Below are 72,089 nucleotides of genomic sequence, written 5' to 3' on the forward strand. Positions count from 1 at the left end.
TTTAGCTGCTTTATATTCAAGGGCAAGTTTCAGAGTCTCTTCTGACATTCATTTTGGTCTTTTCTTTCTTCCTTGTCTTTTTAGTGATTTTTGCCGTCTTCGTGTATGATTTCCTTGATGTCATTTCACAACACTACATTGAGTGAAATAAGCCAGTCACAAGAAGGACAAATTCTGTATGACCCCACTTATATATAAAGTATCTAAAATAGGCAAATGCATAGAAACCAAAGTTTATTCATGGTTACCAGGGATGGGAGAGGAAAGGAAAGGGACAACCTTAGCTTATGGGGCACTGAGTTTCTGTTATGGTGATGGAATAGTCTGGAAATGGGCAGTGGTGATGGTTGCATAACATGATGAATATAAGCAATGTCACTGAATCGTACATGTAAAAAATATTGAATTGCAACTGTCTTGCCATATATATTTTTATCACAATAAAATAACAAATAGGGGTCACGTTTAGAAATCTGGGCCATAGTTGTATGTGTCATAATATTATCCACCCACATTTATCACCTGACTCCTCTGCACATGCCCTGTGCCGTTTCACATGGTCCTGTCCAGTCCTCTCAGCAGCCCCACACTGTAGCAAGTAGGTACCTGGATTTCATCACTGATTGTGCACTCAGCTACTAACTGAAAGGTTGACAGTTCAAATCCACCTAGAGGCACCTCAGAAGAAAGGCCTGGTGATCTACTTCCAAAATCAGCCATTGAAAACCCTATGGAGCACAGGCCTACTCTACAGGTATGGAATCGCCGTGAATTGGAATTGACTCAATGGCAATTTTTTTTTTTTTTAAGAAAGAAAAAAATGCTGGTTAGTTGACACAAGGATTTCTTAGCACTTAAAGAGTTTTTATTTTATACTTATTAAAAGAGCTCTTTCAGATTTATTTAAACATAGATGTTTGCCATGTATCACTCTTGTGCATTAAAAAAAAAAAAAATCAAACCTGTTGCCATCGAGTCGATTCCAACCCATAGTGACCCTACAGAACGGAGTAGAACTGCCCTATAGGATTTCCAAGGAGTGCCTGGTGGATTCAAACTGCTGACCTTTTGGTTAGCAGCTGTAGCTCTTGACTACTACATCACCAGGGTTTCCCTCTTGTGCATAGATAGAAAGAAAATACACGTGAAATAAATTGGTTAAGGTATGCCTCCAAATGTCCCCACATTAGGGCCACCCTTCTGATCACGCTTTGGCTCCCAGTCATTGAGGCCCGTGTTCCCCCAACAATGTTGACAAGAGTCTTGGTGATGCAGCATTTCTGAAGGACGGCTCTGAGGTTTCTCCCAGGCTGCTGACACTCGGGCTGCAAGTGTGGGTGTGCGTGTCCAGGCAATGACAACAAAGGCACAAGTGACATCTGCCTGACATACCTTTTTAACCCAATTTAGAGATGTTAGCATGTGAAAGAGGTGTATCTTATAACTGTTGTAGTACAGTAGCACTCACTCGAATTATTCCCACGTTACAGATGAGGCTCAGGAAGGTTTGGTAATTTTTCCAAGGTCACTCTAGCTCATAAGTGGCAGAATAGGGATTTGAACTTGACACGCTTGACTCCCTGTAGCCATCTTGCTGTACAGAGAGTCCTGGGTCGGGAGGAAGCCTCCAGGCCAGCACAGGTTACCCATTGCCTATGGACAGAATAGGGGAAGGAGGACCGCAGACTGCCTCATGTTGGCCCAACGCACAGAGAATCCATATAGTTCATCACAAAGAGCAAGGACAAGAGGATGGCCATTTTCACCGTTCAAGAATAGATATAACACCATCTGTTGTTGTTATCAGGATACCCTGCCCTGGTGGTGTAGTGGTTAAGAGCTATGGCTGTTAACCAAAAGGTCAGCAGTTCAATTCCATCAGGTGCTCCTTGGAAACCATATGGGGCAGTTCTACTCTGTCCTATAGGGTCACTATGAGTCAGAATCAACTTGATGGCAACGGGTTTGGTTTTTTTTTTAGGTTGTTATTGTGTGCCATTGAGTCGATTTTTGGCTTATAGCAACCCCACGTGACACAGTAGGACTGTCCTATAGGGCTTTCTAGGCTGGGTAGTCTTTACTGAAGCAGGTCACCAGGTCTTCCTCATATGGAGCCTCTGGGTGGATTTGAACTGCCAGTCTTTTGATTAGTGGCCGAGCGCTTAACCGTTGCCACCAGGGCTCCTTTCAAACCCTCTAGGGTGTGTTTCTTGGTTTGGCTAGGATGGCTATCACTAAAAATAAAATTTTTAAAAAGACAAAAAATGAACAAGTGTCGATGAGGATGTAGAGAAATTGGAATCCTTGAATATTGCCAGTAGGAATGCAAAATGGTGCAGCCGCTTTGGAAAACAATCTGGCGGTTTGTCAAAAAGTTAGACATAGAACTACCGTGTGACCCAGTTGTCCCACTTCTAAGGACTCCTGGTGGTGTGACGGTTAAGTGCTCGGGTGCTAACTGAAATGTCAGTGGTTTGAACCTGCCAGTGACTCCGAGGGAGAAAGACTTGGTGATCTGGTCCCAGAAAGATTACAGCCTAGGGAACCCTACAGGACAGTTCTATTCTGTCACGTAGGGTCACTAGGAGTCAGAATCGACTCCATGCCATCTAACAGCAACAACGTCTCACTCCTAGAGGACCGAGAATAGCTGAGCAAAGTGAAAACATATTCATGCAAAAACTGGTACGTGAATGTTCACGCCAGCATTATTCGTAGTACCGAAATGTTCGTCCACTGATAAATGGGTAAACAAATGTGATATATTCGTACAATGGAATATTATTCACCCATAAAAAGGAACGGATACTAATAGATACTGTAACATGTAACCTGAAAACGTTCTGCTAAGTGAAAGAAGCCAGTCACAAAAGACCAGGTGTTGTATGATCCCACTGACATCTTTTGTTGTCAGGTGCCATGGAGGCTGTTCCAACTCACAGCGACCCTATGCACAGCAGAAAGAAACACCGCCTGGTCCCGCACCATCTTCACAATCGTTATGCTTGAGCCCATTGTTGCGGACACTCTGTCAATCCCTCTCCTTGAGAGTCTTCCTCTTTTTCCCTGACCCTCTACTTTACCAAGCATGGTGTCCTTCTCCTGGGACTGGTCCCTCCTGACATGTCCAAATTACATGAAACAAAGTCTTACCATTCTTGCTTCTAAGGAGCATTCTGGCTGTACTTCTTCCAAGACAGATGTGTTCATTTTTCTGGCAGTCCAATATTCTTCACCAGCACCAGAACTCAAATGCATCAATTCTTGTTTGTTCTTTCCTATTCATCGTCCAGCTTTCACATGCCCCTGAGGCAATTGAAAATAGCCTGGCTTGGGTCAGGCACACCTTAGTCCTCAAAGTGACGTTTTTGCTTTTTAACACTTTAAAGAGGTCTTTTTGAGCAGATTTGCCCAATGCAATACGTCATTTGAGTTCTTGACTGCTATTTCCAAGGGTGTCGATTGTGGATTCAAGTAAGATGAAATCCTTGACAACTTCAGTGTTTTCTCCGTGATGTTGCTCATTGGTCCAGTTGTGAGGATTTTTGTTTTCTTTATGTTGAGGTGTAATCTATACTGAAGGCTGTGGTCTTTGATCTTCATGAGTAAGTGCTTCAAGTCCTCTTCACTTTCAGCAAGCAAGGCTGTGCATCTGCATAACACAAATTGTTAATGAGTCTTGCTGCAATCCTGATGCCCCGTTCTTCATAGAGCCCGGAATTGGCAAATCCATAGAGAAAGAAGGTAGATCGGTTGTTGCCTGGGGCTGGGAGTGTGCATCAGGGGAAGAGATGGTAACTGACTACTAATGGGTACTATTGTTGTCGCCTGCTGTCAAGTCGATTCCAACTCATAGCAACCCTACAGATCAGCGTAGAACTGCCCCATAGGGTTTCTTAGTCTCTACTCTTTATGGAAGCAGATAGCCAGGTCTTTTCTCCCATGGAGCTGCTGGTGGGTTCCAACACCTGACCTTTCAGTTAGCAGCTATGAGCTTAACCATTGAGCACTGGGGGGTTTCTTTTTGGGATGATGAAAATGTTCTAGAATTAGATAGTGGTGATGGTTTGTACAACGTAGCAAACGTACTAAAAACCACTAAATTGCACACTTTAACATGGTTAATTTTATGTTATGAGATTTATATGTCAATAAAAACATATTAAAAGAAAAAGGAGCAGATTCATTTCTGCCTCCACTCCCCTGTGGGATGTGGAATGTGTGATGGCGAACACCAACATGGGTTGGCCCCGCTGGCAGGGGAGCTTCAACATTCAGCTTCCGTGTGACCTGCAAGGATCTTGTGAAAGCAGTGTTTGTTTCCCTTTCCGCACCTCCAGTCCTTTGCCATATTTTGATGTTGCTCTAAAGTACAGGACCCAGAACTGGTCCTTAATTACAGAGTGCTTTCACAGGACTTGCTGGCAAATACTATGGAATTAAGGGGGCCGCTGATGAAATACACCATCGTTTTGTCTGTTCTCAGGTGGCAGCTTTTAAAATGCAATTAGTACCATGCAAGATATTTATTTGGGATTTTATCTCATTTATCCATTTCATCTCCAAATAAGTGTTGTACTGCCAGCTGCTTTTTACTCCTTCTCACGGGTATTTTCTCATTTTCAATCGACTCTTTTCTTCCCCCTTAGACTCCGGGTAGCCAGGATGCTGTGGCCTGGGGTACTATTAAGGGAAGCAAACAACTTAAAGATTTTCACCATCTCCCCCAACTCCCCAGCCCAGCTCTCCCCTCGCCAGGACAGAGGGAGGATTGAACACAGAAGAACCACGTCACGCCCTGAGCTAAAACTCTTGCGTGGAGCCCAAACATTGCCCTTCAGGAAAAAAGCCCAAATCCTTGGCAAGGCATGAAAAGTGCTCCACATCGTGGCTTCTCCCCTGCCGATGCTGGCTCCAGGCAGCTTTCTTTGCTAACCACTCCCCACTCTTGGAGAGGGCCTGGCATTTCCACTAGTAAAACCAGTTTCCACTTGAGTAACTTCCGATGCAGAGCAACCTCATATGTGTGTCAGAGTAGAACTGTGCTCCAGAGGGTTTTCGATGGCTGATTTTTCAGACACAGATCACCAGGGCTTTTTTCTGAGGCACCTCTCGGTAGGCTTGAATCTCCAACCTTTTGGTTGGTGGCTGAGTGCATTAACCATTCGCACCACCCAGGGACTCCAGGCGCTTCCACATCCCTCCACTTTTGCCTCAAATTCCTGCTTGAGTGTCACATCCCTCTATGAAGTCCTTCCTTGACTTCTCCCATCACCCCACCCACCTTCCCACCCCGAAACGGAGTCCATCATGGTAGTGGAATGATTCAGGAAAGGGTAGCAACAAAGGTTGTACAACATAAAGAATGGAGTCAATGTCACTGAATTGTACACGTGGAAATTGTTGAATAGGTGACGTTTTGTTGTGTATAATTTCATCGCATGTAAAAAAAAAAAATCAGAATTCATTCCTCCTGGGATCCCTTCTTCCATACAGTGACACCCATCATGGTGCTCTGCATGGCTCTCAGCAGTGAGTGTGTGTCCCCCGAGTGGTGGGATCCGTGAGGGCAGAGGGATGGTGCCATTTTTGTATGGCCCAACACCACACCCTACATGCTGCGCAGAGTAAATCCTCCACACTTTTTGCTCAGTGAAATCACATCAAGGTAATTCTAAGTCTTTGCTATGCAAAGGAGCCATCAAAGAATCAGTGTCCCTTAAGCCTCTCCTTCTGCCTGAGAAAAACACTTAAGATTTAGGTGTCCAGGCTGTTTCTGAACAAGTAGAGATTGGCATCAGTTTAATAAGGTGCTAGGAGCAGTGGGTGTTGCAGCCTGGTCCCTGCCCTCAAAGACTTTATTATCCAGTAGCGGAAGATAAGACAAGCACCCGCACATTTATCACAGGATGTTGTTAGTTGCTGTCGCGTTGGCTCTGACCCATGGTGCCCTTGTGTGTAGCAAAATGAAACATTGCCCAGTCCTTGGCCGTCTTCATCATTGTTGATATGTTTGAGGCCATTGTTGCAGCTATTTCATTGTTGAGTGCCTTCCAACCTGGGGGGCTCATTATCCAGCACTAAAGTGGATAATACTCTGTTATGATCCATAAGGCTCTCACTGGCTAATTCTTGGAAGTATATTGCCAGGCCTTTGTTCCTAGTCTTTTTTAGCCTGGAAGATCCACTGAAACTTGTCCACCATAAGTGACCCTGCTGGTATTTGAAATACCAATGGCATAGCTTCAGCAGCACAGAAACACTCAAGGCGCCACAGCACAACAAAATGACATATGGGTGGTGGTATCATAGGATTACCAGTTGCCGTCGGGTCAGTTCCAACTCATCTCAACTCCATGTATACCAGAGTAGAACTGAGCTCCACAGGATTTTTCAATGACTCAGTTTTTGGAAGTAGATCACCAGACCTTTGTTCCCAGGTACCTTTGGGTGGATTCAAACCTCCGACCTTTTGGTTAGCAGGCTGAATGTGTTAACCATTTGCACCACTCGGGGACTCCAGTATCACAGGATAGCAAGGAGGAGAAGCTGAGTGTTTACGACCCACCTGCCTCCTAAGCTGAGCAGACTGTGTCCAGTGGAAGCCCTTGGCTGTTCTGAGTTCGTTGGTGGAAGCAGATATACAAGTTTAGGGAAAGGAATTGGAGAAACTGAATTTTCCTCCACTACTAAGGGAGAAAAATGTGGAGCTCCTCAAGTCATCCAGGAGGGAGGCCATCAAGGGCAGAATTGGAAGAAGGAGAAAGGAAAGCAAGTGGGCAAGGTGGCAGAAGGCTCAGTGGAATGACCCCATCCCTTAATCCCCACAGCACCAGTAGTCCATTTAACCAGGAGCTGTTTGTGTGGGGGGCTTTTTTTGTGGAAACCAGTGGAAGACCAAATTTTATATCTGATGTGACTTGTCAGAAAAAATTTAACTGCTCTTAGAAGTGGGAGCCTAAGGGGCATAAAGGGCCCTGAGAAATGAAACCACTTCCCTGCCCCCAGGAATCAGTAGAAATGGGGGTGAAGTGGGGGAGGGCTTTGGGATTGCCTTTGGAATCTATGCGTGTGTGAGGAGGGATATCGAGGTGATTTTTATCTAGATCTCAAGGGAAAAGGAGCCTTCACCTGATATTTGAGTTATAATATAAAACAGAGTAAGATAAGTGTGAAAGGCCTTTTTCAGTATAGTCCCTTAGCACATTGAAACTGCTACAATGATGGTGATGATGATGATGGTGATGGCGATAAAGGCACACACGGGGAACTATGCCCTGCCCTTCCTCCCACCTCCCCTCTGTAGTCTCAGTGCTGAATTGACTTTTGGAGTCTCCTATATAGAGTGTCTTAGTCATCTAGTGCTGCTATAACAGAAATACCACAAGTGGATGGCTTTAACAAGCAAAAATTTGTTCTCTCACAGTTTAGGAGGCTAGAAGTCCAAATTCAGGGTGCCAGCTCCAGGGCAAGAGTTCTTTCCCTGTCAGCTCTGGGGGAAGGTCCTTATCGTCAGTCTTCCCCTAGTCTAGGAGTTCTCAGCACAAAGACCCTGGGTCCAAAGGATATGCTCCACTCCCAGCTTTTCTTTTTTGATGGTAATGAGGTCCCTCATTAAGGTACAACCTAATCCTGTAGATTGCAAAACGCTGCCTCATTAACATAACTACCTCTAATCCTGCCTCATTGACATCATAGAGGTTAGGATTTACAACACATAGCAATATCAGATCACAAAATGGAGGACAACCACACAATACTGGGAATCATGGCCTAGCCAAGTTGACACACATTTTTGGGGGCCACAATTCAATCCATAACACTGAGGGATACTATAGGGTAGTGCTTAAGGAAACTCCTCTTTGTGGCTACTGGAAGGATGTTGTTGAGGACATTGGTTAGCACTGTGTGTTGATGAGCAGAGCCATGATGAAGAACTAAGTCCCCATGGAAATGACTTGAAAGCAACAGGTTTTTTTTTTTTTTTTTTTGGTTATGTGCATACTAGAACTGATCCAGGGCACAGTCGGGGCTGTATTCTCTAGTTGTATTCCTTCCAAGGAGGTAGAGCACACGGGGTGGCTCTACTCTCTCCTCTTTCCGGGTGGCCGTAGGACAAGCCAACGCCTCCTCCGAGCAGGCTCATTTGTGTCTTCTTTCTGAGTGGACTTCCTCTATCCTGGCAGCAGGCTACAAATGCAGTCTGCAAGGAATCCTAGGCCAGGCGGGCCCCAGGCACTGAAGGAAGCAGGCAGCCTCTTCCCCTGGCCCTAGTGGGAGTCCATTAGACCCTGATCCTGATCACAGGATAAGATCAGAATCTTATGTTGGGGTGCTGGACTGTGAAATTAGAGCACACTTCACAGGCCGCTTAGATCAGAGGTTATTTAGGCCTAACTGATTTAGGAAAGGGGGGCTGTACTAGGAACCAAACCCAGCTTCCTAGAGCTCTCTGCAGTGGCCTTCGGGCCCGGCCCCAGATAATAGCATTACCTCTCATTTGCTCGTTAGAGCCTTCTTGGCACATATATTCCTTGGGAACCTCATGGAGACAAACTGCTTGGGTTCAAATACCACTTACTAGCTGGATGTGTGACCTTGGACAAATTACTCACACTTGCAGTACCTCACTTTTCTCATCTGTAAAATGAGAATATGTTGTTGCGTTAATGAGCTTACGCAGGTAAAGCACTTGTACCTCACTTGGTTCACACTATTATGGACTGAATTGTGTCCCCCTGAAATATGCGTTGTAAATCCTAACCCCTCGGAATCGACTCAATGGCAACCAGTTTTGGTATAGTGGTTATAATTCCATTTGGGAATGGGTTTTCTTTGTTACATTAATGAAGCAGTGTAAGTATTATCTTAAGTCAATATTTTTTGAGATATGATAGGAGTCCTGGTGGTGCAGTGGTTAAAACACTGGGCACTAACCAAAAGATCAGCAGTTTGAATCCACTAGCTGCTCCTGGTGACAAAGATGTGGCAGTCTGCTTCCATAGATTTACAGTCTCGGAAACCTTATGGGACAGTTCTACTCTGTCCTATAGGGTCTCTATGAGTCAGAATTGACTCCATGACAGTGCGTGGGTTTTGAGATATAAAAAAGCAGGATAAGAAAGCATCAACCAGGCAGAGATGGGAGAAGATGGATACCACACCACATGAAGACCAGTCACCAAGGAACCAAGAAACAAGAACCTTCCTCCTGAGCCCATAGAGAGAAAAAGCCTTCCCCTAGAGCCAGTGCCCTGAATTCGGATTTCTAGCCTCCTAAACTGTGAGAAAATAAGTTTCTGTTTGTTAAAGCCACCTACTTGTGGTGTTTCTGTTATAGCAGCACTAGATAACCAAGACACATGGTGCTATAACAGAAACACCACAAGTGGGTGGCTTTAATGAAGTGAAATCTATTCTCTCACAGTCTAGTAGGCTACAAGTCCAAATTCAGGACGTCAGCTCCAGAGAAGGGCTTTCTCTGGCAGCTCTGGAGGAAGGTCCGTGTCATCAATCTTTCCCTGGACTAGGAACTTCTCTGAGCAAGAACCTCAGGTCCAAAGGACATGCTCTGCTACCGGCACTGCTGTCTTGGTGGTATGAGGTCCCCATGTCTCTTTCCTCCTTCTCTCTTTTATATCTCAAAAGAGATTGGCTTAAGACACTATCTAATTTTGTAGATCTCATCAATATAACTGCCACTAATCCATCTCATTACCTCATAGTGATAGGATTTACCACACATAGGAAAATCAGATGACAAAATGTTAGACACTCACACAGTACTGGGAATCATGACCTAGCCAAGTTGATAGATATCTTGTGAGACACAATTCAATCCATGGCACGTGGCTAGCACTCAGTTAACGTTAGCTGTAGTTTCTCCCTCCAGAACCCTGGCCCTGTCAGTGTTTAACCTCCTCCCCTCAGTGACTGCCCTGTCACAGTGGGTAGCACCCCCATTCAACCAGCTGAGTAAGCCATAACCCTAGCGGTCATGCTTGACACCCCCCCTCCCCCAAAACCATCATCAAGGCTCGACATCAACATCTCTTCCCTTGCTCCTTTCCATAACCTCTCACCAGAACTCGCTCAGTAGCCCCCCAACTGCAATACCCCAGCTCCCCACTAAACCCATTTTCACTCTGCAGCCAGAGTGACACTTTGAGATGCAAATCTGGTCATGTTATCTCCTCCCTGGACTCTCTCTGCTTAAACCCCATAATGCCTTCCCACTGTTCTTGGGTAAAGATCAAAATTCTAATGCTGGGCCTGACCGGATTTGTTACGGTGCTTTTGGCCTTGAGGATCAGAAAGCTCTACCAAAATGGGCTGAAAATATAAGGCAATTTACAAAGAATAACACACATAATTCAACCACGTATGAGATTAAATGGGCACACCAGCCCAAAAGCAAAGACAAGAAGCCTAGAGGTGACAGGAAAACTGGACAAATGGAAATGGGGAACCCGAGGTAGAGAAGGGGAAAGTGTTGACACATCATGGGGCTGGCAACCAATGTCAAAAACAATGTGCATATTAATAATTTAATGAGAAACCAATTTGCTCTGTAAACTTTCACCTAAAGCACAATAAAAAATAATAATAATAAATATAAGGCAATTTATTACCTCCCTAACAGATTGATCAGGCATTGCATGACCGGGACTCTGGCGCCATTTTCTGCTAGCTCCTCTGCACTGCCTTCTTCCGTAGCTGTCAGCTTTACTCACAACCCAGCTTCCTTTTGACCAGCACCAAATGGAACAACACTTCCAGAGAGAAAAAAAGGAGAACGTCTTGCTTAGTTATGATTTGAAATTCCTTCCCTTCAGGCTGAATGAGCTAACTGAGCCCACGTGCCCATTCCTGATCCAAAATGATTCCTAGTTACGTACTTTGCACCAAGTCCCTCCATCCTCTGCACCTGGTGGAAAGGGGTCCTCAGTAAAATAACACATTGGAATCATGTTAAGGATACAACTACTGTTAAAAGCAGAAAGTTTTGCCTTAATGGTGATCAACTCTGAAGACTATGAAAGGGTTAACCATCAACCTTAAAGCTCCCCAGTGCCCTTGAGGAGGGATCTGGGAACAGTGGCCCCCAGGGCCTTGACCTGACAGTAATGGACGGCCAGAGCAGAGGGCTGGAATACATGGGGCTTCCCTCTTGGCCTCACCTGAGACAGACTCTGAACGGAGGGGATGGAAAAGGTAAGCAAATGGTGCTGTAGCACCTTCTGCACCCTGGGGGGGTTCTCAACTGGCTGATTGTTTCCTTCTGAAAATGGACTTCAGCAGCTCCTGTTTGCAGACACTGAAGGCACAGCAGAGGGGTGACAGAAGATTCTCAGAGAATTAGTGTTGATCAATGAGTAGTTGTAGGTTAAAGACACACTTTCAGGATCCACTTTCATTTTGTTCCCACTGCAGTGGTGGTGGTAGGGAGGATGATGGTGATGACGAGGAGGCTTGCCCGTAGACAGAGTGAACCCCTCCTGTCCCTGCACTAACTAATCTCCCCCTACACCCAGGTGCTCTGAATCACCACCAGGCTCATGAGCTGGGCGAGCTTCCTGCTCTGCCAGGAGGAAGCTAGAGGGTGGCCCAGGGGAGAGGTGGAGCGGGAGATCTCCTACCAGGCAGGAAAATAGCACGAGGTAGCTGAACAGTCCCTACCGTTTGAATGGAAAACATCTCTGTTGGACCTTGCTGTTGAGAGTCATCCCCTCCCCACCTCATCCTGCCAGGAGGATGATGGTACAGCTGTTGCCAGTTGGGTCTGACTCATTCATTTATCATCTCTCCCCACCCCTTTCCCCAACCCACTCCCTCCAAACCCACCCACCCTGAAAATGCCTGAGCACAGTCGACTATTTTAAGAACTGAATTCCCTGTCGGCATGGCAACTTCCATAGCTGTACCTCTTGTCAGTTGCTGCCTGGGTGAAGAAAAGCCACCTTTCACCAGGCGTCCCAGCCAGACCCATGGCAGGGGCCATTTAGGATCCAGCAGGGCCAGAGAGTGGACCTCTATGTCACATACCTTCTTTGTGTGTCTGCTTGTTTTACAACCTTTAAAAAATGTAAAAAAAAAACATCCTTAACTTGCCGGCCATACAAAAAAACAGGCTACAGCCAGAATTGGCCCAAAGGCCATAGTTTGCTCAGCCCTGCTTGTAGGACCTTAGCAGGAGTGTTTCACACTGGCTGATTTCTCACTGCAGAAGTTTGAAAGGTTGGGAACAGGAAGAGGGCTGCTGGGAAGACATGGGAGGGGGTGTTGGAAGAAAGACAATGTGATTGAACTATGGTTTTCCAATATTTCCCCTTAAATATATACATTTTATTACACTTTAAAGGTTAATTTATTTTCTTCAAGGGCTTCAAAGTGAAAGTCTTAGGATAGGCCATCTTCTCCATATCCCCTCAAAAAAGATTGAGGATTACAATTTATGATTTCCATTTATACAAAAGGGTGTTTATCTGATAACCTCCCCCATATTCTTTGCAAACACCAGGTTTTCTCCAGAAATGTTAAAAAAAAAAAAAAAAAGAATGTTTTGAATGTTCCTTTATTTTTCCTTTCTTCTTTAATTTTTTTAATTATAGACAAATTCAAGCATAGTCATAAGTAGAAAAGAATAAATAAGCGGACCCCCATTCACCTGATATTACTGATTTCCTTTTAAGGGGTGTTTCTGTGTAAATTGGAGAAGTGTTTTGTCCTTTTTAAAAAAATTAATCGAGGCAGGAAAAATAAATAAAACAATACATTTGCAATTGGTGTTCTTACGGAATCCAGTTCTAGGTCATGCCTGAAAGTGACTGGTGAGGTAGCAGTGGGAGGGACATCTGTGGGAAAGAAAAGGGGGACACTCTTTGATGGTTACCATGGAAACCACTGAGTTAAGATGGTTGAGTTTGCTTCTGGGGCAGCCAGGTTCCTGCTAATGGACTGTGGGTCAGAACTGCAGGAGAACCCTCAGGCTGGTCCCCATGGAGGCCCTTTATCCTTGCTGTCTCTATACTATAATTAGTCTGAGGATATTCTCATGCTGAATTTCTAGGGTTTGATTAAAAGAGAGACATTTTGTTACTCCATTTTAGGACTTCATTTTGTGTTGGGTAGGCCAAAGTGGTAATTTGCATATTCACTGAAGAGTTCTGGGATTTTAGAGCAGATAGAAAAAAAAAAAAAAATTTTTTTTTTTTTTTTTTTAGCAACAATGCCAGAGCCCTGAGTGGAAGAACAACCAGAAGGACTTGTGCAGGTCTCGGGGTGCTGGTCCCCACATCAAAAGGCCCAAAGTTTAACCAGTGACAGGCACCCCAGCAGAGAAGAATCCCGTCTAAGCCAATAAGACTCAGCAAGCAGGGACTCACATTCCCTCTCCTGAAGGAAATAGACCCTGACATAGAACTTCCCCCGATTGCCCATGTCCAAGGCTTGATTATTTGCTGTAGATTATTTGCATATCAGTAAGAAGGTTCCCTGGATTTAGGTCCAACTACTCTACATTTTTTTTTTACTCTACATACCATTCCTTCTGTGACTACTCTCTGTAGCACTGACTGATGAGGTTGTGTGGAAGGCGTAAACAAGGTGCCATCACCCATAAAGGGTGTGCACGGTGGCAGAGGCGTGGCTGGAATTCATCACTGAGGGAGAAGCGTGTGCAAAGGGGCAGGAAGAAAGCAGCTGAGGACCAAGGGTCCTCCGGGTGCTGAGGCCCCAGCTCTGGGATCCCCAGGCTTTGGTCCCACCTGGGTGCGCTGCCTGTGCTCTGAAGGAAGACGGCGCAGGCTAGGAGTGGCCGCCAGGGGGCAGGAGCGGCCAGAATATCAAGAACCTGGGCTGTAAAAAACCAAACCAAACCCCTTGCTTTAGAGTCGATTTCGACTCATAGAGACCCTATAGGACAGAGTAGAACTGCCCCACAGAGTTTCCAAGGCGCTGCTGGGAACTGCCGACCATTTGGTTAGCAGCCGTAGCAGTTAACCACTACGTCACCAGGATTTCCAAGGTGTTACTTAAACCCACTGCCGACGAGTCGATTCCGACTCACAGAGTCCCGATAGGACAGAGTAGAACTGCCCCATAGGTGTTACTTAGCAAATGGTAACTACAGATACCCGGTGCGTAGCAGCTTACCTGTGGGTTGGTGGTGGTGGTAGCTCCTGTTGAGTCCCCCAAAGGAACCAGACACAGCTCTGTCCTGTGCCATCCCCATGATCGGTTGCACCTGGGAGTGTTGTGATCCATAAGGTTTTCACTGGCTGATTTGTGGCAGTAGGTCACAAGGTCTTTCTTCCTAGTCCGTCTCAGTCTGGTAGCTCCAGTGAAACCCGTTCAGCATCACGCGAGCCTCCAGTGACAGAAAGGTGGTGGCTAAGCACGAGGCGCCTTGGCTGGGAGTCGCATGGAAGGTGGATTCCACCCCTGAACCACCGTTGCTCCCACAACCGTTTGCTCTCACAAAATCAGAAGTTCCTTGAGGGCAGTGACTGTGTTTTAGTCCCTCTGCTTCCCGAGAGCGCAGAAACAACTTTGCTCCTATCCCAGGTTGGCTGAGCCCAGTCAAGCAAATACATTCTCCCTCTGGCAGGCGGGAAAGGAGAACCAGGAGGAGGGCTGTGGGCGCTGTGGGGACCCTCTAGAGAGCTGCTCTGGGAAGGAGTGGGAGAGCTTATATCCTCACCAAGGTGGAGCCCAAATGTTGAGAGGGAACTTGAACATGACCAACACGTGGAAACTCCGGAGTGAGGCCTAAGGGACAATTTAGGATTTGGTGAAGAAATAAGGCAGCAGTTCTCAAATTTCTCAGGACCCCTTTATACACTTAAATGTTATTGATGACCTCAAAGAGTTTTCTTGTGTGTAGGTTATACCTATCAATATTTACCATATTACAAATTACAACTGAGAATTATATATAAAAAAAAATACTAATTAATTTAAAATTATGATAATAAACCTATTACCTGTTAACATCTGCCACACTTCTGTCAGTTTGTTGTATTGCAGTGACTTGCCTGTTGCTGTGATACTGGAAGCTGTGCCACCGGTATTTCAAACACTAGCAGGGTTGCCCATGACAGGCAGGTTTCAATGGAGCTTCCAGACTAAGACTAGGAAGAAGGACCTGGTGGCCTGCTTCTGAAAAAAGCTGGCCAGTGAAAAACGTTATGGATAGCCACAGAACGTTGTCTAATATACCGTCAGAACATGAGCCCTTCAGGCTAGAAAGCACTCAAAAGACAATTGAGGAAGAGCTGCCTCCTCAAAGTAGAGTCAACCTTAACGACATGGATGCACTCAGGTTTTCAGACCTTCATTTGCTCATGTGCCACGACTCAAAATTAGAAGAAATAGCTGCAACCATCCATTAATAATCAGTACATGGAATGTATGATGTATGAATGTAGGAAAACTAGAAGTTGTCAAAAATGAAAAGGAACATTTGAAGATAGATATCCTAAGCATTTTTTTTTTTTTTTTATCCTAAGCATTAGGGAGCTGGAATGGACTGGTATTGGCTATTTTGAATCAGACAATCACATGGTCTACTATGCCGGGAATGACAAATAGAAGAGGAATGGCATAGCATTCATTGTCAAAAAGAACATTTCAAGATCTGTTTTGAAGTCCAACAGAAGATTTCAAAGGGTGGCTCAAGAAGACAAAGTAAAGTATTATGATGAAATGTGCAAAGACCTGGAGTTAGCAAACTAAAAGGGAACAACACGTTCGGCATTTCTCAAGCTGAAAGAGCTGAAGAAAGAATTCAAGCCTTGAGTAGCAATTTGGAAAGATTCTATGAGCAAAATATTCTAATGACACAAGAAGCATCAAAAGAAGATGGAACACACAGAGTCCCTGTACCAAGTAGAACTGGTCGATGTTCAATGATTTCAGGACGTAGCCTATGATCAAGAACCAACAGTACTGTAGGAAGGAGTCCAAGCTGCACCGAAGGCATTGGCCAAAAACAAGGATCCAGGGATGGACACAATACCAATTGCAGTGTTTCAACAAACAGTGCAGCACTGGAGGTGCTCACTCACCTACGACAAGAAATTTGGAAGAAGCTACCTAGCCAACTGGCTGGAAGAGATGCACATTTGTGCCATTCCAAAGACAGGTGATCCAACAGAACACAGAAATTATTCAACAATACCATTAATATAACAAAACCCACTGCTGTCGAGTCAATTCCAACTCATAGCGACCCTGTAGAACTGCCCCATAAAGTTTACAAGGAGTGGCTGGTGGATTTGAACTGCTGACCTTTTGGTTAGCAGCCAAACGCTTGACCACTGCACCACCAGGGCTCCTGTAATATCACACACAAGTAAAATTTTGTTGAAGATAATTCAAAAAAGGTTGCAGCAGTACATTGACAGGGAATTACCAGAATTTCAAGCTGGATTCAGAAGAGGATGTAGAACTAAGGATATCATTGCTGATGCCAGATGTATCTTGGCTGAAGGCAGAGAATACCAGAAAGATGTTTACCTGTGTTTTATTGATGATGCAAAGGCATTCAACTATGTGGACCATAACAAATTGTGGATAACACTGCAAAGAATAGAAATTCCAGAGCACTTAATTGTGCTCTTGGGAAGCCTGTACATAGACCAACAGGCAATCATTGGAACAAAATGACAGGATACTTCGTGGTTTAAAGTCAGGAAAGGTATGCATCAGGGTCGTATCCTTTCACCATATTTATTCAGTGTGCATGCTTAGCAAATTATGTGAGAAGCTGGACTATATGAAGAAGAATGTGGCATAAGGATTGGTGGATCACTCATTAACAACTTGTGACATGTAGATGACACAGCCTTGCTTGCTGAAAGCAAAAAGGACTTGAAACACTTACTGATAAAGATCAAAGACTACATCCTTCACCATGGATTGCACCTCAACACAAAGAAAACAAAAATCCTCACAACTGAACTGTCACGGATTGAATTATATCCCCCCCCCCCAAAAAAAATGTGTGTATTCACTTGGTTAGGCCATGATTCCCAGTATTCTGTGGCTGTCCTCCATTTTGTGATTATAATTTTATGTTAAGAGGATTAGGGTAGGATTGTAACATTGTCCTTACTTGGGTCACCTCCCTAATCCAATGCAAAGGGAGTTTCCCTCAGATGTGGCCTGCACCACCTTTTATCTCTCAGGAGATAAAAGGAAAAAGAAGCAAGCAGAGAGTTGGGGACCTCATACCACCAAGAAAGCAGCACCGGGAGCAGGGCATGTCCTTTGGACCTGGGGTCCCTACACCTGAGAAACCCCTTGACCAGGGGAAGACTGATGACAAGGAATCTTTCTCCAGAGCAGACAGAGAAACCCTGCCCCTGGAGCTGACACCCTGAATTTGGACTTGTAACCTACAAGACTGTGATAGAATAAATTTCTCTTTGTTAAAGTCATCCACTTGTGGTATTTCTGTTATAGCCAAACTAGATGACTAAGACATAGACCAATAAACAACATCATGATAAATTAAGAAAAGATTAAAGTTGTCAGGTATTTCATTTTACTTGGATCCACAATCAATGCCCATGCAGGCAGCAGTCAAATCAAATGACATATTACATTGGGAAAATATGCTGCAAAAGACCTCTTTAAAGTGTTAAAAAGCAAAGATGTCACTTTGAGGACTAAGGTGCACGTAACCCAAGCCATGGCATTTTCAATTGCTTCATATGCATGTGAAAGCCAGACAATGCATAAGGAAGACAGAAGAAGAATTGATGCCTTTGAATTGTGGTGTTGATGAAGAATATTGAATATAACATGGACTTCCAGAAGAAGGAACAAATCTGTCTCGGAAGAAATACAGCCAGAGTGCACCTTGGAAGCGAGGATGGCAAGACTTCATCTCACGTACTTTGGACATGTTATCAGGAGGGACCAGACCCTGGAGGAGGACGTCACACCTGGTAAAGTAGAGGGTCAGTGAAAAAGAGGAAGACCCTCGCCGAGGTGGACTGACACAGTGGCTGCAACAATGGGATTAAACATAGCAACTGTTGCGAGGGTGTCACAGGATCGGGCAGTGTTTTGTTCTGTTGTACATAAGGTCACTATGAGTCGGAACTGACTCAACGGCACCTAACAACAACAACAACATGATAACATAAATAAATATTTTTTAAATAACTAGTTTTCAAAATGAAAAATGTTAGTGACATGTGTGACACTATTTTACACTTATGCAATTTTTTAAATGTCTGATTTAATAAAGACAGGTGATGTCTCATATCTGCTTCTACATTCGGTCTGTTTTGATATCAGACTGAGTTTTTCCAAAGCATGTAGCTTTGTATACTCATGAGAGAATGAGAATGAAAGGCAAATAACATCTTAGGATCTGTTATGGATTGAATAGTGTCCACCAAAAATGTGTGTCACCTTGCCTATGCCATGATTTCCAGTGTTGAGTGGTTGCAAGATTAGAGGCAGTTATGTTAATTAGACAGGAGACAATCTACAGGATTAGGTTGTATCTTGAGTCAATCTCTTTTGAGATATAAAAGAGAGAATCGAGCAGAGAGGAGAGGGACCTCATTATCACCAAACAAGAAGAGTCAGGAGCAAAGCGTGTCCTTTGAACCCAGGGTCCCTGGGCTGAGAAGCTCCTATACCGGGGAAGATTGATGCCAAGGACCTTCCCCCAGAGCCAACTGAGAGAGAAAGCCTTCCCCTGGAGCTGGCACCCAGAATTCGGACGTTTGGCCTCCTAGACTGTGAGAGAATAAATTTCTGTTTGTTAAAGCCATCCACTTGTGGTATTTTTGTTATAGCAGCACTAGATGACTAAGACAACATCTATGAAAGTAATTTCAACCTTGCCAGCACTCTGCCCATTTTGATGTTAAGTAGCATATGAATTACATACAGTGTTATTTTTGGGTAAGGTTTGGGGTGCTTTTTGTAAAAGAAAGGTGCCTATGGATGAGAGCTGAGGGCCAAGTTGCCCTCAAGCTCACCCACTGGCAAAGACATGGGCTCCACAGCTAGCGGTGCTGGGAAGCAGAGCATCGCCTGGTGTAGATGTGCACGTGTGGTGTCTACCTGCAGCGTGTGAGTGATAGAACCATATTACAGCTGACTCCTCACTGCCTGCTGTCCTGGACTGCAGCCACTGAGTGGTGGCCAGATTCCCTCCCTTGAGACCAGAAACATACCAGAAGGTTGATTTTCTCTCGGAGAAGTTCTTGTTTTTTCTGATTCAGATATTTTGCTGACTTTGAACCCATTTCAGTGGGTTCTTATAGATCAAAAAAATAATTCAACCCAGTGGTCTCTGAATTTCCATGGCCCTGAGGGAAGAACCCAGTGGTCAGAACTAATACGTAATGTGAGGAGACCTCAAGTCCTAGTCACAGGTCAGGAAAGTTCCTTCCCAGTTAATTCCCTCCAAGGGCACCAAGCCTGAGTGATTATGGTGATCATCTGAGGAATGTCTTAAGAATCCTGATCCCAGAGCCCACCTCAGGTTGACCAGGAGCACAGCTCAGTTTCTAAAGCTCCCAGGTGATCCTGATACCCCCAGGTTTAGGTGCCACTTGTTTCTGCTATCCCATCTAACAACTCCACATCCTTAAAAAAAATTCAAAAACCAAAACATTTGCCTTTCAGTCAATTTCAACTCATGGTGACCCCATGTGTGTCAGAGTAGAACTGTGCTCCTTGGGTTTTCAGTGGCTGATTTTTCACCTCTGGTGGACTTGAACCACCAACCTTTTGGTTAGCAGCCAAACATTTAGCTGTGCACTACCCAGGACCCTCTCCATTCTTTGGTGCCTTGGAATCACCTGCGAAACTTATTCAAAAATTTTAACTCCCCAGGCCCAGCTCCCAGAGTCTTGGTAGACCTGGGGTGAGGCCCAGGAATGTGTTTTTAACAAGCCACCCTAATGTAAATGGACAAGGACCACCCCTAAGGCAACCTTAAGGGATGTAGCCTTAGCAGGCTTATTGCAGTTGTGTGCTACAAGTCACGCCACAGAGTGGCTTCATGGCCCAACCCAGGATCTATACAGCCTTAGGCTTACTCTCCTTATCAAGTGAGCAGACACATCTTAAGTGCCTACATTTAAACTCTTGGGTTTACAAATCCCATTTGTTGAAGGTGACACTCTTACTCCTACCCCAGAACTATGTACTCCAAGAAGAGCCCTTTCTCCTCGAACTCCAACCTGCTCGCGGGCCTGCCTGAGCCTGGCTATGCCCACATTCCCCCACTTGTCCTCTCCACACTTTTCTACCAGCCTTTGGGCCAATGTGGTTGTGGATGTACACACGCATCTTCAAAGAGCCAACATAAAGCTGCAACAGGAACAAAGGCAGACTTATGAACTCAGCTTTCTCCATAGCAGGAGCCCATTCCCCCTTCTACCTCCTAATTTTGTAGATGAGACTTCAGTCCCACCATCACAGAGAGGACCCACACCCAAAACCACCAGTGTAAACAGCCACCTGTCTGACCAGCATGGATTTTTCTAACAGGACAGCTGGAGCTCTGACCTCCATGGGAACCCTCAGAGGAATTGGGGTCCTTCACTGTCAGCTTTAGAAGACTTAGTGCTGGGAGAGATGCCATGAAAATGATAAACATGCACAAATCTGGAGTCTCCCTAGTCAGAATACCTAGTCTTCTCCCGTGCCAATTATATCCCAGTCCCTGGGCCCTGGGATTGCAGTCAGCAGCAAGGCTGAGGAGCACTGCCCTATTCCTAGTTCTTAGGAACACCTTCCCTTTGGCCCTAGTGGGTTGACTTGGTTTGGAAATCATCCAGAAGTTGGTCTCACCCATGAAAAAGAAAATCTATTGAAATGAAGTACTTATCCATTTGTTTGTTCATCAAACATTTATTGAGCACCTACCATGCTAGGCCCCGTGCTAAATTTTAGACATTAAAAAAAAAAAATTTGCCTTCAGAGCTGATTCCAACTCATGGCAACCCCATGTGTATCAAAGTAGAACTGTGCTCCACAGGATTTTCAATGGCTGATTTTTTGGAAGTAGACTGCCAAGCGTTTCTTCCCAGGTCTCCCTTGGGTGGACTCGAACGTCCAACCTTTTGGTTAGCAGCTGAGCACATTAACCATGTGCATCACCCAGGGAATCCCCAAGTTTTGGAGATACTAGATTGAAGATAAAGCGTAGGTGCTGGCCTCAGGATGAGTAGCGGGATGAGACAGGTAAACTAACAAGTACAGGGAGAGCTCAGCTTGATCCCCAGGATCCAGGCCCATCCTGGTGGACAGGGGCAGGAAGGGCTTCGGGAGTGACTGAGGGCATTTCGGGGCAACAAGTATTCATCCAAGGCAATTTCTCAGCACCTATGGGAGGTGCAATTCAAGTACAACACAGGTTCTATGGCCTGTGAGTGCCAGCACTTTTAAGCACAAGCTGTTAAGTTCCTCACATTCTGCTTTACAGGCTCTGTGGGAGGCATGGAAACCCTGGTGGTGTAGTGGGTAAGTGCTACGGCTGCTAACCAAGAGGTCAGCTGTTCAAATCCGCCACCCAGCTCCTTGGAAACTCTGTGGGGCAGTTCTACTCTGTCCTATAGGGTCGTTATGAGTCAGAATCGACTGGACGGCAGTGGGTTTGGTTTGGTTTTGGTGGAAGGCACAGCTATGACTCCCATTTTAAAGATGAAGAAACAAACTCAGAGAGTTGAATTTGCTTGTGTGAGTCTGTCTGACTTCACTACCCTGACCCAGTGCTAGAGAGACGGGCTTCAATGAAGGAGCTGGAAAAAACCAGAAAGGGCCATTTTACTGACAGCTCAGTTGGGGCACTGTAAACGCCAGGTGCCATCACCACAGCAGGCAGCTGGGGCCTGGCAGTGACAGCAGTGGTAGGCAGGGGCTGTGAGACAGCTGCAGGAGATGGTGCTGGTGGCCTCGGCAGTCATGGTGGGCAACCAGCAATCGCCTCATGGGCATTAAAGCTGATATTTACTGGGCACTTGGAGTCTCTGCATGGCACTAATGGTTAAGTACCAGATAGCTAGCCAAAAGATTGGTGGTTTAAACCCACCCAGAACTAAGGCCTGGTGATCTGCTTCCGAAAGGTCACAGCCTTGTAAACCCTATGGAGCAGTTCTACTCTGTACACGTGGAGCCGCCATGAGATCAAACCGACTTGATAGCAACTAACAACATCGGGCACTTGCTGTGTTCCATTCACTGCCTAAGCACTTGATATGAATTAGCTTATTTGATACTCACAACAACCCTCAGTTTTATACATTAGGAAATTGAGGCACGGAGAGGTCAAAATGACTTAGCTAGGGTCACATACCTGGCCAATGTCAAGCTGCGATTTGAACCTGGGCACTTTGACTACTGAGCTTGTACACCTAAGCACTATGCTAGGCTGCCTGTCTTTGTTGTGTATAAGAGGTATAATACTTTTTCATGTCTTTTATTGGTAACGTTACCCCAGAAAGAAGAGAGTGTGGCAGATTGCAACAATGGCCACAATACCTTGAAGCTCTTTCCATCAGAATGTTGATTACCCCAGTCCTTGAGTTTGGCCAGGCCTTATGACTTGCTTTGAACCAATAGGATGCAGCAGAAGTCAGGATGTGGCAGCTCCAAGCCTAGGCCTCAAGAGGTCTTGTAGCTTCAGCTCTTACCCTCCCACCATGGGAACAAGCCAGGGCTAGGCTATCCTGTTAGATGACAGGCACGTGGCCTAGTCATGCCTTCACCCCAGGGGACAGCCTGCCAAAGCATCAGATGAGACCATCCTAAGCCATCCAGCCCCCAGTCAACTTACCACCTCATCATGACACACAAGCGAGGTCAGCAAAGATTAGCCCAGCTGGCTCTGGCCAGAAGAACCACCCAGCTGACCCACAGAGTCCTGAGCAAACAAGTGTTCATTGTTTTAAGCCACTAAGTTTTGGGATGCCTTGTTATGTAACAATAGATACCTGATGCAGCAGGAAACAGCTCAAAGAGAAGGAAGATGTGAAGTTGGGGGAACTCTCACCAGATAGTACAGATGAGCAGACACCCTTCAGGCAGTAAAAAGAGGATTCAGAGGAAAGAGTGAAGTGCGGGCAGGGCCGGATCACCAAAAAGGTTTACTTGTGCATGTTAACTAATCTGTAGTGAACAATTTCACCTGTGAAATTGTGAAACCCATGTGAAATTGTTCAGTAGAGATTAGTAAAACCACGAGTACCTTGCTTAACGTAAACTGGCGCATGCCTTGCTTACTGGTTAGTCTGCCCCTGGGTCGGGGCAAAAGCTTTTCTGTGTCCTTCAGAGACCCAGGTCCCCCACCTCCTACAGCTTCAGCCAGCGGGAGGAGTGGTAAAAGGAGAGACACTCCACATAGACAGGAAGCTGAAAGCAGGGGTACTCTGCTGGCTTCTCATAGGGGACTTGGGAAGAAAGTACTCAACCAGCATAGGGTGACCTTCTCTTGACAGATACAGTGGTGTCTCATGTTGGGCCAAGAGAGGCCTTGAGAGAACCCCCTTGAATCTTCCTGGGGTCCTGTGTGCCATGGAAGAGGTACAAATATTTCCAGTGGCCCACCGCAGTAATCCAGACAATAAGATGTTTTGAGCCTAAATTTAAGCAGTGGCCGTGAGGATGAGAAGTGGAAAGACTGGAGAAATGTTAGAATGTACAAGGGGGCAGGAAGACTTGGAAACAACTGAAATGGAGAGTATGGCTACTGGAGGTGGGCCACCCTAAAATAACACTGCTATTTAGAGCACCAAAGGATGCCCTGGGCAATTGTTCTTGCTGCTGTGTGCCCTTGAGTGGATTCCACTCATAGTGACCCTATAGGACAGAGTAGAATTGCCCCATAGGGTTCCCTAGGCTGGAATTTTATGGAGCAGATCACCAGGTCCTTTATCCTGAGGAGTGGCTGGTACCAATAATCAGAGAAAAAAAATATTAGACATTACTTATTAAATATCATCACGCAATATAATGGGTTAATATAATATGTACATAGTATTTACGGTATAATCTCGGCTTTTTGTTGATGATATTGGTGATTTTCTAAAAAGGATAATAGCTAGCTTTTATTGACAGATTGTTGTTGTTGTTAGGTGCTGCTGAGTTGGTTCCAACACATGGTGATCCTATGAACAACAGAATGAAACAGTGCCCAGTCCGACACCATCCCCAAAGTCATTGTTATGCTTGAGCCCATTGTTGCAGCCACTGTGTCAATCCATCTCGTTGAGGTCTTCCTCTTTTTCACTGACCCTCTACTTCACCAAGTATGATGTCCTTCTCCAGGGACCCATCCCTCCTGATAACATGTCCAAAGTATGTGAGACATAGTCTCACCATCTCTGCTTCTAAGGAACATTCTGGTTGTACTTCTTCCAAGACAGATTTGTTTGTTCTCTTTGCAGTCCATGGTTTATTCAATATTCTTCACCAATACCACAATTCAAGGGCATCAGTGATTCTTCAGTCTTCCTTATTCATTGTCCAGCTTTTATATGCGTATGAAGTGACTGAAAACACCATGGCTTGGGTCAGGTGCAACTTAGTCTTTAGGGTAACATCTTTGCTTTTAACACTTTAAAGAGGTCTTTTGCAGCAGATTTGCCTAACGCAATATCTCATTTGATTTCTTGACTGCTGCTTCCATGGGTGTTGATTGGGGATCCAAGTAAAATGAAATCCTTGACAACTTTAATCTTTTCTCCATTTATCATAATGTTGCTTATTGGCCCTGTTATGAGAGTTTGTGTTTCTGTATGCTGAGGTATACTCCGTACTGAAGGCTGTGGTCTTTGATCTTCATCAGTAAGCGCTTCAAATCATCTTTACTTTCAGCAACCAAGGTTGTCTCATCTGCAAAATGCAGGTTGTTAATGAGTCTTCCTCCAGGCCAGATGCCCAGTTCTTCTTCATATAGTCCTGCTTCTCAGATTATTTGCTCAGCGTACAGATCAAATAAGTATGGTGAAAGGATACAACCCTGGCACACACCTTTCCTGAATTTAAGCCACACAGTATCCCCTTGTTTTGTTCGAACGACTACCTCTTGGTCTATGTACAGGTTCCTCATGATGTTATAGGGAAAAAAATCACAAAGTTTAGTAAAGCAAAAGGAAAGTTTTATTTGGCATATATTCAAAAAGGAAAAAGTGGGAAGCGGACAAGTGTGTTGCCAGAGCTAATGTCTGCCTGAATCCAAGGAAATATTACAGAACAGACAAAAGTGGGCACATGGACAAGCATGCTGCCCCAGCCACGTCTGCCCGAGTCCGAGGAGGTTACAGCCTCATCAGCGTATATTAACATCACAGAATGGGTAGAATCATTGAAAGCTTCATCTTTTCACTGATTGGCTAAAAGCTGCTAGATCAATGTTATTCTACATTTTGAATCATCTTTCTTAATAATCATTGGTACAGGTTTCAGTAACAACAGTCAGGAGGGTCTTCATTTGTCCAACAATTTTCTATTCGCTAAATGCTAACAGAAAAAGATGAGTGAAAAGTCTTTGGTGTTCTGTTTGATCGGCTTAGGTGAAAAGTTCCCTAAAAGATATTTTTCTGCCCGAAATGATAATTTCCAAGATTATCCTAGCTATTGTCTTTATCTCAGGGCCCAGTTGATGGATCCTTGTGAGTCCTGTGAGCCCAGCTCCAGCTCGGTCACATTCTCTCTGCTCAAGGCAGGGAACAATGATTTCAATATTATTTCCTAAATCAATGAGCACAAATAAGTGTTCTGGGATTCCCATTCTTCAAAACGTTATCTATAATTTGTTATAATCCACATAGTTATATGCCTTTGTATAGTTATTAAAACACAGGTAAACATCTTTCTGGCGTTCTCTGCTTTCAGCCAGAATCCACCTGACGTCAGCAATGATATTCCTTGTTCCACATCCTCTTCTGAATCTGGCTTGAATTTCTGGCAGTTCCTAGTCAATATACTGCTGCAGCCGCTTTTGCATGATCTTCAGCAAAATTTTACCTGGTGTGATATTAATGACAAAAAAACAAAACAAAACCAAAACCACTGCTATCGAGTCAATTCCAACTCATAGCAACCCTATAAGACAGAGTAGAACTGCCCCACAGGGTTTCCAAGGAGCACCTGGTGCATTCTATTGTTCGGTAATTTCCGCATTCAGTTGGATCACCTTTCTTGGGAATAGGCATACATATGGATCTCTTCCAGTCAGTTGGCCAGGTAGCTGTCTTCCAAATTTCTTAGCATAAACGAGTGAACACTTCCAGTGCTGCATCCGTTTGTTGAAATATCTCGGTATTCCGTCAATTTCTGGAGCCTTGTTTTTCGCCAAGACCTTCAGTGCAGCTTGGACTTCTCCCCTCGGTATCACTGGTTCTTTATCATGTGCTACTTGCTGAAATGGTTGAACGTTGACTAACACTTTTTGGTACAGTGACTCTGTGTATTCCTTCTACCTTCTTTTGATGCTTCCTGTGTCGTTTCCTATTTTCCCCCTTGGAATCCTTCAATATTGCAACTCAAAGCTTGACTTTTTCCTTCAGTTCTTTCAGCTTGAGAAATGCCAAGGGTGTTCTTCCCTTTTGGTTTTCTAACTCCAGGTCTTTGCACGTTTCATTATAATACTTTAGTCTTCTCTAGCCACCCTTTTGAAATCTTCTGTTCAGTACTTTTACTTCATCATGTCTTCCTTTTGCTTTAGCTATTGGACATTACAAGACCAAGTTTCAGAGTCTCTTCTGACATTCATTTTGGTCTTTTCTTTCTTTCCTGTGTTTTTAATGACCTCTTGCTTTCTTCATGTATGACGTCCTTGATGCTATTCTACAACTCATCTGGTCTTCCGTCATTAGAGTTCAACGCGTCAGATCTATTCTTAAGATGGTCTCTAAATTCAGGTGGGATATACTCAAATTGGTACTTTGGTTCTCATGACCATTCTAATTCTCTTCAGTTTCAACTTGAACTTGCATATAAGCAGTTGATGGTCTGTTCCTCAGTTGGCCCCTGGCCTTGTTCTGACTGATGATATTGGGCTTTTCCATTGTCTGTTTCCACAGATAGAGTCAATTTGATTCCTGTGTATTCTATCTGGCGGTGTCCACGTGTATAGTTGACGTTTATTGTTGGTGAAAAAAAGTAATTTGAGAGATTACTGTATGCTTCTGCTAGGCTCTATTCTAAGTACTTAACAACAGTGTATCTAGTCTTCACAACAATCCAGTGAAGTGGGTACTGTTATTCTCCTAATTTCACAGATGAAGGTGGTGACTAGATAGATAGATGATGGGTAGATAGAGAGATGGCCATTTGCCTTTATTTTAAAGGGTTACCCTTCCTTGAGACATTTTAATTTTAAGAAGAATCAAAGCCTACAGATAAAGGGATGAATCTTTATTTATAGAATTTCAGGATCCATTGAAAGTGGAACTAAGATTTTTCTTTTAAGCTGTCCCCTTCCCTGGCCTCTTGGCCTAGCCACCAGTCAGGGAACCCCAGACAGCGTTCCCCAGGACTTTGGCGTTGCGCATCTTTAATGCCTTTCCTCCAAACTTGTCCCAGGGTTTCTCAGACTTGAGGGGAGCGGGTCTCCCCAGGCTCTCTCTCCGGCTCTGGAGGATGGGGGAGCGGTGGAGCCCCGCGCGGCCGCCAGAGGGCGCTGCGCCGTCGCCCGGCACCCCGCGGCCGCCTGGGCGTGTGGCCTGGCGTGGGCATTTTTATGTTGCTTAAATGCCAGCGTTTACAGTTCACTGCTTTCCCAAACATGTTTCTAATTTTCCCGGTATCTTTCCTACGTGAAAAACTTAACGGAGGGGTTGGGAGAAGGAGGAAGGCCCGAACTGTAGAGTGCGAATTCCATCCGCATGCGTATTTTCCTTTAGTTCCAGGGTAGGCAAAAGGGATTTTGACACCAAAGGCAGTTTTGTTCCAGAATCCAGAAACCTTTGGAACTGGGGCAGAGCAACCAGCAAGGGACCCCAGGCCCCACTCTGTTTAGGACAGAGGCACACAGGAACGAGCACCGGAACGTAGCCGCCCTGAAAGTAATTCTCTTGCTAAAACCCAACGATCCCGCGGGCTTCGCTTCCGGCCAGCCAGGCTTGGTGTCTGGGGCGGAGCAGAAGGACAAAGTCGCGCAGGACCGGCGGGCGCTCAGCGGGGGACCCACACCCGGGCCGAGCCGGCGGCCGCGCCCTGCGCGCGTGCGGCGCCTCCTGGAAGCGGAGACGCGTGGGCGGGGGCTCCCCAGAGTGACAGTGGGTGGGGGCAGGGGCCGGGCGCTCCGGGCCGCTGTGCCGGGCAGAGAGCGGGGTGGGGGGTGGGGGTGGGGGTGGGGGAGCAGGGGGCAGGGGGCAGGGGGCAGCGGAGAGGGAGCGTCCCATCCGATGGGGAGGGTGGAGGGGGGCGCGGTTCCTCGTGCTTGGATCGGGTGGGAGCTAACCTGAGGTCACCAACAGGGGTAATCAGGGAAAAGACCTAAAGACATTTAGCAGCTGGGAGAGGCAGCTCCTGATCACCGGAGTGGGGGCTGTGGTGGGCTCCTTGGGATGGTGTCTGATTGGCCGCTAGGTTTCTGTTTTTCAGACAAGAAAAAAAAAAAAAAAAAAGCCCTGTCGCCTGGGGTGATTTCCCAGTCACTTCTCTCCAGCAGGAAGCTGCTTCTAGTCAAGCCTCCTGGGATTGGCAGAGTTAAAATCCTTTAACCCAGGATGCCTTGGGCCTTTTGTTCAGCCCTGACAATGGGATTGGGCGGAGGGGGCTGGGAAGGCAAGTAGCTGGGTCTGGGTGTCTCTGTGGGGTGGGGGTTTGTGAAGCTTGTGTTCAGTCACTGGGTGAATGAAAGCAATTTAATGGGGGGGGGGAGATATAAGGAAGCCCAAGGGCACGGGGGCCCCAGGTCCTTAACACATGTATATGCCTGCCTGCTGTGCGCTCAGCAAATCCTTAATTACCCAGGGAGACCTTCTGAAACTGGGAACTCAATATTCGTCCCTAAAAGGTTAAAAAAGGTTAGGTAATGGGTTTTTCTTGCGTCTGAAATCCAAGAGGACCAATCTCTATCTCCCCTGGGCTCCCAGGTTCTAGATGTCTTTGTCTTCTAAAATTCTGGGATCTCAGGGGAGAGCACTTAGTTAAGAACACTCAAAAATGCATACCCTTCAACCATATTAGCCACTGCCGTCGAGTCAGTTCTGACTCATAGCGACCCTACAGGACAGAGCAGAATTGCCCCACAGGGTTTCCAAGGAGCGCCTGGCGGATTTGAACTCCTGACCTTTTGGTTAGCAGCTGTAGCACTTAACCACTACACCACCAGGGTTTCCATTAACCATATTAATCACCCTATTAATCAACCATATTAATCACCCTAAAACCATTGCTTTGAATATGTCTTGTCCTTGATCATAATCCCCCACAGCACCCTGGTAACTCCTATGACGTGGAGTGACATTCAAGTGCTCCCACCACACAGAATTTTCTCCCCCTACTCCCTTTTTTTTACTCCCTATGTGAATTCTCCTCTCTAGCCAGCCTGGCCCCTCACAGTCTTGGATATTGCTTGAGCTCTCCAGCTTCCGTGTCTCTGGTGGCTCCAGTCACATTTCTAGGACACCCCCTACCCTCTCCATCTTTGAGATCTAGCCAGTCACATCCCTTCTCCATTCAGTCCTGGCGTCAGTCAGCCAGCATGCATTTGTTGAGAGCCCACTATGTGTAAGGCATGATCTGGGCCCTGGGAATGCATTAAAGGGCAAGACAAAGACTTGCCCTTAAAGATTGTATATTCTAACAGGGAACAGAAAGCAGATGAAGCCAATTTCACGTGCTGATCGGTGCTACAAAAAAAGCTAACCTAGAGTAATGTGATAGAGTTGAGGTGTGTGCTGGGCTTCTGGGTGCTGCTTTATTTAGCTAGGAAAGGCCTCTTTGAGGCGGTGACATTTGAGACCTTATGGGTGGGAAGGAAGCAACCATGTGATGATCTGGGGAAGAGTGCTCCAAGCAGAAGGGGTAAAAACAGTGACCGTCAACTCAATTCCAACTCATGGCGACCCATTGTGTGTCAGAGCAGAACTTTGTTCCACAGGGTTTTCAATGTCTGATTTTTCCGAAGTAGATCACCAGCTCTTTCTTCTAAGGCACAACTGGGTGGGCTGGAACTGCAAACCTTTGGTTAGCAGCTTGAGTGTGTTAATTGCACCACCTAGGACTCCAGCTGAAGGGATAGTAAGTGCAAAAGCCCTGAGGCAGAAATGTACTTGTTATGTTCAAGAGACAGTATGAAGGCCAGTGGGGCTGTGAACAAGGGGACTAGAGGAGCTCTGGGGATGTAGGCAGGGGCCAGATCATCTAAGCCTCATGGGCCAAGGTGAGAAGTGGGGGTTTGTCTTAGTTATCTAGTGCTGCTATAACAGAAATACCACAAATTGATAGCTTTAACAAAGAGAAATTTATTCTTTCATAGTCTAAGAGGCTAGAAGTCTGAATTCAGGGCACCTGTTCCAGGGGAAGTTTTTCTCTCTGTGGACTCTGAGGGAAGGTCATTGTCATCAATATTCCCCAGTCCAGGAGCTTCTCAGTACAGGGAACTCAGGTCCCAAGGATGTGCTTTCCTCCTGGTTCTTCATTCTTCATGGAATGAGGTCCCCCTCTCTCCCTGCTGGCTTCTCTCTCTCAAGAGAGATTGACTCAAATCACAACCTAATCTTGTAGATTGAGTCCTGCCTCATTAACATAACTGCCTCTAATCCTGCCTCATTAACATCATAGAGGCAGGATTTACAACGCAAAGGAAAATCACATCAGATGACAAAATGGCGGACAATCACACAATATTGGCAATCATGGCCTAGCCAAGTTGATGCACATTTTTGGGGGGACACAATTCAATCCATTGGGTTTTATTTTGGTTGCAGTGGTGGAATAAATAGGTCTCATCTACCCTTTAGAAAGAACATTCTTGCTGCAGTGCAGAGCATGGCTAGGAGCTGAGGAGGACAGCAAAGACACTGTTGCAGAAGTTCCGACAAGAGGACATAGGATCATGGTTGTGGCAATGGAGATGTCGAGGTGTGGTCCTGGTTTCTGGATGTACTTTGGACGGGGAGTAGACAGGACTTCCTGATGATCTAATTTAGTATGAAAAAACAGAGTCAATGATGACACCTCCACTTTTAGGCTGACTGGGTGGAGGGCATGGAAACCCTGGTGACATAGTGGTTAAATGCTATGGCTGCTAACCAAAAGGTCGCCAGTTCGAATCCACCAGGCGCTCCTTGGAAACCCTATGGGGCAGTTCTACTCTGTACTATAGGGTCGCTATGAGTCGGAATCGACTTGACGGCAACTGATTTGGGTTTTTTTGGTTTGAGTGGATGGCAGGTTCATGTTACGGGATCAGTGGTTGGGATTTGGCCATGCCAAATCAGGCATCAGGTGAAGATGTATAGACAGATCTGAGTCTGGAATTCCGGGGCATCTCACCCTGAGATTTAAATTTGAGAACCAGCATGTAGATGGTATTCAAAGCTATGGGCCTAGGTAATTCCACCTACAGATAGCGAGAATAGAAGAGAGCAGAGGGCTGAGACTGGAGCCACTCCAGCATTTAGAAATCTGGTGGAAGAAAATTCAGCAAAAGAGACTGAGAAAGAGCAGCCTGTTGAAGAAAAATCAAAAGATTGTGGTTACTAGGAAACTGAGCAAAGAAAGTATTTCAGAAGGAGGCTGTATCAGTCTGCTATTGCTGGGTAACAAACAAGCACTAAAATCCCAAAGGCATACAATAGTAAATATTTATTTTACTCATGCCTCTGGGGGTCAGCTAGACTAGGTGGGCCTTGGTTAGGCAGCTCTAAGCTGCAGTTGTATCTGAGTCAACTCTACATACATGTCCTTCACTCTCCTCAGGCCAGCAGGCCAGCTAGAGCGTGTTTTGCCCATGGTGATAACATAGGCACAAGCGATGCCTCCTTAGGCCCAGACTTGGAACTGGCACGTTACTTCCTCCCACATTCCATTGGCCAAAACAGGTCACACACCCAAGCCCAAGTCAAGGGCCAAGCAAATATACTCTGCCTCTAGTGGGAGGGACTGCAAAGTCACATGGGAAGGGACATAGGGACAAGAAGGAGTGACAAAATTTGGGACCAATAATTAAGTCTGCCACAGAGGGAGTGGTCAAATGTGTTCAGTGTCACTCAGAGGCCAGATGAGGTGAGTACAGTGAACTGGCCAGAGATCTAGGCAAGATGTAGTTTCCTGGTGTGTTTGGTAAGATCTATTGGCAGTCTGAATCCACCCAGAGGCAAACGAAGAAAGGCCTGGTGGTCTGCCTCCGAGAGATCACCAAAACAAAAGTTTTTGCCGTCGAGTCAATTCTGACTCATAGCAACCCTATAGGACACAGTGGAACTGCCCCACAGAGTTCCAAGGAGCTGCTGGTGGATTCAAACTGCTGACCTTTTGATTAGCAGCTGGATGCTTAACCAGTGTACCACCAGGACTCCCAAAAGGTCATAGCCATTGGGAATCATAGGGTTCTACTCTCAAATACACGGGGTTGCTATGAGTTGGAATCAACTTGATGGCAATAGGCTGTTTTGTTTTTAAGTCCTGTTTTATCTCAATGGGAAAGATGTAGTAGAGAGGGAGAAACTGATGATGCGGGAAAGAAGAAATCATTTCATTGGTGAAAGGGGATGGGTCTAGGGCACAGGTAGAAAGGTTGGCCACAAATGGGCGGAGGAAATACAGAGCTGCAGTCATTCTGTTGGCTTTGGTACGAAGATGAAGAAGTTGATCTGATTGTATCTGTTTTCTCTATGAAGGATAATCTGAGTTCAGACTGAGAGTGAAAGAGGAAGAGGTGTTGAAAATATATGGAGAGAGGAGAAAGTGTGAAATCATTGCAACATAGAAAGGGAAAATGAATTTTCTAAGAAACTATACTGGGATTGTCCACAGTTCCAATGCCCATTTGAGATTTCTGGCCATAAATTTGAAGTGAGTCCATTCAGAGTGGCTGTGTGATCTTCTTCAATGGTGCTTCAGTGCAGATGCGAAGTAAACAGTTCGATTTAACCACAGTTGGGGTTGTACCAAGTGAATATAATGGAGAGAGAACAGTGTATGGAAGTTAAGAGTGTTTGCAAGAGAGAGTTCGTATGTTGGATCATGGACTCTAAGAAGTGAAGTGAAGACCTGAGGGGGGACAAGTAATGAAAAAGGTGAATTGCACTGGAGGTATCAGGTGGCAGAACTGCTAGAGTCGAAGAACTAGAATTCACAAGCTAGAGGGTTGGCAGATGATGGGATCTTTAAAATTTTTAGAGAAGATGTCATGTTTTAAGGTCTAGGGTATGACCAGAAGGCTGAGGTGGGCCAGAAGGAATATATTGCTAGGGCTATGGAAGTCAAAGGAGCCCTGGTGGCACAATGGTTAAGCAGCTTGTCTGCTAACCAAAAGGTTGGTCATTTGAACGCAGCCAGTGGCTCCATGGGAGAAAGACCTGGCAATCTCCCTAGAAAACCCTAGAAAATCACACAGGGTCACTATGAGGCAAAGATATACTCAACGGCACCTAACCACAACATAGAAGTCAAGAGACTTATGGGCCAGGGTGTTGGGCGGGTCATCAACATAGATGTTGAGGTCACCAAGAATAATGACAGTGGAGAAAAAGGAACCTGGTAGTAAAGTCATCATGGGACGAGGGAAGTGACTAAGAAAATGATAGGTGACACTAACTGGGAGGAGTGGTGGGTGGTAAGCTCTGATGACATGCATTCCAAGGGAGCTGGGGTTTTGGAGGCAGCAGAAACAGGTTGGAAGCTTCAGTGGCCAGTGAGGAGGGTGTCTCCAGGCCCTGAGGTACATAGCCTGAGGGAGAAAAGCACCCTGTTTGGAAGGGCTATATGGAGCCCTGGTGGTGCAGTGGTTAAGAGCTCAGGCTGCTAACCAAAAGGCTGGCAATTTGAATCCACCAGCTGCTCCTTGGAAGCTCTATGGGGCAGTTCTACTCTGTTCTATAGGGTTGCTATGAGTCGGAATCTACTGGACAACAGGGTTTACAGGCACAGCAGTGCCCTCAGGAAACAGATGGGTTTCAGGAAGAAGAAAGTGAGGGGTCTGGTCTTGGAGGAGACTGAGAGTGGAGGAGGGCATACTTAGGGTTTGGGAGGGTAGGGAGGGGTGGAAATAGGATTGGCTACAGGATGTTCAGCAGTGTGGCTTGGATGATGCCTGGGATGTGAGTTGGCCATGAGGCATGATAGGACTGCTCTCCCTGATTATTTAAGACCTCAGGGCAGGTGACAGGCCCCAAAGGTGTCAAAGCAGCCACTTCCTGGGAAGCTTTCCAGATTGGGGTCATGGGGGAGGAGTGAGAGAGAGGGGTTAAAAAGAAACCTCCTTTTCCAGGAACCCCCGCAACTTTGATTGGTCAGTATTCTCAGTTAGGCCTCAACAACTACTTCCGGGTGTCTGCCGCTATCTGCTTCCGCATGGATTTATTTCCTCAGTGAGATGTAAGTTTCAGGCAGGAATCCCAGGTATACCATTTTGTGCCCCTTCAGGTCCGACACAGCACCTGACAATGAGGGTTTACAAATGTTTGTTGATCGAAATGGATACAAATGAGGCTCTGGCTTCCCTTCACAGCCAAGAATCAGGCCCGCCTGCTCAGACCGGAGAGGGAGGCCTGCCAAGGCCCCCACCCTGGCCAGACGCCGCGCAGCCGCCGTCCCTGCAGCCCGAGGGACTCCGCTCCGCTCGGTCCGGAGCGTGTAACCGGATCCCTTCGCCCCCACCCCTCGCGGCCCGGCTCAGAGCGGCCAATGGCCGCGGGCCAGAGCTCGGCCGGCAGCAGGGCCCTCCCACCCCGCCTGCCGGGCTGGCCCCGGGGCAGTGGGGTCGAGGGGCCTGCCCAGCTCGGCTCTCCGCCCCTACGTGCTGTGCTGTTCCAGCCTCCGGGCCCAGCCCAGACACATCCCGGCTCTCCTCCTCAAAGCCAGCGAGGCCAGAGCCGCTGCTCCAGGGGACCCGGGAATCTACACTTTGCGGCACCCAGAGCGCCAGGCCAGGAGTCAGGACACCTGGGTTCTAGCCCGTGCCCCACCGTCTTACCGCCTGAGAAACCTTGAACGCTCATTGAATCTCTAAGCCACAGTTTCCTCATCTAAGTCGAGGCTGGCATCTGTCCACCTCATGCATGGGGTGACGTGAGGACCCGTAGGGGTGATGGCTTTGAAAGTCCCCCAGTGCTACCTAGAAAAGGAGGGGCAAACCCCGGTTAGAGTGACTGCCCTGAGGCTAGCGCCCGCCCTGCAACAAAGAACTGAAGATCCTCCCATTGGGACCCTGCCCGAGAAGCCGTTTCTAGCTGAGGAAGCCCTAGTGCAGCCACGGCAACCCACCATCCAGGGAATTCCCTGGGCCCAAAGGAAGAGTCTAATTACTTTATCTTTCCTTAACACCCCCAGGATGAGGCATTTCCTGTAGCTCCTCACGCCCAGTGCAGAAATCAGCTGTTGGGTTTTAGTAATTCTAGGGGCGGGTGGTTGGAAAGATGTCCTGGGCTCCTGGGATGGAGCACAAGCCAGTACCTTTTCACCTCTGTCTTCTGTACACTTACTAGAGGGTAAGGGCGTAAAGGGCAGCTGGGTGGTACAAATGGCTAAGTGCTCAAAAGGTTGGCCATTTGAACCCACCCAGAGGCACCTAAGACAGGCCTGACAATCTGCTTCTGAAAGGTCACACTGGAAAATTCTGTGGAACAGTTCTACTCTGCACACGTGAGGCTGCCATGGTCGGAATTGACTTGACGTCAACAAGCAACAACAACAAGCATAGAGGAAACCTTTATCGACAATGCCTTTTTCCTGCTCAGATGGTTACAGCTACTCGCTCCTGATCCAGTTACCTTCCAGAGCCTACAAATACCTGGATATTAATCCATAGCTTTGGTCATAAAAAAAAAAAAAAAATTTTTTTTTTTTTTGGTCATGGAACTGAAAAGCAAAGCAAAGGAGAATTTAGGAAATAGATTATAGTCTAAAAGAGGAGAGAAGAGGGAAGTCTTTATCAGGATGCATTATTTTAACATTCACACCTGCCCCCCCAAACACCATCCTGCCCCCACCTCTGCCCCGGGATGGTCAGGCATGGGCCGTCTAGGGTAATGAAGACACATTTGGGGTTCTCCGATCCTTCACACCTGTGCCCATGTCCTCAACAGGCTCCAAGTTGGCACCTGGAACCTGCAGTCTTGGCTCATACCCACCTTTTCTCTGCAATGGGCTGGCAACCTTGGGGCATCCTGCCTGGGGCGCACTGTCATAAAGATAAACTGTTCTATATTCCCTGGAGCTTGGATACCAGAGCCTGGAAGCCCCTTGAGGACCCCTGTCTCTCCACTCCTTGCCGCCTTATTAATCCTGAGGCTGGAAGTGACTAGGGAGTTCACCAAGGGGGTCCCTGCACAGGAAGGGAGAAGCGCCCACCAGCTCAGGCCTGATGTGGTGCAGGTCCCCTGAATTCTTTCGCTTCCAGACTTTTTCAGCCTAGCCAAGCCCTGTGTGGAAAGATCAGGACAGCTGGAAATTTCTACCAGAAAAGTGCCAGGTGCTAAGCAGGTCCCAGTCTGACTTAGAAACAGTCGGGCCAGCGCCGTTTGGGGTTGGCATTCTTGGCCTTGCTTGGCCTAGCAGGCAGTGCAAACTGTTTGCTCTTGGAAGGCAGTGCCGCCACTGCTGGGCTGCAGCTGAAGTAAACTGAGGGCACAGGCTGGGGATGGAAACTGGCAGCCGCCTCCCTCTCTCCCAAGCACCAGGACAACACAAAGGCCTCTGCCGGCAGAGCAGGCGGGATGGGCTGACCGGGAGGGCCTGGGACTGTCACCAGTGCAGAGCTAGGCAGCTGCAAATGAAACCCAGGCTCAGACAGGCATTCCCTCTTTCCAGGGCCAAGAAATCCTGGCTACAAACCTGACTACAGAGCAAGGAGAGGCACCGGGAAATACTTGAAACCAGGCAAGACCCCTGGTAATGTTGGACTCCTGACAAACAAGGAGGGGAGCCAAATGCTTTCTTCCCCCTCCCGGCCTGGCCCCAACACAGAAACTGAGTTGGCCAGAGAAGACCTGAGGGGGTGGCAGAGGATGCTGGGAGGGGGCCAGCAGGAAGAGGGAGGAAGGCAGGCAGGCAGCGGGTGGGTTTTACCCTGCTCAGACCTCAGAGCTTTAACACATGGCCAAGGCCACTCAGACCTGCAGGAGGCTCACACAAGGGGCTGTGGAAACGCCAGCGTGGCAGCGTGGCCCTAGCTGAACCCCAGTGGCCAAGCAGAACAGGCCAACTTCCACTGGAGGAGGTGGAGTATGCAGGGAGGCTACAGGGGGCGATCAGCCCCCGCCCCGCATTGACCCCCACAGCGAGCTCAGTCCCTGCAGTTAGAGCTCAGCTTGCTTTATTTTAAATGACGTTGCACAGTCGCATGCTATGTGTAAAATTTATAAGCCTCCAAAAGAATATTCTTTTATTCATATTACTTATAATGTGTGGAGGGGTGTTACTTTAAAAAAAAATTCTAAAATTAAAAAGAGAAGTCATTCTGTTTTGAGGATGGGTTCAGTGTCTCAATTCTCTTTATCCTTTGCTAGATCTTGAGGGAAAAAAAGGAATAAAAGAAATATACCACCGTATGATGGCTTCTTCTTAAAAAAAAAGAGCGTTTTTTCTGAATATCAAAGTAGAAGCTACTCTATGAAAAGAAATTTAGACAAGAGGTATAAAGAAGGGAGCAAAAATCACCCATAATTCCACCACCCAGTGATCTCTCTGAGATAATTTTTATATATTTTTCTGTACTATTTTCTATGAAATCAAATGCGTTTTTACGTGAGACAAGATTGTTAACCTAAGAGCACTCTTAGCCTTCTTCCTTTTTCCTGCCCACTGAAGAAAATCCTGAATTTGCCTATTTGGTTTCTCTTCACTCCTTTCTTGCAGAGAGAGAAAGCCCTATTGCTAAGAAGAGCTAAGTTGTTCTGTGTAATAAAGGGATGGAATGGGGCAGAGACATTGTCCAGAGTGTGGAAAAGCCTTATGGACTGGAGTTTAGCAGGGTTTTTGGATCTGTCCCATTCAAGGCTCTGGAGCAGCTACGGGGAGGTAGGAAATTGGGCAGGGAGAGAGGGGCTTCTGAGAAGTGCTAAGGTGGTTGGGATCGGAGCCCCTTTAATGTTCTTCCAGAGAAGTGATTAAAAAAAAACAAAAACACGAAAACCAGTTACAGTCAACTCCAATTCATGGCAACCCCATTTGTGTCAGAGTAGAACTGTGCTCCATTGTTGTTAGGTGCCGTCAAGTCGCCTCCAGCTCATAGCAACCCTATGCACAACAGAAAGAAACTGCCCAGCCCTGCGCCATCCTCACAATTGTTGCTATGCTTGAGCCCCTTGTTGCAGCCACTTTGTCAGTCCATCTCATTAAGGGTCTTCCTCTTTTTTGCTGACCTTCTATTTTACCAAGAATGACATCCTTCTCCAGGGACTGATTCCTCCTGACAACATGTCCAAAGTAGGTGAGACGTAGTCTCGCCATCCTTGCTTCTAAGGAGCATTCTGGTTGTACTTCTTCCAAGACAGATGTATTTGTTCTTCTGGCAGTCCATGGTATATTCAATATTCTTCGCCAACACCACAATTCAAAGGCCACAATTCTTCTCTGGTCTTCCTTTTTCGTCGTCCAGCTCTCACATACATATGAAGTGATTGAAAATACCATGGCTTGGGTCAGGCACACCTTAGTCCTCAAGGTAACATCTTTTGCTTTTCAACACTTTAGAGAGGTCTTTTGCAGGCTATTTGCCCAATGTGATGTGTCTTTTGATTTCTTGACACAGCTTCCGTGGGTGTTGATTGTGGATCCAAGTAAAATGAAATCCTTGACAGCCTCAGTATTTTCTCCATTTATCATGATATTGCTTATTGGTCCAGTTGTGAGGATTTTTGTTTTCTGTTGAGGTGTAATCCATACTGAAGGCTGTGGTCTTTATCTTCATCAGTAAGTGCTTCAAGTCTCTTCACCTTCAGCAGGCACGGTTGTGGCATCTGCATAGCGCAGGTTGTTAATGGGTCTTCCTCCAACCCTGATGCCACTTTCTTCTTCATATGGCCCAGCTTCTCGGATTCTTTTTCTTTTTCTTTTTACTTTAATAACATTTTGTTTAACCCAGTTATAGGGTTTTCAATGACTGATTTTTTGGAAGTAAATCTCCACGCCTTTCTTCCAAGGCACCTCAAGATGGACTCGAACCTCCGGGCTTTCGATTAGCATTTATCTAGTCAGTTCTGACTCATAGTGACCCTCTAGGACAGAGTACAACTGCCCCATAGGGTTTCCAAGGCTATAAGCTTTACAGAAGCAGACTGTCACTTCTTTCTCTCACAGGGCAACTAGTGAGTTTGAACCACCAACCTTTGTTAGCAACGAAGTGCTTTAACCACGGCACCACCAGGGTTCCTTGTCCCCTTTCCATAGTAATCCCACAACTCTGGGTGGTGCTGACTTCATGCCTTCTCCCCCAACGCATCCTGGGTAACCACATGACTCATCAGAGGGCTCTGTACCCCTGGCTCAGTAGGCACATGACCTAAGCCAGAGAGAAGTCTCCTCTCTTGCTCGCTATCCATCATGTAACACCAGAACTGGCAGTGGCTGTCTTCTCCCACAGCGTGGGGGCCCCTGAGAGGACAGCCTCACTGAGCCCCAGGATGTAGCCATGTCTGAGCCCAGCAGCATTCATCCCCGAATTTTCAGTTACATAAACCCATACACCTTTCTCCCTCCTTTTTTTCTGAATTATCCTTAGATTTTCCTTTTAGTTTTTTTAATTGAGGTAAAATTTACATAACATAAACTTGATCATTAACCTTTTTAAAGCCTACAATTCAGTGACATTTAGTACATTCGGAATGCCGTGTAGCCACTACCCATATCTAGTTCCAAGACATTTCGTTACCCCAGAGGAGACCCCATACTCATTAAGCAGTCACTCCCTGTCTTAGTCATCTAGTGCTGCCATACAGAAATACCAAAAGTGGATGGCTTTAACAAAGAGAAATTTATCTCCTCACAGTAAAGTAGGCTAAAAGTCCAAATTCAGGGCGTCAGCTCCAGGCGAAGGCTTTCTCTCTCTGTAGGCCTTCTCATCGCTCTTCCCCCAGACTAGGAGCTTCTCTGCGCAGGAATCCTGCGTCCAAAGGACACACTCAGCCCGTGGCACTGCTTTCTTGGTGGTATGAGGTACTGCTGTCTCTCTGCTCACTTCTTTTTTTTATATCTCGAGAGATTGCCTGAAGACACAATCCAATCCTGTAGGTTGAGTCCTGCCTCACTAACACAACTGCTGCCTATCCTCCCTCATTAACATCACAGAGGCAGGATTTACAACATAGAGGAAAATCACACAATACCAGGAATCATGGCCCAGCCAAAGTGATACACTTGTTTTGCGGTGGTGGAGGGGGGAGCATAATTCAATCCATGACACTCCCCATTCCTTTCTCCCCACCCTCGGGCAACCACTTAGCTCTCTATGAATTTACCTATTCTGGAAGTTTCATATAAGTGGAATCATATACTATACGGCCTTTTGTGTCTGGCTTCTTTCACTTAGCATAATGTTTTCAAGGTTCATCCATGTGTTGTAGGGTAAAAATATCACAAAGTTCGGTAAAGCAAAAAAAGTTTTATTCTCCATCCAGGGCAACTGCAATCCATGTTTCTGCTTACTCTGAGAGCGTGGGGCCTGAGAGTCTTCTGGGTCAGAGTCGCTACCCCCGTGGGGTGGACTATGGATGCGGGAATATTCTATTCCATTCTATTCATGTGTACTGAGAGCCTTCTGTGTGCGTTGTGCACGGCAAGGTCCTGGGCAAGGCAGGAGGAGGAGATAGACAGGAACATGGGTGATGAGGTGGAGGGCGAGAAAAATCAGTGAGACAAGACTCCTGGCCAGAGGAGCATGCAGCCCCGTGGGGAAGATACACTGGTACCCAGAGGAGGCAGGTGGGAGCATCAAGGAGAGTGGAAAAACAACAAAGGCAGAGACATTTGGTTTTCCAGTCTCCCCTTCCCCCACTTCTTTCCTTTCTGGAGCTCTTGCCCCATGCCCCCAGATTGGCTCCCAACTAGCTCCCCTTCTCCAGGAATATTTGCATTTTAAAATATTTATTTACTTATTTCAACATCTATTTTACAGTGTTAATCAAAGCCATATCTTTACATACCTTAAAAAGCCACCTAGCATACACAACGTTTGTAACAAACAGCTGCAGGTCCACGCCCACCCCTTCCTGCTCTGCCCTCCAGAGACAACTAATTTCAACTCTTTTAACTAGGTCTTTGGGCATTTACCTACATTTTTTGAATAGTGAGTGTATGTTGCTACTTTTTGATTTATTGATTTTAGACATTATCAACTGATTTATTATGATCAATGATAATTTCTCTCTTAAACCCCCTCATCATCTCAATAACTATTTCACAATTTTTGGTTCAACCAAATACTTTGTGTTTATGTTATCACAACTATGTAAATATCGTTGACTGATGAGCCAAGTAGTGTACTATAATCACATTGCCTTTCTCTCGTGTAACTGTTTTTATTGGAATGAATGATTGCCTTGTTTTTGTTTTCTTTGGCTTAGTTTCTAGGTATTTATTGCTAATTCTACCCAAATGATCCAAGGGAGCTGTAAAGTTCCTCTCAATACTACACAGTCAAATGCATCAGATAATCCACCCCTGCCATGTTTCCCTCCTGGAAATTCCCTTTGCGGGGTCTTCTGCCCTCCTGCTCCACTGGGACTGGGTGCACTCAGGCCTTACCTGTCTTTTTGAGGTCTCCCTTTGCTGCTCCCCTGGCTGAAATCCTCAGTTTCTTAGATCTTTTGTGTTCCTTTTTTCTTGCTTTACTCTCTTATGTTGGTGAAGTGCATTCTGCAATAACTTTCTGATAAACGATGTGTAAAAATGACACGATGGCATCAGACCAGATCATCTAGCTTCACAAGGGGGAGGAGAGAGAATCAAGATCAACAGCAACAGCCCAAGAGTACGGCCCCCGGACACCCTTTTAACTCAGTACTGAAGTCATCCTGAGGTTCACTCTTCAGCGGAAGGTTAGACAGGCCCATTAAACAAACGATAACAGGAGTAGCTCAACCATGTATACAAGACTAAATGGGCACACCAGCCCGAAAGCAAAGAAGGAAGGCAGGAGGGGACTGGAAAGCTGACTGAATGGATATGGGAACCTGAGTTCCAACAAGGGAAGAGTGTTGACACCTCGACTTCAATCTCACGAGAAACCCTGAACCAGAACCATCGAGCTAAGCTATTCCTGAACTCCTGACCCACAGAAACTGTGTGAGATAATAAACATTTATTATTATTTTAAGTGCTATTTTGGGGGTAATTTATTACACAATAGAGAAGTAACACATATTACTTACTATTACTTTCTTGGGGGGGGTATCCCTGAGCAAACAAGCTGGAACAGGAGATGCCCTGCCCAGCTGTGCTGTGGACAGACGCCCAGCTATGCTGTGGACAGGGCAATGCCCAAGGACCACCTTATTCCTTTGTTGTCTTAGTTTCTCAGGGCCGCTGTGAGAGAAATACTTCAAGTGGGTGGCTTTAAAGAACGGAAATTTATGTTCTCACAGTTTAGGAGCCTTAAAGGCCAAATTTAGGCACTGGTTCTAGTGGAAGACCCTCTCGTTGTCATCTCTTATCTCAGCTTCTGTAGCCCCAGAAATCCTCCGTTCCTTGGCTGTCTTCATGTGGCAGCCATCTTCCCCCCCATTTGTGCTTACACGTTCTTGTGTCTACGCTGCGCCTTATAACCCTGGAAGTGATTAGGTTTGGGACACATTTTACACTGATGGGGCCTCATTAGCATAACAAAAATCCTTATTTCCAGACAGAATTACATCCTTAGGTATAGGGGTTAGTATTCCAACACATATTTTGAGGGGACACAATTCAACCCATACCAGTTGTATATACTATGGTAGACTAAAGATCGTCTGGCAGAGTTGCAACACTTCCTGTGAAATGAATTCCAGTCCAATCTGCAGTGTGCTTCCAAGCCAGTGGTCCAGGGAGAATATTTCTGGGCTAGCAGACTCGTTCACCAATGACCTCAAGTGCTCAGGTGACAAACATCAGAACGAGAGCTATGGGGCTATTGACCTAATGCAGTTCCCACGGTTAGCAATTGATTGAGCATTTTCATTAGAAAAAGCAGGTCCCAACCGCAGGTTCATTTGGGTCAGGTTGCCAGCCTGTGGAAGCCCAGCCCTTCCAGTGAAAACACCATGACAGCCTCTGCAGTATTTCCCAGCAAATTGGCTTCTTTCCCTGGCCCCAGGAGCTAGAAGGAGCAGCAGGTACATGACAGCTGCATTTCATCAGCCAACGTGATCTCACCTTCAATAAGTCCCCACGAGGGGCAGGATAACCAGTAAGCAAGGTACGCCTGGGCTAACAGTATGCCAGGTAGGCATGGGCTTACCTGTGCCTACTTACTAGTCTGTAGCGCACAAATTCACAAGGGTTCATCAAAGATATGGCGAAACTCATGTGAAATTATGCACTACAGATTAGTAAGTAGGCACAATAAGTCCGTGCCTACCTTGCTCCCCACACTCTCCTTCTCTCTGTACCTGAGATTCTGGGAAATTGGCTCTATTTTTAGCCTCTGGGTTTTCCTTGTCATTACAAGCACTGAGCTCCTCAGAAACAGGTGGCCACAGGGAAGCTGAAAAAGAGGAAGCGGAACCTAGACCCACAGAGCCCCAGGGAGACAGCACTCAAACTGAAGACTCTGGAAACTTAGCACAAATCCTCTTCACAGTCCCGCCTTGAAGATATCAACTGTGAATACATTTGTAGCTTCTCTCAGGGACTGAACTGTCAAGCCACCTGAGCCTCCTTCCTTGAGAGAAGGTTTGCCCTAAAACATTTTAAAAGATTGTTTTAGAGGGAGCACTGAGCATCTGTGAAGGGTGATGAAAAATTTGGAAACGGATAGTGGCGACTGATGTCACAGAACTGTACATGTAAAAAACGTTGAAATGGCAGGTGTTTTGTCATATATACTCACAACAATAAAAAAAAAAAAAGAAGAAGAAGAAAAGGCTTTAACCCTCTAGCATTTTTTTTTTTTTTTGGCTGTTCTTTCTTTCTTTTTTGATTTTGTTGTTTACCTGCTGCTTAGACACAGATCTTAAATTCAGTAATATCTATCTCAGCACAGATATAAAAGGAATCGGTTGAGAAATGACCATATTCAACCAGCACATGTCCCTTGGGTTTTGAACTTTCTAAGGCCCGAGGTGTTTAGAAGTCGCCCCTCCTCCAGTTGAGGCCCATAGATAGCAAAGGAAACACACCCAGGCAACCTGGCCAGTTGGTTCCTTACAAGCCTTCCTTTAGCATTTGAGGAAGGGTATCTTTTGGATTAACCATTAAAATTGACTTCTTATTCCCAAAGGAAATGGAACATCCCCATGCACTGCCCAGAGTATAAATGAAGAAACTAATGATGCGCAGGTTAAATCTGGGTTTTTGGATATAACCCCAGTTTGCGTGGATGGGAGGGCTCCTTCAGTGTCTCTTTCTTGGCCTCTGCTCATGTCCTCCTTGAGTGGACGGTATCAGTGCACAGCTGAAGGGTCAATGGTGTGTGAATAAGGTTTCTCTGGCAGCAACTTTCGGCAAGGTTGGCAACAAAAGAAAAGCAGAAGTGAAATCGAAGTAAAATACTGCCGATGCTTTTATTGCAATTTGCATTGCATTACCCATAATGATTTGTAATTTTACTTTGAAAGCTATTATCTTTTGGCAGCCATCTTGACTTTAAATAAGTGTGTGTTACCCCGGGGGGCTGCAGCGAACTGTGTCTCGGATCTCACGACACGATCCAGAGTGTGGCTATCCAGGCGGGCAGCACCCCAGCCTGAGTTTGCCCCTTCTTCCTTGGCACGAGGCTGCCCTAGGTTGGCACTTGTTTCGGTCACTACTTTAGTGACTGTCACCCTGCCAAGGCCTTTAGCTACCACCTTCGAGCTACTCCCATTTCTTCCTGCAGAGAAAGAATCTGGAATCTTGCTTTCCCACCCTTGGGGTCCTAGGACTGTCTGGTGAGTGCACTAAAGGATCATCCCTCGGTCCCCGACATCTAGGAACCTACCTGTGCTTAAAAGCAGCAGAACAATCTCGAAAGAACTGCTCATGGAAGGATTTCAACTAGAATGCTCAGTGCCACCTCTCCAACCCCACACACCCTTAAGGGACAAGAGACTGAGGAGCATTGTGAGATTAGGACAAAATATCTGGTCCCTTTGTCAGAGCCTAAAAGCTCCTTGGAACAAATGACTAGACAGAAATTTGGTCAGAATGGAAGAACAGACAGTGCAAACTGAGGGGTCGGTTGGGAGCTATTTTTGCCCGGAACACATACTGAACACACTGATAGGTATTGTTATGGATTGAATTGTGTCCCCCAAAATATGTGTTGTAAATCCTGACCTCTATGCCTGTGGTTATAATCCCGTGTGGGAGTAATTTCTCTGTTAGGTTAATGAGGCAGTGTAGTGTGTGTCTCGAGTCAATCTCTTACACCATATAAAAGGAAGACATTAAGCAAGCTGAGAAGGGCAGGGGAGATAGATGCCAAGCCACATGGAGACCTCCAGGAACCAGGAAACAGAAGTTGAAGAGATAAGGGCTTTCCCCCAGAGCTGAAACAGAGAGAAAGCCTGTCCCCAGAGCTGGTGCCTGAATTAGGACTTTTAGCCTCCTAAACTGTGAGAAAATAATGTTCTGTTTGTTAAAGCCATCCACTTGTGGTATTTCTGTTATAACCCAGTGCCGTCGAGTCGATTCTGACTCATAGCGACCCTATAGAACAGAGTAGAACTGCTCCATAGAGCTTCCAAGGAGCACCTGGTGGATTCAAACTGCTGACCCTCTGGTTAGCAGCTGTAGCACTTAACCACTATGCCACCAGGGTTTCCATTTCTGTTATAGCAGCACTAAATAACTAAGACAGGGACTAATATAGTTAAAAGATATAAGACAATTATATAAAGCATGGATGATTCAGTGGTAGGATTCTTGCCCTCCGAGAAGGAGACCTGCGTTTGACTCCCGGCCGATGCATCTCAGGCCCAGCCACCGTCTGTCTGTGAGCGGAGGTTTGCGTGTTGCTAGGATGCTGAACAGGTTTCAGCCGCGCTTCCAGCCTAAGATGAACTAAGAAGAAAGGCCTGGCAATGTACTTTCAAAAATCAGTCAGTGAAAACCCTGAAACCCTGTGGATCACAACCGCCTCATCCACAACTGATCGTGGGGATGGCGCAGGACCCAGCGGCGTTTCATCCCATTGTGCGTAAGGTCTCCATGAGTCCAGGACCAACTTCACCGAGCTAACAACAACTACACTTAGCCAGTGTCTGGTGCATAGCAGCTGTATTAGCTAGCTTTTTCTGTTCAACAAACCACACCAAAACTTAGTGGCTTAAAACTACAATTCTGCAGTTTGGCAATTTGGGCTCCACGGGCCTGGACATTTCTTCTGGTCTTGGCTGGGCTCGTTCCTGCTCTGAGGTCAACTGCTGGGTTGGGTGGGGACTAGCTGGGCTAGAATGGCCTCTGCTGGGACAGCTCCAGCTCCGCGAAGTCCCTCGTCCTCCAGCAGGCTAGCCCAGGCCTATTCACATGAGTTCCCAGAGAGAGAGAGATTGGAAGTGGGCAAGCCCTCTTGAGGCCAGTGCTCAGAACTGTACAGTGAATGTCCCCTGCATTCTGTTGGCCAAAGCAAGTCAGTAGGGGCAGAGAACTAGCTGCACCCTCTGATGGGAGGAACTGCAGGTCATCTTGCAGAGGAGTGAGTGTTTGGGAGCAAGGAAAGACTGTGGCCATTTACAGCTAAACTACTGTATAATTTTTCAACCATTTACAAAAGGCATTATGTTGACATATCAGTTGACAAGCCTAACATGAAAAGATAGGACGGAAAGCAAGACCATAAGGCAGACAGAGAAGGTGGTCAAAGGTGGCACATTTGTAATTTAATGTGCTTGCTTTCCCAAAAGCCCACCCCATAAAAGCCCCTCCTCTGGCCCAGGCTCATGCCCACCTTGATGTGGAGACCAGACCTGAGCCCTGTCCTCAGGACACTGTGGTTGTTAGCTGCCAATCTCTCCTCACAGCCATCCCATGCACAACTGAATGAAACACTGCCCAGTCCTGCACCATCCCTGTGATCGACTGAGGATCAGACCGTTGTGATCCACGGGATGTTCACTGGGTGATTTTTGGAAGGTCGTTGCCAGGCCTTTATTCCTAGTCCATCTTAGTCTGCAAGCTCCGCTGAAACCTCTTCAGGATAGCAGCAATACACAAGCCCCCACTGACAGGCAGGTGGTGCATGTGAGGTGCCTTGGCTGGGAATTGAAGCTGGGTCTCCAGCATGGAAGGTGAGAATTCTACCACTGAACCACTGCTGCCTTTCTCAGTACACTAGCATCCGATTAAGAGACTTTCTCCATCCTCTGTCTCCCAGTCCTGCGAGCCAATTGTCTTCTCAATGGAGTCATTTCAATCTCTTTAGGAGGAATCAAAGCTCTTCTCTGGGAGTGGGAGTTCCATTACCCTGATTTGGGGTGTTTATTTTCCTCTTATTCGGAAGTCAGCAAATGGCTAATAACATATGGCCAGTGTCAATGAGATCATCCCATTCTTCAAGCTATGGCTATTTGGGGACAAGTGTGAAGATACCCAGGCTTTGTCTCAATGTGGGCTGACTGGCTTCTGTCGCATTTTCAGGAAATCTATTTAGTGATTTCCCCTCAGGAATAGGAACTGTGCCTTGGGTTCCTTCTGATTCCTATGACCACTGCCATTACACATAGCCACTCACTGGGGCATTTGTTAGGAAAGCATTGTATTTCCTTAGCACAGCAGACACTGTTGGCTACCCACCTTCATTCACAACCCCTTCCCCATAGTTACCTTCCAGCTAGAGGAGAGAAAGCCTGAAACACAACGCTGACCTACAAGATGTAGGCAAGTCAGCCAAGTGAGACTTCTGGCATGCCTTCCATTTTCTTCCTGACTGGAACATGCATGTGAGGCCAGGAAGTGCAGCAGCCATTTTGTGACACTGAGGATGGTATAGCAAATCCATAGAAAAAGCCTGGGTACTTGATGACTTATCTGAGCAGCTGTACCAGCCCTTCCATGGTGGTGTAGTGGTTAAGTGCTATGGCTTGCTAACCAAAAGGTCAGTAGTTCAAATCCACCAGGTGCTCCTTGGGAACTCTATGGGGCAGTTCTACTCTGTCCTAATGAGTCGAAATCAACACGATGCCAACGGTTTGGTTTTTTACCAGCCCTCAGGCTATATAATTTAGTGTAAGCCACTGTTGTTCAGATTTTCTTTTATTTGCACCTAATTTGCACCCATACAGGCAGGATCCTTGGTGGTTTCAAAGGAAAGTGGATTCACAGAAATGTAACTGAGAGAGCTGAGTATTTCTAAAGATGTCCCAGGAATAAACTAGTCAGAGAAAGCATTGTCCGCTTCAGGCTGGGGCTTACTGTGACTTGCCTAGAAGGAAAATAAATCGGCATCAAGGAGGTCAGGATGCCATTACCTGAATCATATCACTGAGTTTGTTAAATCTCAGATGCCATTATTGTAAGGTGAAGCATTATTTTATGTATCACTAACAAAGAAAAATGCTGTCAAGATATAACACTGATTATAAGATGTATCCACCCTGATTTTAGAGTTGTTAAAAGGCGGGGGGGGGATGGGCATCTTAGAATTCATGAAATATGACATACACTCGTCTACTTCCTTGATTACTGATTGCCTGCCATCCCCATCAGGTCAGAGCCCTCATCTGCCTTGCTTTCTGCCTAGTCCTCCATACTTAGAGTTGGGTCTGGTAGAGTGGGCTCCATAAATACTAGGTAAGAAATAAATCAGGGTTCTAGTCCTCGCTTTTCCACTAACTTCCTGTGCTACCTGGCTGAGCAACGTATTTCCCTTTCTTTGTGCCTCACGTCTCCAGAACGCAGTTCACCTGAACCTCACCAGAACACAAGAAATAAAAAACCCCATGTAAGTGCCGTGTTGACCCAGTCTCTGCATCACCATGGCGATGCCTCCCAGGGCCTCAGGGAGGCCTCGTTCTCCACCATCCCTGGAAATTTCTTTCTCCAGAGCCCAGCTCCTTCTAAAGCCCTGGGCTTAATCCTCCCCTGCCAAGCCTTTTCTAACACTCTGCCTGGGTTACTAAATGTCCTCCCTGCCAGTGGATTAGGGCCAAGGAAATGTGTAAGACCTTTTCAGTAAAGAGGTGGTGTTTTGTAACTTCCCTCTGCTTCTCCAGGAGGCCAGCATGCCCGTATGTCACCTCTCCAGAGCATTCTTAAGTAATATCAACCTACATCTCTCAGAGAGCCTTGCCTAACCAAAGTCACTGAGCTGGTGAGGAGCAGGGCTGTCTATGTGGCTGTGCCTGCTTGCTACACTAGCATATTATTCAGAGAAAACACAGATAATAATATTAGTGCGCAAACAGTGAATGACAAGCCCTTTGCATATGTTCCCTGATTTTATCCCCTCCAGAACTTTATAGGATAGGAAGTATTGTTACATTTTTTTTTTTTTTTGCAGGTAGGGAAACTGAGACACACAGATGTAAAGTCACAGTAGGTAGTGGAGCCTGGCTTTGAACTCCACTGGGATAACACCAGAGTCTGTGCTCTCAACAATTATACTGTACTGCCTTGTGACTGCCTTACACCAGACACTGAGGTCATGCCAGGCTCTGTGCTTGGCACTGAGGCACAGACAAGAACAAAGCCCAGGTCCTGCCCTGAAAGAGTCCATGCTGTAGTGGAGAAGACAGACCTGCTGGCAGAGATGGAGACACCAAGTGCCAGAGGAACACGAAAGAAAAAACAAAAAAGGCTGGTGCCTCTGGGCAATCAAGGAAGGCTTCTCAGGGGAGGTGGTGGTTTTGAGCAGGGCACTGAAGGGAAAGTAGAACCTTGTTAGGTAGGCAAAGGGGGACAGGGCATCCTAGGGAGCAGAAGCTTCATGGAGGCTGGATGTGGGGAAAAGGAGGAAGCAGAGGAACCAGCAGAAGGCAGGGTTGAACATAAGGGAAGGGGTCCCACAGGGAAGGAATTTACCTGCTGTGGTCAGGGAGCCCAAGAAGGACTCCAACAGTGGAAGGACACTTGCTTTGCATTTTAGAAAGAGCTCTCAGATAGTTGCAGAGGGAGTGACGACAGGTGGGGAGAAAAAGAGAACTCTATTCTGAATGGACTGTGAGTTTTGCACTCTGTATTAAGCTGACTTACCACCAATGAGGATGACATTGAAATGAAGAGTCCACAGACAGTCTTGGTCCCAAGAGTAGGAGGAAGTGAACAACTGTACCTACAAAAATCTCACTCAAATTGGGTAGGCCTCTCGTGTCTTCATGTGGAGGGTGAAGCGTCTTTGGCAAAGTCTCTACCCCCATTTCTAAAATACCAGAAAATCTCTGGAATGCCTGAAATTTCACCTCTGGAAATTATTCCTCTTCGTTAAGGAGTCGGAATCTGCTTGACAGTAGTGGGCTTGTTTTTTTGTTTGTTTGTTTGGAAGCACTGATCTCTCCTTTCAAGAGTTTCTCTTTGCTTTTTCTGAAATGGTTCTTTTATTAATTTTAAAAAAATGTTTTTTTTTTTCAAATGTGACACATCCTTCTTACAGAAAAAGAAACCATAATAACATCTAGAAATGTCCTTTATCTCCTTCCTGCCCGTGGCTGAATTTCTGTGTGTCCCTCAATACCCATCTTCCCCTTCTTTTTCGGTAGCAGAACTTTGATTATATTCTGGGTGGCAGTGTACCACACACAAACAAAATGATTGTCATTTCCCAGCCTTTCTTGCATCGAGATGTGACAATATAACTAGATTCTGGCAATGATGTAAGTGGAAAGGTAGATTCCTGCTAAGGCTGCTTAGAGGGAACTGACTCAGCAGGGAGGGGGGCCCCTTTAGTCTTTCTTCCTTTCCACCCTCCAGCCTGCAACTCAATGTGATGTGATGACTGGTGCTTCAGCAGCCATTTTGGGCAATGAGATGACCTTGAGGATGGAAGTCACATACGGGGATAATGATCAAGAGGTTGCTATACCAGTCCTGAACTGCTTACCTCATACATGGGAAATAAATTTCTGGTTTGCTAAGCCAGTATTATTTTGGGTGTTCTGTCACATGTAGCTGAATTAATTCCTGCATCACATAACAACCACCTTCATCTTTTTAGAGAAACTGTACAAAGTGGCAACACTATGTACCTGTGACTCCCATCTCCCTTTAGTCATTTTCCTAAGTGGAAGAAGTGAAGGAGATGGCTAGCAGCTAACATGAGATTTAGGGGAGAGGGTGTTAAAGGTATGGGAAGTGGTTATGAAAAAGGGGATGAGACTAAGTCAGAAGCAGACCTGGTTGACCTCACAATTTAACTTAGGCCAAGACTAGTATGCAGAAACCTCTCACTACCCTTGGGTCTGCTAGGGGCTGGCTATAAAATTCCTGGAGATAGTTGTTCCAGAGGACAGGGTTACAACACAAAAGGTAAAGAATTAGCTGCAAATTTAGTATATTCAGACCAGGGTCTGTGATTCATAACTAATTCTGCAAAAATCCCAAGACGAATGTTTTGCTCTATCTAAAAGAGTACAAGGAGCCCTGGTGGCGCAGTTGTTAAAGCACTTGGCTGCTAACCAAAAGTTGGCAGTTTGAACCCACCAGCCACTTCAAGGGAGAAAGATGTAGAGTCTGCTTCCGTAAAGATTACAGCCTTGGAAACCCTACGGGGCAGTTCTACTCTGTCCTATAGGGTCGCTATGAGTTGGAATCGGCTCGACAGTGGTGGGTTTGGTTTGGTTAAGAAAGTATGGGGTTTCTTTATTCCATTGTACCAAAAACTTGCCACCCCACTCCTGAGTGGTTCCTCCCATCTTCCTATATTCCAGATGATAAGCTGCTAATTAATAGGAACGAAAACCAGCATTCTTAGTTACTCACCAAAACAAGTAGCTTTTTAGATGGCTGGTTTTCAAGAAGAGCATCTCAAACACCTACACTCTTCAAGAGCCTCCAACAGCGAGTGCTGAAGCCAAATTTTTATTTACTCGTACTTATTTACACCCTTTTGCATTCCACAAAGGATCCCAGGAGGCTGCCAACTTTATGTGTCATCAGCATCATTACTCCAAACACACAATGAGCACTGGCTATGTGCACGGGGCTAGAAATACAACAAAGGCTAACACAAATGGACTGCTTACTATAGGCAAGGCCTTGTGCTACGTGATTGTTATGGATGGAATTGGGTCCCCCAAGATTTGTGTTGATATCCTAACTCCTGTACCTGGAAACATAACTCTACGCAGAAATCGGGATTTTTCTTTTGTTATGTTAATGAGGTCATGCCAGTGTAGTTGTTGGTATTCACCCTTGAGTCCATTCTGACTTATGGCAACTCCATGTGTGCAGAGTCGAACTGTTCAACAGGGTTATCAAGGCTGTAATCTTTCAGAAGAAGATGGTCAGGCTTGCCTGCCGAGGCGCCCCTGGGTGAATTCAAATCACTAACCTTTCAGCAGTAGAGGAGCACTTAATTGTTTGTACCATCCAGGGACGTCCCACTGTAGGGTAGAACCTAAAGCTAATAACTTCCGAGTTATACAAAGACCAGAATAGATACAGAGACACACAGGGGAAGACAGAGGACATATGAGGACCTGTCTACAAGATAAGGAACGTCAAGGATCACCAGCAGACACCAGAAACTAGGAGAGGCTCACAGAAGGAATCAACATGGCCAAGACCCTGATTTGGGCTTTTAGCTCCAGAATTGTGAGAAAATAAATGTCTATTATTTAAAGACACCCACGTGTGGTGTTTCTGTTAAGGCAGCACTGGGTGACTAAGACAGTGATCTACATAGATTGACTCACTTGACCCGTGAAGCGGTACTACCATGTGTCAGCAAATCAAAATTGTAAGTTGCACCATTATTTTACATACGTTGAAGATAGGGAAAAAAATCCTGTCAATTAACTGAAGATGCAGTACTAGTCAGGATAGGCTGGATTGTGCTGCCAAAAAAAAAAAAAAAAAGACCCCAAATCTCAATGGCTAAAAGAAGAAAAGTTATGGCTCTCCCCTTAAATGCCCACTGGCTGCAGTTCCACCTTGGGATCCAGGCTGATGAAGCAGCCTCCATCTAGAGCTCTGCTGATCATTAGGGCGGATGAAAAAGAACCACAAGCTGCCTTTTAAAACTCCAGCCTGGAAGTAATGCATGTCACTTCCCTTCACACCCCATTGGTCAGAGCAAGTCACATGGCCACATGCCTGAGGGCAACAGGTGGGATAAAAGCACCTCCTGCAGGGAGGGGCACTGCAACAAACAGTGAGAACATGTAAAAAACCGTGTGTCCCAGAATGGAGGAAACAGGGAACTATCATCCCCACAGCGTATAGGTGAGGAACCAAGGCCTAAGTGCTACCCGAAATCTTAGAGTGTTCAGTATCTTAGACTGGCGGAGCTGGGGCTTGAACACAGGTATCACGGGCTTCACCTTTAACCACTTCTCATGTGTGGTAGGAATGAGCCCTCACTGAGGTGCCGTGATCTGTCAGGTGCTGGGCCCCCCGCCAAAATCACTCTTTATTTTAATTATATTGTGGTGAAATACATATAACAAAACATTTGCCGTTTCAGCCATTTTTATAAGTACAATTCAGTGACGTTAATTAAGTTCACCACGCTGGGCAACTATCACTACTATCTGTTTCCCAGTTTTTTCATCACCCTCAGTTGAAACTTAAATCCCCTTAAGCAGTAAGTCCTCCTTACTCCTGCCACCTACCCTTGGTAAGCACTGATCAACTTTGTGGTCTATACGTTTGCCTATTCTAGATATTTCATATAAACGGAATCATACAATATTTGTCCTCTTATGTCTGACTTAAGTATTTTAGTCAGCACGGTCTCAATGTTCAACCATGTAGCCAGTATCAGGGCTTTTTCTTTAGGGCTGAATAATATTCCATTGTCTGTATATAGCACGTTTTGTTTACCCATTCATCTGTTGATGGGCACTTCCACTTTTTCATCCACCCTAATGATCAGCAGAGTTCTAGATAGAGGCTTTGATAGAGTTATTCCCACCTTTTGGCTATTGTGAATAGTGCTACCATGAACACTGTTGTACAAGTGTCTGTTTGAGACTCTGCTTTCGAGTCTTTTGGGTTTATACCAAGGAGTGGAATTTCTGGGTCCTATGATAGTTCTGGAAACCCTAGTGATTAAGTGCAACAGCTGTGAACCAAAGGGTCAGCAGTTCAAATCCACCAGGCACTCCTTGGAAACTCTATGGGGCAGTTCTACTCTGTCCCATAGGGTCACTATGAGTTGGAATCGTCTCGACGGCACTGGGTTTGGTTTTTGGGTATGATAGTTCTATGTTTAACTTTCTGAGAAATCACTAAACTGTTTTCCAGAAGGGCTACACCATTTTACAATTCCACCAGCAATGGATAAGGATTCCAATTTTTCTACACCTTTGCCAACACTTGTTTTCCATTTTTCTGATAATAGCTCTCCTAAGTTTTTTTTAAGTAAAAAGATTAAATAAAGTGGTGCCTCATTGTGGTTTTGATTTGCCTCTTTTTTTTTTTTTTTTTTTTAACTCTTTTATTGAACAGGGATTGAGCAAGCACAGTGCTAGGTACCACACGGTAGAATATGCCTCTAGTTCCCTTAAAGAAGGGTCAGCCACAGGTCAAAATGAAAGATTCACAGAGGTTAGTCATTAGCTTTGGCTTAGCAGCAAAATGTGAAGAGAGAGGAGTGCACTCAGGGTAAGATACACGTGACCCCTTCCAATACTGGGCTGGCCCTTGTCGTAAATCGTCCCATAAAGAGACAACTATTTACTTTAGGCAGAGGCCTGGTTGTTGTGAGTTCAGAGCCAAGCGGCGAGTGAGCTGGCCATTGGAATGTGCGTGTGGGTGAGTGGGTGGAAGTGGCCGCCAGCCTCCACTGAGTCACAGAGGGCGGCGGAGGGGAGAGCAGCAGGCTCCACCTGGGGTGGCAGGAAGAGCAAGGTCAGCAGGAGTCAGGGGCTGGGTGGGGCAGGCAAGAGAGGAGGGCTGTCTCAGGGCGGTGGCTGATCCCTGCAAACAGGCCCTTCATGCAAACATTGCCCAAAACAAACCACCCAGGCTCCAGTTGATGATCCAGAATGCTCCTTCATGGATGTGGATAGGGTTGCCATGAGAACTGCCTTTGGTTTGAAATTGAGAAGCTGTTGGCTGGGGAATCAAGTCCTGGTTCTGAAAAATAGAGATTTGAGGTCCTTTAGCTGCCACCCTTCCTCCCCAGACTGAGGGTCTCAACAGTGAGCAAGTTTTCAGACACTTTAAAGACAGGAAATAAGAGAAGAAAAAGGTTGGGGGAAGGACGCAGGAAGAACAGAACGGGTGCAAGGGAGATGCGAGCAAAGTAAAAAGATTAAATAAAGCCAGCTACAGGATGGCATCCCTGGTTAGTCCTGGTGAATCTGAGCGCACAGTCCAGGCTCTGCTTTGTAAGGTGGAAAAGGATTACCATCTGAGGCCGAAGTGTGCCTGAGGCCAGTGCGTGGGTCAGGCAGCTGCTGAGCTGGGCTCCAAGGCCAGGTTGTGGGTGCAGGGTCCCTAAAACTGTGGGCCCTGCCCCCATCAGCAGAAGCCCAAGCTCTGCTCCCAGGGATCCCTGGAGAGAAGGTTTACTCAGGGCGCTCCGCCCAGCTGCCCCCCAACCTCTGTATCCAACCTCCCACACCCACCCTTGGGCCTGTCTGGCCACCGCCCCCTCCTTATGTCTAACTAGAGACTTCCTTCATGTCCTCCCCCTTATCTGGGATCCCTCCCTCCTCTCCTTGGCCATCCTTCAAGGCCACGCTTCTGAATTACTTCAGCCCTCAGGTCTCCTTTAACTTCATGGGAGGGAATACTGACTTGAAGTAGCTAAAAGGAAAAGGGAGGGAATTTATTGGCTCATGTAACCATCTGAGGCACGTGGCAAGCTAGAGCTGTCCTTGGAGAGCCCTGGCAGACCAGGGTCTTAAACTCCATCTGTCTGTCCCTGCCTGGCTCTCCTGAGTGTGTTTTTATCTTTATGTTAGTTTTTCTCTTTCTGTTAGTTTCATTCTCTGAAGCTGGCTACCTCCAAGGCGGGAACATGGCCCCAGGCTGCTGGTTTCTCCCCTCGCAACCAGAGAGAGGAGCTCTGGTTAAGAGTTTGGGTGTTAACCAAAAAGGTTGTGAGTTTGAATCTACCAGCCACTCCTTGGAAACCCAATGGGGCAGTTCTACTCTGTCCTATGAGGTCATTATGACTGGGAATTGACTTGACAGCAATGGACTTGTTTGTTCGTTTAACCAGGGAGAAGCTACCTCTTTTTCTCTGGCTTTAGAGAGGATCATCTCAGGGAGGGACTCTAACTGTCTTGGCCTGAAGCACACCTCCACCCTGCTGGCTGGAGTGGTGAAGCCTTTGAGGAGAAGAATTTGGAGGGTACTGGTGCTGAGGTCCCTGGGTGGTGCAAATGGTTTGCACTTGACTGCTAACCTAAAGGTTGGAGATTCTAAGCCATCCAGAGGCTCCTCGGAAGAAGAGCCTGGCGATCTGCTTTGATAAAGATGACAGCCAACGCATCCCTGTGGAGCAGTCCTACCTTGAAACACATGGGGTCATTGTGAGTGGGAACCACCTCAATGGCAACAAGTTTTTTTTTTTGTTTGTTTTGGGTGCTTGGAATACCAGAGCAGTCTGAGCCACAGAGATAAATATTGCCATACCATTTGCTAATCATTGCAAGTGGTAACCTTGGGGCCTCAACTGCAGTGTAAATCCTCACAAACAGGGATTGTCTCCTATGCTTGTTCTGGTGTCTCCCAGTAAGCCGACTTATGAACTCTCAAGATAAACAGACTGGTCAGAACATCGTCTCACTTAAAGAAACGACTAATCAGGGAGGCTCAGAGTGAATCCAGGGATCTTCAGATTCTTTCAGGATCTTCGGAAATCAAAGTAATCTGGGGGAATCCAGTCCCCTGGTGCTGCTGCGGATGCCAACAGCCAGCTCTCACCACCGCCCCAGCCTTCCCCTCCCAGTCCTCCCAGGACAGGGAAAGGCAGCTTTTGCAGGGAGGTCTCTGTGCAGTGCTCTAAGGATCCCTTGTTTTTTCCCCTCCGCACCAGAGATCCTGACCTTCGGGGCTGGGATAAAAATTGCCAGTGATGGGGGTGGAAGCAGACACTTTAGCAGAGATGATACTAAAAGTGTATCTTAGAAGACAGCCAAAGGGTTGTAATTTGTCATTTAAGGTGTCCGTTTGAGGGGTGATAATTTCAGTGCCTTTCAACGATATAAATGCTCTTGTTTCCCACCCCGAGACATCCTGGGGTTGCCCAGCAGTGCCTCTGTAGTTCAGATCAGCCTCCTCCTGAACATTCCTCTAGTCTGTCTGCAGACTCAAAAGCAGGGTGGGTTGTGCTCACTTGTCAGTCTGCGGAAATTTATTGATTAATCCATCCCTCAATAAGTACTTAGTGAGCATCTGTTGTGCGTATCAGTCATTGTGCTGGGGTCCGAGAAGACTCCTGAGAAGCGTAAAACTGGGGGCACTCCCAAACAGCTTGTGCCTGTGTGGGAACATCCCTGAAGAGAGATGAAACAAGACTGATGGTCTTGAAGGTTCTTTGAGGCACTAATATTACGTGGTTACACGCTGAAAATTGGATTTGGGCAAGGCCCTAATAGATGGATAGGGTGTGGATACCTGTTAGAAGGGGGATGACATTCCAAGAAGAGGGAGAGGTGAGGATGTGGGAAAGTTCAAGGTGTGTTCTTGGGTCGGGGGCATCATGTTTGGCCAAAGTGGAGTATTTTTGTGAAGAAATGATAGACGATCTACAGCAACATTGTTTAGAGTTAATGAGTATATAACGTATGCCATAGCCAAAAGAGACCCAGTGAAACAACAAAAAGAATTGCAAGAAGGAATGCAGACAGAAGCCTCTACACCAGTGTTCACTGCAGCACTATTCATAATTGCCAAAAGGTGGAAACAACTGAAATGCCTATCAGCAGATGAATGGATAAACAAAATGTGGTGTATCCATAGAACAGACTATTACTCAGCCATGAAGAGAGTTGAAGCCCTGACACATGCTACAACATGGATGAACCTTGAAAACATTATATGCTGAGTGAGATAAGTCAATCGCAGAAAGACAAAGGTTGTATGACCCCAGTTATATGAAATCACCAAATGTATAGGAAGAACAAAGTTTATTATTGTTTTCCAGGGGTGGGGAGTGGTAGGGAAAGGAGGAATCATTGCTTAAGGTGCACTGAATTTCTGTTAATAGCTTCGGGATAATTTGGAAAAGATAGTGGCCATGGTGACACAACATGATGAACATGACTGATGCCACTGAATTGTGCGTGTCAGAGTTGTTGAATTGGCAAATGTTTTGTTATATATAGTTTTACCACAATTCAAGAGAGAGAGAGGAATTTTTGAGCAAGTAAGAATCTAAAGTTGAATAATTTTTGTAATAACATCCTTCTTGCCCAGTGCCACCTCTCTGATGAACACTATTGTGACTTGGCAACCGTTCCCCACTACTTTCTTCATAACAGAGCTCCAATTTTGTTTCAGATCCACTCCTCCTCCATGCAGCTATGTGCCTCACAGGAAGCTCGTCACACTGCATACTCCAGGAGTGGGTCTAATTGGTCTATCTCGCCAATAATTGGTTTTAGAGTGCGCAGTCCTGGTCAACGAAAAGTGAGGGGAAATCTACTAAGGGACTTCTGAGGAAGTATTTTTGTTTCTAAGGGTCACTCACAAAAAAAGGTGGTCTTTCTTCTTACTCTGAACACCATCATGTCTGGAGGTGGCCATTTTATCACCAATCTGAGGATGAAGCCAACATTGAATGTGGCAGATCAGAGAAATGAAAATAACTCGATTCTCTGATTACATTTTTGAGCCACTGAATCAGCCACTCTGAAACGTGCACTTCCTGTTATGCAACATAATATTCTTCCAAATTGTTTAAGTTAGAGTCAGGCTTTTTTGTTACTTGCAGCCCACAGCATCCTTACTGTTTTCCTCTTCACTCTTGAAATCCTTTTCCCCTTAAGCCCACTGTTATCCCACCAAAATATGTGTTGTAAATCCTAACCCCTATACCTATGGCTATACTCCCATTTGGGAATGGGTTTTCTTTGTTATGTTAATGAGGTAGTATTAGTATAAGTCCACCTCTTTTGAGATACAAAAAGAGTAGGTTGAGCAAGCAAGCATGGATCGGGGAAGATAGATGGTATGTTACATGAGATCTCCAAGGAACCGAGAAACAAGCTGAAAAGAGACAAGGACTTTCCCACAGAGCCGGTAGAGAGAGAAAGCCTTCCCCTAAAACTAGTGCCCTGAATCCAGACATTTAGGCTTCTAAACTGTGAGAAAATAAATTTGTTGTTAAAGCCACCCACATGTAGTATTTCTATTATAGCAGCGTTAGATAACTAAGATACCCACTCTTCACCACTGGGAACCTAATTCCATTATTCTTCCTGTTTCTTTAGTTCTATGCACTCTGTCCTGTCGTTACTATATTTCATGTCATCCCAGAATCCTTGCATAGTCATTCACCTTCACCCCTCTCTTTCCAGCTCCCTCCAAGCCTCACTCCTCACTCCCCCTTCCCAGCACGCTCATCTACTAAATCCCCAGTCATGGATCAATCCAACTCTGCCTTTGCTGATCCAACCCCTGAGCTGCCTTTGCTGCTTCTACACCTGGGCTAGGGTAACCAACTGTCTGGGTATACCTGGGTCTGAGGGGTTTCCTGGGACTTGGGACATGTAGTGCTAAAAATAAGAACCCCAAACCCAAAATACCCACTACCATCAAGTTGATTCCAACTCATCCAACTCATAGGATTTCCAAGGCTGTAAATCTCTACAGAAGCAGACTGCCACATCTTTCTCCCACACAGCTGCTGGTGGTTTTGAACCTCCACTTTCCAGTTAGCAGTCAATTGTTTTAACCACTGCACCACCAGGGCTCCTCAAAACTGGGACAATCCTGGGTAAATGGGGATGGTAGATCACCCTACCCTCGGCTGGTGAGGCTGCTGGGGAAAATCACTCAACCATGTAATCAGTGCTTGTCATTACCAACACCTCGTTTCCAATATTCACCAGGGCTTACCCCTGCATAAGGATTCCTGGTGGTGCAGTGGTTAAATCACTCAGCTACTAACTGAAATGTAGGTGCAAACTCACCAGCCACTCTGTGAAAGAAAGATATGACAGTCTGCTTCCATAAAGATTACAGCCTGGAAACCCTGTGGGGCAGTTCTTCTCTGTCCTGTAGAGTTGCTATGAGACCGAATTGTTTGTTTTCGGTTACCCCTGCTTGGCAGTCCTATTACCAACTCCTGGCTGGCCTGGCACCATTAGTGCCCTTCACCTTAGTGGTAGTATCATATCTTCACCATGGCCTTTCAGCTGCCTACCCAGCTCCCACCTGACCCCTTTTGCATTTAACTTACTTCCAATTCCACAGAGAAAATAGAGGCTATGGGCCATAAATCCTGTGTCAACAAGTAAGAACACATACTCCATTAAAAATAAAAGCAAGAAGATTTATTGAAGGTTCAAGACAGTTTGACCACCGCAGGGTGTCGTGGATTGAATTGTGTCCTTCCAAAAATGTGTCAACTTGGTTAAGCAGTTAATTCCCAGTATTGTGTGGTTGTCTTCCATTTTGTGATTATAATTTTATGTTAAGGAGATTAGGGTGGGATTGTAACACCACCCTTACTCAGGTCATCTCCCTGATCCAGTGTAAAGGGAGCTTCCCTGGGGTGTGGCCTGCTCCACCTTTTATCTCTCAGGAGATAAAAGGAAAGGGAAGCAAGCTAAGAGTTGGGGACCTCATACCGCCAAGAAAGCAGCACTAGGAGCAGAGCACATCCTTTGGACACAGGGTCCCTGTGCCTGAGAAGCTTCTCAACCATGGCAAGATTGAGGACAAGGACCTTCTTCCGGAGCCGACAGAGAGAAAAGGCCTTTCCATAGAGCTAACACCATGAATTCGGACTTGTAACCTACTAGACTGTGAAAGAATAAATTTCTCTTTGTTAAAGCCATCCACTTGTGGTATTTCTGTTATAGCAGACATGACTAACACACAGGGGAAATCCTTTGTTATATACTTAAGTCTAACAAAGAGTTTGACGATTGCAGAGGAAATAAGCAAAAGCTAAGATGGAGTCAGGCTCAGACCTGGGTTGATCATTCTGATACGAGTCAGATGCCTCAATTCTGGAACTCTCAGACATTCTCTCCTTTTGATTAAGGATTTTATTAGCATTGTTTGATCACCATTATGTGAATGCCTTCTTCTGCAGGGGCTTGCGATGATGACATGTGATTCCTTAGATTGGTGCTTACTTAGGTAAATCCTTAAGGCCCCTGACACTACTGTTTAGTAGTCAGGTGCCATCTGACCTCTTTGCCCTGTCATGGCTTAGCATTCAGCTTCTGTGATCTGATGAAGTTCTGCATGGAGTAAAGCCACATTTTAGAGGAACAGCTTGACTGTTGAAAAGACTGGCTCAGGGTGTGAGCTGGAGTGCATTTGGGAAATGGATCTCATCTATGTACACAATTGTCTTCATAATTCTTTCTCATAGGAGAATGATCTCATACTCATCAACAACACCACTGTGGAATCATCCAGTCTTTGCTTCAAACTCTCTTCCCCTACTTCTCAGCACCCTTCATTCTTGCTTTACATTCTCTTTGACCCTTTGAATGTCCCTCAAACCCTGTGGCATGGTTTCACCTACTTCTTGTACCTCGTATTTAGTGTTTCCTTTCTCCTTTCTGGATCCTTAGGAGACTGGGGAGCCATTCAGGAAACTTAGAGGTGGCTTAGGGTGGCTCTGCCCTTTTCAGACAGGGAAAGGGGTGCTGTGCTGAGGGCCACCCTACAGATGAACTCTATACTCTCTCTTTCTGCCATTAAGCAGCTACTTGAGTAGACATCACTTAAGTTTTTTTCTCTCTTCATTGGTATTCATTAGATATTTTTAAGTGTCTAATTGCGAGAGCGCCTTCTAAGAAGCTTGAATTTCATGCCGAGGCATGAATTAGTGTCCTGTAACTCAGAGTCTGTCGGCTTCACTACTTAATTTAGAGATACGCTGGTTGGTGCAAGGCTTCTGGTGCCAAAAAATCTTTTATTTCTGAAGCCTCCTAGTCAAGCTCAATGAAAAATATGGCCATAAATACTCATTCCAACGACTCCCCAGACCATAGTCACAAAGCTTTTACACTGCATTCACCCAGGGCTCCCCAGCCAAAACCATCTCGCTCAATTCTTTTCCGCGGTTGTTGGAACGGTCCGTGTCCTCCCACCACCTGCCTAGCTGTGCATTCCCTTGCTTGTATTGCCCGGCCTGCAGTCCCTGCATCTAGATGCCAGGCTCAGGCTGTAGGCCCTATATTTTTTGTGGTTGCCGACCTCTGGCTCCTCAGCTCACCACATGGTGAGGATGCTCTGGCCAGAGACGATGAAGGTTGAAGCCTTGGGCTTTCGACTCTCATTATGGGAGGTGCCTCAGCTGAAGGGCCTTGCCACTAGGGTTTAGGTGTCTCAGGCATAACTGATGGATCATGAGCTGGTGGTCTGCAGGGTGGATTTACACAGCTGATTTGTATGGAGAAGGGAAAGTCTTGGAAAGGTAGAGACGGGAAGAAAGAGTGCTCACAAATCATAATGTCTCTCTTCTCTACCCCACAAATTGCCTAATTACCCCTAGGGTTCACTTAGTCCATGGAGGCCAGACCTGCTTCCAAAGGCCAAGTATCAACCAGAAAGACATAGTCAGTTTAGACCAGCCCAGATGCTTCCACCTATAAACCTTACTTAACTGGTATTTTTCAAACCCACATTCTTTTGAGATGTCATCATCGTAAAGCCAAGAATCCTTGCAGCTATTGTAAATGAAAGAAAGAACATATGACCCAATCACAATTTTACACCTCCGTCCCCCCGACTTCAAAAGGACCTGCCTTTGCTTAAATGGCAACTTTCCGGAACCTATTCCTTTTTCCCAATTGTCTTCCTCCAAGCTTCTTATAAAAATAAATCACTATCTTTCTCAAACTGAAGTCCCTGGTATCTCCTCTTGAGTACCAGACTTCCTTGCTGCAGCAATTCAGTTTACTCCCAAAGAAAATCTTTAATTTTTATAACTCAACTCCAGAATCTGACATTTAACACAGGGATAGAGCAGTCACTAGCCAGCCCCTATACAGACATGCTGCAAGGTCCCCACTTGAGTTGATCACCTCTGGTCACACACTAAAGCTAACTGGAAAGCTTTAAAAATTACTGATGCTTAAAAATTAGGGAAAAGAAATCAAATACTTGGAAACTGAACAATACCCTGCTAAAAAAAGACTGGGTTATAGAAGACATTAAGGAGGGAATAAAGAAATTCATAGAATGCAATGAGAATGAAAATACTTCCTATCAAAACCTCTGGGACACAGCAAAAGCAGTGCTCAGAGGTCAATTTATATCCATAAATGCACACATACAAAAAGAAGAAAGAGCCAAAATCAGAGAACTGTCCCTATAACTTGAAGAAATAGAAAGCGAGCAACAAAAGAATCCATCAGGCACCAGAAGAAAACAAATAATAAAAATTAGAGCTGAACTAAATGAATTAGAGAACCGAAAAACAGTTGAAAGAATTAACAAAGCCAAAAGCTGGTTCTTTGAAAAAATTAACAAAATTGATAAACCATTGGCCAGACTTACTAAAGAAATACAAGAAAGGAAACAAATGACCCGAATAAGAAACGAGATGGGCCACATCACAACAGACCCAACTGAAATTAAAAGAATCATATCAGATTATTATGAAAAATTGTACTCTAACAAATTTGCAAACCTAGAAGAAATGGATGAATTTCTAGAAAAACACTACCTACTTAAACTAACACAATCAGAAGTAGAACAACTAAATAGACCCACGACAAAAAAAGAGATTGAAACGGTAATTAAAAAACTCCCAAGAAAAAAAAGCCCTGGCCCAGATGGCTTTACTGCAGAGTTCTAGCAAACTTTCAGAGAAGAGTTAACACCACTACTACTAAAGGTATTTCAAAGCATAGAAAATGACAGAATACTGCCTAACTCATTCTATGAAGCCACCATATCCCCGATTCCAAAACCAGGTAAAGACTTCACAAAAAAAGAAAATTACAGACCTATATCCCTCATGAACAGAGAGGCAAAAATCCTCAACAAAATTCTAGCCAGTAGAATTCAACAACATATCAAAAAAATAATCCACCACGACCAAGTGGGATTTATACCAGGTATGCAAGGCTGGTTTAATATTAGAAAAACCGTTAACGTAATCCACCATATAAATAAAACAAAGGGCTAAAACCACACGATCTTATCAATTGATGCAGAAAAGGCATTTGACAAAGTCCAACATCCATTTATGACAAAAACCCTCAGCAAAATAGGAATTGAAGGAAAATTCCTCAACATAATAAAGGGCATCTCTACAAAACCAACAGCTAACATCAGTCTAAATGGAGAGAGCCTGAAAGCATTTCCCTTGAGAACGGGAACCAGACAAGGATGCCCTTTATCACCACTCTTATTCAACATTGTGCTAGAGGTCCTAGACAGAGCAATTAGGCTAGACAAAGAAATAAAGGGCATCCGGATTAGCAAGGAGGAAGTAAAATTATCTCTATTTGCAGATGACATGATCGTATACACAGAAAACCCTAAGGAATCCTCCAGAAAACTACTGAAACTAATAGAAGAGTTTGGCAGAGTCTCAGGTTATAAGATAAACATACAAAAATCACTTGGATTCCTCTACATCAACAAAAAGAACATCGAAGAGGAAATCACCAAATCAATACCATTCACAGTAGCCCCCAAGAAGATAAAATACTTAGGAATAAATCTTACCAAAGATGTAAAAGACCTATAGAAAGAAAACTACAAAGTACTACTACAAGAAACTAAAAAGGACCTACTTAAGTGGAAAAACATAACTTGCTCATGGATAGGAAGACATAGTAAAAATGTCTGTTCTACCAAAAGCCATCTATACATACAATGCACTTGTGATCCAAATTCCAAGACGTTTTTTAATGTGATGGAGAAACAAATCACCAACTTCATGTGGAAGGGAAAGAAGCTCCAGATAAGTAAAGCATTACTGAAAAAGAAGAAGAAAGTGGGAGGCCTCACTCTTCCTGATTTCAGAACCTATTATACAGCCACAGTAGTCAAAACAGCCTGGTATTGGTACAACAACAGGCACATAGACCAATGGAACTGAATTGAGAACCCAGATATAAATCCATCCACATATGAGCAGCTGACATTTGACAAAGGCCCAGTGTCAGTTAATTGGGGAAAAGATAGTCTTTTTAACAAATGGTGCTGGCATAACTGGATATCCATTTGCAAAAAAATGAAACAGGACCCATACCTCACACCATGCACAAAAACTAACTCCAAGCGGATCAAAGACCTAAACATAAAGACTAAAAGGGTAAAGATCATGGAAGAAAAAATAGGCACAACGTTAGGAGCCCTAATACAAGGCATAAACAGAATACAAAACATTACCAAAAATGACGAAGAGAAACCAGATAACTGGGAACTCCTAAAAATCAAACACCTATGCTCATCTAAAGACTTCACCAAAAGCGTAAAAAGACCACCTACAGATTGGGAAAAAATTTTCAGCTATGACATCTCTGACCAGCGCCTGATCTCTAAAATCTATATGATTCTGTTAAAACTCAACCACAAAAAGACAAACAACCCAATCAAGAAGTGGGCAAAGGATATGAACACACACTTCACTAAAGAAGATATTCAGGCGGCTAACAGATACATGAGAAAATGCTCTCGATCATTAGCCATTAGAGAAATGCAAATTAAAACTACGATAAGATTCCATCTCACTCCAACAAGGCTGGCATTAATCCAAAAAACACAAAATAATAAATGTTGGAGAGGCTGCGGAGAGACTGGAACTCTTATACACTGCTGGTGGGAATGTCAATAATACAACCACTTTGGAAATCTATCTGGCGTTTTCTTAAAAAGTTAGAAATAGAACCACCATACAACCCAGAAATCCCACTCCTCGGAATATACCCTAGAGAAATAAGAGCCTTCACACGAACAGATATATGCATACCCATGTTTATTGCAGCTCTGTTTACAATAGCAAAAAGGTGGAAGCAACCAAGGTGTCCATCAACGGATGAATGGATAAATAAATTATGGTATATTCACACAATGGAATACTATGCATCGATAAAGAACAGTGACGAATCTGTGAAACATTTCATAACATGGAGGAACCTGGAAGGCATTATGCTGAGCGAAATTAGTCAGAGGCAAAAGGACAAATATTGTATAAGACCACTATTACATGTTCTCAAGAAATAGTATAAACTGAGAAGAACGCATACTTTTGTGGTTACGAGGTGGGGAGGGAGGGAGGGTGGGAGAAGGTTATTTACTGATTAGTTAGTAGATAAGAACTACTTTAGTTGAAGGGAAGGACAATACTGAATACACGGAAGGTCAGCTCAGCTGGACTGGACCAAAAGCAAAGAACTTTCCTGGATAAACTGAATGCTTCAAAGGTCAGCGGAGCAAGGGCGGGGGTTTGGGGACTATGGCTTAAGGGGACTTCTAAGTCAATTGGCAAAATAATTCTATTATGAAAACATTCTGCATCCCACTTTGAAATGTGGCATCTGGGGTCTTAAATGCTAACAAGCGGCCATCTAAGATGCATCAGTGGGTCTCAACCCACCTGGATCAAAGGAGAATGAAGAACACCAAGGTCACACGATAACTAAGAGCCCAAGAGACAGAAAGAGCCACATGAAGCAGAGACTTACATCATCCTGAGACCAGAAGAACTAGATGGTGCCCGGCCACAAGTGATGACTGCCCTGACAGGAGCACAACAGAGAACCCCTGAGGGAGCAGGAGATCAGTGGGATGCAGACCCCAAATTCTCATAAAAAGACCATACTTAATGGCCTGACTGAGACTAGAGGAATCCTGGCGCTCATGGTCCCCAAACCTTCTGTTGGCCCAGGATAGGAACCATTCCCGAAAACAACTCATCAGACATGGAAGGGACTGGACAATGGGTAGGAGAGAGATGCTGATGAAGAGTGAGCTACTTGTATCAGGTGGACACTTGAGACTGTGTTGGCATCTCCTGTCTGGAGGGGAGATAGGAGGGTAGAGAGGGTTAGAAACTGGCAAAGTTGTCACGAAAGGATAGACTGCAAGGGCTGACTCATTAGGGGGAGAGTAAGTGGGAGTATGGAGTAAGGTGTATATAAGCTTATATGTGACAGACTGACTTGATGTGTAAAAGTTCACTTAAAGCTCAATAAAAATTACTAAAAAAAAAAAAAAAAAATTACTGATACCTGAACTCCACTCCAAAAAAAAGATCAAACCTGTAGCCTTCTAGTTCATTCTGATACAAGAACCCCATGTATTACAGTAGGAGAGGGCCCTGCTGGAACCCTTTTGTTAAGTATCTGATGTTTTCCTCTTCTAAGAACTGTCTGCCTCCCTGAGAGCCACAAAAACAGTTTAGAACCAGTCTTGGCCAGTCCCAGGGCCCTCTTGGTGACCTATAGAGCATTAAGTGCCTCATGCATATTAACTCCTCTGCAACTAGGTGGAGTTTAGCTGCCATTTTTGGACATGTGACCTATTTAATAGCGCATAGCCCCCACTGCACCTGCGTAATATGACCCAGAATGTTGTTAATGTGAGTTACATGATCTTTTTCTTTGTCAGCCCTATAAAAGTAGCTTGTTCATGGAATACTACGCATCGATAAAGAACAGTGATGAATCTGTGAAACATTTCATAACATGAAGGAACCTGAAATTAGTCAGATGCAAAAGGACAAATATTGCAGAGGACCACTATTATGAGATCTTCAGAAATAGTTTAAACTGAGAAGAACACATTCTTTTGTGGTTATGGGGGGGAGGGTGGGAGAGGGTTATTTACTGATTAGATAGTAGATAAGAACTACTTTAGGTGAAGGGAAGGACAATACTCAATACACGGAAGGTCAGCTCAGCTGGACTGGACCAAAAGCAAAGAAGTTTCCTGGATAAACTAAATGCTTCGAAGGTCAGCAGAGCAAGGGCAGGGGTTTGGGGGCTATGGCTTCAGGAGACATCTAAGTCAATTGGCAAAATAAATTCTATTAAGAAAACATTCTGCATCCCACTTTGAAGTGTGGCGTCTGGGGTCTTAAATACTAACAAGTGGCCATCTAAGATGCATCAATTGGTCTCAACCCACCTGGATCAAAGGAGAATGAAGAACACCAAGGTCACAAGATAATTATGAGCCCAAGAGACAGAAAGAGCCACATGAACTAGAGACTTACATCATCCTGAGACCAGAAGAACTAGATGGTGCCCGGCCACAACCGATGACTGCCCTGACAGGGAGCACAACAGAGAACCCCTGAGGGAACAGAAGAATAGTGAGATGCAGACCCCAAATTCTGATAAAAGGACCAGACTTAATGGTCTGACTGAGACTAGAAGAATCCCAGTGGTCACAGTCCCCAAACCTTCTGTTGGCCCAGGATAGGAACCATTCCCAAAGACAACTCATCAGACATGGAATGGACTGGACAATGGGTTGGAGAGAGATGCTGATGAGGAGTGAGCTACTTGTATCAGGTGGACACTTGAGACTGTATTGGCATCTCCTGTCTGGAGGGGAGATGGGAGGGTAGAGAGGGTTAGAAACTGGCAAAGTTGTCACGAAAGGAGTGACTGGAAGCAGGGAGTGGGGTAACTCATTGGGGGAGAGTAAATGGGAGTATGTACTAAGGTATATATAAGTTTATATGTGAGAGACTGACTTGATTTGTAAACTTTCACTTAAAGCACAGTAAAAATTATTTAAAAAAAAATTAGCTTGTTCACTAGCCCTCGCAGAGCAGTATTGGAGACACTAGCCCCGAGTGTTTCTTTCCTTGCACAACAAAATAAAAGGCACCTTTCTGATCTCCCACCTCGGCCTCTTGTTTATTGGTTATGATGAGTCACACCGAGCAAAACCTGGGGTTCCCCACCCTGGGAACAACAGAGTAGAATTGCTCCATAGGGTTTTCTTGGCTGTAATCTTTATGTAGATCATCAGGCCTTTCTTGTCCAGTACCCTATGTGGGTTTGAACCACCAACTCTTAGGTTAGTAGTCAAGCACAAACGTTTTGTGCCACCAGGGAACCTTGAAACCCACTCTAAATCATTTCGTTGTAGAATCTCTTGGGGGTAAGTTCGGCTATTGGCATTATCCAATTTAGGTATGTTGAAGTGTAAAACAGCACAAAGTTTCGTAAAGCAAAAAGAAAATTTTATTTGGTATATATTCAAAAAGGCAAAAGTAGGAAACGGACAAGTGTGCTGCAAAAGCAACGTCTGTCCGAGTCCAAGAAATATTACAGAATAGGCAAGGATGGGAAAACGGACACGCACGCTGCCACAGCCACGTCTGCCCCAGTCCCAGGAAGATTACAAAATCATCAGTGTAAATTAACGTTACAGAAGGGCAAAACCATTGAAAGCTTTACCTTTTCACAGACTGCCTAAAAACTGCTAGATCAACGTGATTCTACATTTTGAATCATCTTTCTTAATAATCATTGATACGGGTTTCAGTAAAGACAGTCAGGGGGGTCTTCACTGGTCTAACAAATCTTACTATTCACTAAAGGCTGATCAAAAAAAAGATAAACGTGGAAAGTATGTGGGCCTTTTGTGCTCTGTTTATGATTTGTTTATATGAAAAGTTCCCTAAAAGATGTTTTCTAAGATTTTCCTAGCTACTGTATTTATACCTCAGGGTTCAGTTGATGTGTCTTTGTGAGTCCTTATGAGTCCAGCTCCAGCTGGTTCACATTTTAGGACAGTGAATAATGGCTCCAATATTATCTCCTAAATCAGGTATAACTTAAGATATATTGTTGCTGTTGTTGTTAGTTGCTGTCAAGTCGAGTCTGACTCATGGTCATCCGATGTGTTACAGAGTAGATCAGCTCCATAGGGTTCTCTTGGCCTCCTCCTGCCCCAACCTTAGCAGGCCCTAGAGGTACCCATGAGCTCATTGAGATCCGGGCCCTTGCAGCCAAAGCAAGCATAGGTATTGCCACTTCTACCAAAGCCTATAAAGGAGCTGAGATCCCAGCGAAGGCTGCTAGCCCTGGAGATGCCAGCTGCACTGCCTTTCTCCCCTGAGGCACCCCCCTCCCCTCCCCAAGAACCATGGAGTTCACATGGACCTCTCTCCAGTCCATGCACTACTTGAGGCCCACATCCCACAGAGCCCCAAATCAGAACAGTATCCAGCCTCTGAAGTTCCAATCCCAGGCCTTTTCACATAGTGGTTGCCTGCCTAAGCAAAACAGATGTGTCTAAGCCAGGGAAGCGGCAATTTAAAGGTTTCCAACTGCTTTCTGGGCTTGGTGGAAGCAGGAAGTCATCTTGGAGCTGATTTTCTTTGTTCTGGGATTGGTATCAATACCAAATCAATACCAATACCAATCAATATCAAAACCAAGAGTGGCCCCTTTGGTTTTGTAAATGTAAAGACTAGGACATGCTCAGGGCCCTGGGGAAAGTCTGTACCAAGGTCTTTTGGGGAACACAAAGGCCTATCCACCACCCTTAATATGCAAAGCTGTTCTCAGGGAAAAAAAAAAAAACAATTTGCTAAGAGGTCCAAGAACTTCCTGGAGCTCGGGGATACTGGAGTGATTGATTAGAAAGTATGACTGAAACTTACACTGGAGCCCACCTCAAGAGAGGTAGCACTGGACAGTGACCTGCCTGGGCTTAATCAGGAGGTCTATAGGGCATGAGGGGTCATCTGATTCTGCTGCCTCACAGCTTCCCCAGCTGCTCTTCGAGGAGCCCTGGCTTTGAGAACAGGGACACAGGGCATGAGCCCCAGACCAACACTGCTGCTTGTTAGAATCAGCACAGACTGTCCGAAAGATATGGGTGCTGCATGAAGGAACCTTGGGACGGGCTGGAAGTGTGTTACACGGTTGGTTAAATAGGTGGATACACATGCAAACATTTGTTAAGCCTGTGAAAGAGCACTCTAAAACTGAGATGCTTGGTATGACTAAATGGCTGACACAGGTCTGAATCAGACTCCATTTGTTTTAAACCCCTACTACTGCTTGTAAAGTATGAGTACCGCTTCCTAGTAAACAAGTCTTGTTTTGCAAACAAGTTATGCTTGTTTGACTGTGATTTCAGGAAGTACGTGCAGATTGTTCTCACAAAAAATGTTTGTCCTCAGGTAGAAAGTGTTTGAAAATAGATTAACTGATATGAAGAAAGGTCAGTTTGTGGTTACATTCCTTTGTGAACGTTGGAGCATTTTGTAATTTCACTCAGTGCTGCCCAACTCAAGTTGTATTCTTCAATAAAACTTTATAATTTCTCTCCATACAGAGTTAGTGTTTTTTACACTTTTGACAAGCCATGTATCTATGGGGCAGCTGTACCCTGTCTTATAAAGTTGCTGTAAGTCAGAATCGACTCAATGGCAATGGTTTTTTTTGGGGGGGGTGGGGGTAGTTTAGTAATCTTTATGGGAGCAGATCACTAGGTCTTTATCCTGCAGAGTCACTGGGAGGGTTGGATCTGCAAACCTTTTGGTTAGCATCCAAGTGTTTAACCATTGCACCACCAGGGCTCCTTTGCAGTCT

This window comes from Elephas maximus, chromosome 17 (genome assembly GCF_024166365.1).
Source record: "Elephas maximus indicus isolate mEleMax1 chromosome 17, mEleMax1 primary haplotype, whole genome shotgun sequence".
Lineage (NCBI taxonomy): Eukaryota > Metazoa > Chordata > Mammalia > Proboscidea > Elephantidae > Elephas > Elephas maximus.